This window comes from Canis lupus, chromosome 12 (genome assembly GCF_048164855.1).
Source record: "Canis lupus baileyi chromosome 12, mCanLup2.hap1, whole genome shotgun sequence".
Lineage (NCBI taxonomy): Eukaryota > Metazoa > Chordata > Mammalia > Carnivora > Canidae > Canis > Canis lupus.
The window spans coordinates 16,741,840-16,801,257 of NC_132849.1; the positions used below are offsets into that span (position 1 = coordinate 16,741,840).

Below are 59,418 nucleotides of genomic sequence, written 5' to 3' on the forward strand. Positions count from 1 at the left end.
TTGTCTTCACACGGCTGGCACATTCTTTCACTGAAGACAGACCTCCGAGGAAGGCAAATTATCAGAATGTTGCTTAGTGAGTGAGCATGGAATCCAAAAATGGGAGCAATTTAGTTGATTCACATTGATATTGGCATTAAGCTGGGAAAGTCGGACACTGCCATTTTTTGCTATAGGAATGGCCATACCAATGGCACCAGAATATTCACAGCCATTAGCTGAGGGGCCATCTCTAGAGGGCATTTCCTAAAAGGGCTCTGCTGATGTTCAGAACACTGGCATGATACTCCTTTTTGTATGTTTTCATGGCCAACCAGCCATGCTTTGGTGGCCCTTTTAATCTTTCTCTCTGCTTAAACTTTCAGACTTATTCTGTCTCCTTAAGAGGATTTTGTATCTGTTCTGATCTGTTTCATATAGTTGTAGAACTTAATTCTCAGAGCGTGACTTTATTTCCTTAGTTTACACACACTTGAGGGAGGCTTCACCAAGTTCCTCGATAGCCACATAGGTATCTTCTATTCTTCTAGTCTTACCTTACTTCATTCAAAATATATATTTGAGGGCACTTATCAGGGACTTTTAATCCCATCTCTGTACTATGCCAAATTACTTTCTCCATTTAATTTTCATCTTAATTGCCACTTATTGATCTATTAATTGGCTCATTGTTTATTTTTTCCTAGGCACAAGATTACATAATAATAGTGTAAATGGCAGTAAAGGCAATCCTGAGGCAGAGTGCTTTTCTTTCCATAATGGTAAATCCCTACTAAAGTCACCTTTATGTTATACAGAAAATACACAAACAAATGGTTATGGTTTATTTCCAAAAAGCTTTACAAAAAAAAAAAAAAAAAAAAAAAAAAGGTGGCAGGCTGGACATGGCCCACATTCTACAGTTTGCTGGGCTTTCAATTTTATTATCAGCTGGGCCCAGGAAGGCACATGGGTTCACAATCTTTAGTTTAGTGGAGACAAACCTTATAGATGCAGGTGGCATAGTTATGTACAGGTGCTATTTGTGTAGATTTTCAACTGTGCAGGGGTGTTGGTGCTTCTAACCCCCACATTGTTCAAGGGTCAACTGTACGAGAAAGCCTTGGTGGATATTTTCAAATAACAATTCTCTCTCCAGGTGGTGACATTCTTCCTTAGGCGATGGCAATTCCAGATGAGCCAGTTAATGATTCATTCATTCATGAAATATCTTTCAAGCACCTACTAAATGTCAAGTACTGTACCGAAGACTCAATGAACAAAAGTAGACAGAGGCACTCCCCTAATGAGCTTACAGTCTAGGGAGTGTGGGGGAAAAGAAGAGTCAAACACTGATCGAATGATCACACAGGTAAATGAAGGATTGAAAACTGTGAACAATACTATGAAGGACAGGTGTTCAGTGGTATGGATAACTTAACCTCTTCTGCGGGAGGGTGAGTTGGTGGGGGAAGGCTTTTGCAATTTGAAGGAAGGTGAGAAAAGTTTTCCTGGCAGAACTGCTATAGATCTGGGAACAAAATCTGTGGCTTGAGTACACAGAGGAAGTGATGTGGTATGAAATGGGACTCAGAGGTTAAAAGGAGTCCAATTACGGAGTGTTTTATAGACTGCATTGGGTTATCATTTCAATCAAAGTTGGAGGGGGAAGATTGGGAACCACTGTTTGAACAATTTCTTTAAACACTAAGTTAAGAGTAAAGTTTTCCTTTGTACCTTTTTAAGACTTGAAAAACTTTTCCTTTTATTTCTCCCTTCTTTTTTCTCCCATATGTTTTTACTTTACTTTCCGAGGAGTTGGCTTTTGAGTACTTAAGCAATTCTTGCATCCCAAGGTTTCTTTGGCCAAGTTCACAATACTTTTTTCTTTCTCCTTATTTGTCCTTTTAAACAGTCTGATGGTTATTTATTTATTTATTTTTACCTTACCATGCCCTCTGTTTTCCCTATAGTTTAACATTTGATCCTACAAATATGTGTGGGTGTGTGCATATATGGATGCATACATAGACACACATAAATATATAAAAATATGTATATATTACATATGTATATTGCATATGTTAAAGCAACCAGATTAGGCCTAAGATGGAGTTGCTTATGATAAGCCCCATGTCAGCAAACCAAAACTTAACTAGTTTCTGTGCTCAGTTGTTCTAGAAAAGGAGGGCTTCGATCAACCAGTCAATGCTTGCCTGGTCAGTATAAGTTACCTAACCAGGCTCTAAGAGCTTTCTTTGCTCTGTATAGGGAAACTACCCTGGCTTTAACCAATCAGCAAATGTTCAGTATAATTTCTTAATTCCTGCTTACTTTGGTCTATAGAAATCTCTTGCCTTGTATAGCTTTTCAGAGCAGCTCTCCATCTGCTAGGTTGGTTGCTACCCAATTCATGAATTGCTGAATAAAGTCAATGAGATCTTTAGTATTTACTTAGTTGAATCCTGCTCTTTAACACACTGTTAAAAACAAGACAACAGGCTCCAAATGGAGTCACCTAATGCTAAGCCCTGTATCATCAAACCAAGACACTTTTGGCTCTCCCAGAAATGGAATATTAGTTGATCAGGAATCGCCTGATCAACATTAGTAAGCAATGGCCTGTGGCCTGTTAGATCCAGCCATTTCCTAAAAGAAAGTAACTGTGCAATAACCAATCAGCTTTTGTGCCTAGTTCCTTCCTTATTCCTGCTCCCTTCCACCTGTAAATTTCCATTTTGCATAGCTCCTCTGAGCTCTCTTCTATCTGCTAGGTTGGATGTTGCCCAATTCATGAAGTGTTATATAAAGCCAATGAGATCTTTGAAATTTATTCAGCTGAATTTTAACAACATACAACACACATGCAATTATTTAAAAAAGATGATTTAGAAATGAAGTGCATTTCCACCAAACACATATTTAATGGATAGAACTCTTATTCCAGGAGGGGAGATGGTACTTGTCTTTAATCATTAGTTTATTACATAAAATGTTATTACACAATGCATCCTTTTTGCATTAATTTTCTTTTTGTAGCCTTTAAAGATAATTTTAGCCTTTCATTCTATATGGATTGATATGCAAACCTGTGTGTGTGTGTGTGGGGAGGGGTTGATACGTATCTTCCTGTTTCCTCTGCCTTTTGACCAAATTCAGACAGTCAAACATGATTACCCCCCCTTTTTTTAAGATTTTATTTATTCATGAGAGACAGAGAGAGAGAGAGAGAGAGAGAGAGAGAGAGAGAGAGAGAGAGAGGCACAGAGACACAGGCAGAGGGAGAAGCAGGCTCCACGCAGGGAGCCCGATGTGGGACTCAGTCCCAGGAGTCCAGAATCACACCCTGCGCGGAAGGCAGGTGCTAAACCGCTGAGCCACCCAGGGATCCCCTGATTACCCCTTTTAACACGACTTCGTGCCTTTTCAATGCTCATAGTCAAGAACTCTGGTGTGGTCTAAATAAACCTCTTCCTATTAGTCATAGTAAAAACAGGGAAAGGAGGATGGAGCTGGGTCAAGTGGTAAAATACACAACTGATGAGGGAAAAAAAAATAGGAGCTGGGAAGAGAAAAGAGAGGGGAAGAGGAGCAAGTGTAAGATGGGTAGGGAAGATGTGGATAACAGAGAAAACTGGGAAGAAAGAGAGGCTGAAGAGCCAATTTGACTCAACCTCTCAGGAAGTCTGAACAAATTCCTGTTCCTAGTGTTCATTTATTGTGCTAATTCAGAAATTAGGCAGCCATTAGTACTTAACTATTTCGATATTGTTAGAATATTGCTCCATGAAGTGTTCCATTGTAAGGGGACACAAGAATCTGGCTGTGCTGTTATCAGTTTTGTGTGGAGCTTTCCCTGTGCAGGAGTGTCCACAAATGTAATCTGATGGTGGACTCAGGAAGGAGGCCCTAAAGGAGGTTGTAGTGAAGTTTTCAGTGACACAGCCCCCTTTCTGAAAGTTTTAGTTTTGGCCAAGCCTCTTGTTCTGCTCTAGGGGAGCCTCGGCTAACGAATTCATGTAGAGTTTACTACCTCATTGATGAATGGAAATAGTACATATTATCTAATTCAACCTCTTCTTGGCTTTACTACATTCTGTTGTGGGTAAGTTAACCACTTTGTGTCTGAACTTCGATTTACGTAAAAGTTAAAATATTACCTACTTCGAAAAGGGTATTACGAGAATTGTTACTCAATACATACATAAACGTAAAGCACTTTGAACCATGCACATAGTAGATGCTAAAAAATGCGAGCTGTTAGAACTGACTTAGATGAAAAGTGTTGTTGCAAATATGAACTGTTCCTCTGGGCTGGCAGATTTCAAACTTTGGTGTGGGGACTAACTCGGGGTGGTGTGTTTTGGAGACCCTTTTCAGGTGTCTGTGCAGTCAAGACTATTTTCTTCACAATACTCGGAGGTTATTTGGCCTTTTCATTCTCATTTTCTCAAGAAGATGCAGGAGTTTCCAGATCTATGTGACAAGCGGTAACGTTACCGTTACCGACATACAGAAGCAGCTAGAGAATCCCAACTGTCTTCTATCAAACCCAAATATTAAAGGAGAATGTCCTCATCAAACTTTTTTTTTTTGAAAACTTGTAAAAATGTCATTTACGGGGATCCCTGGGTAGCGCAGCGGTTTAGCGCCTGCCTTTGGCCGGGGGCGCGATCCTGGAGACCCGGGATCGAATCCCACGTCGGGCTCCCGGTGCATGGAGCCTGCTTCTCCCTCTGCCTGTGTCTCTGCCTCTCTCTCTCTCTCTATTATAAAAAAAAAAAAAAAAAAAATTTAAAAATGTCATTTACGTTAACGTGTATTAGTTACCATAAATAAAATTCTGAAATTTCTAATTTCAAATACAACGAATGTCGATATAACCTACAGAAACAAAAGCCCTGTGGGGTCCTCAGTAATCTCTAAGAGCGTAAAGGGAGCCTGCGAACGAGAAGATTGAGAGACCACGCTCTGGTGCAACTGAACACGCGTGCACGGCTCGCGATCGCCACTACTGCATCCCTTCCAGCCTCTTTTCTTGTCGGGGCTGAAATTCTTCCATTTCTGCCTGCCAAAGTCCTACCTCCTTCTAGGGCACCTTGTTCTCTTGGACACTGGCCCCGATGTCGCGCCCTGCTCGGTGCCCTCTTTCCCGCACGAGCGACCCCCGGACAGGCACCTGCCCTTCCCAGTCTCGGCCATCACTCAGTTTTATTCCCCGACTGAGACTCTCTTGCAGGTCGGGTCTTCTCCAGACCGAGGAGCTCCTTCCGGCACCAGCTCGGCTCAACCGTATTGAGCCACTACGGGACGGACCGGGCCTGGCCCTGACTAGGCCCGACGGGGCGCCGGGACCCGGAAGCGCGCCGAGACAGAGCGGCCACGCCCAGCGCCGCTCCCCGCCCACCGGAGTCCCGGGAGCTGCCAGCCGCGTAAGGGGCGGAGCCACGCGCCCACAGGGGGCGTGGCCTCCAGCGCGCGCGGGAAAGGGGCCGGCGTCGCATGCGCGCGCACAGTTGGCGGCCGCGCGCAGCACGCTCGGGGCCGGGATGGCGGCGGCGGCTGGAAGCGGGACGCCCCGGGAGGAGGAGGGGCCCAGTGGGGAGGCGGCGGCCCCGCAGCCGCAAGCCCCGACGAGTGCGCCCGGGGCTCGTCTCTCGAGGCTGCCTTTAGCGCGAGTGAAGGCTCTGGTGAAGGCGGACCCTGACGTGACCCTCGCGGGACAGGAAGCCATCTTCATTCTGGCACGAGCCGCGGTGCGGCGAGAGCGTCAGGGCCCCCCGGCGTGGCGGGGCGGGGAGGTGGCGAGGGGCGGGGTCTCGGGGAGCTTCCGGGGGGCGGGGCCTAGCGACGTCAGGGGGAGGCGGGGGAGGAGGAGGTGTGGACCGGGTGTTCGCAGAGCGGAGGGAGGTGAGGGAGGTGCGGGGCCGACTTCTCCGACGGAGGTGTAGGCGAGAGGACCGGGGTGAAGAGGCAGGCACCTACCTACAGTAGTTGTATTGATTGGCTAACACCTGCCTCTTCGTGAGGGATTTGGACGACTTTAAGTTGCGTTTCGAGTGTCTGGCACAACTTGTAGGAGTCTCAATGAGTGGGGTGGATTTTTTATAAGTGAGGGAGGAGGTACGTGGCCTGGCCTACCGAGGTAGGGGGAAAGGGAATCCTCCTGAAGTCTAGGACTGAGAACCTCTCTGTGCACCAGAGCACCCCTTACTCCCTTCCCACCACTCAAATCGAAGCGCTCACAAGAATGGTGCTAGAACCTATTGATTCAGTTCTCCTCGTTCGCTTCACAGGAACTATTTGTGGAGACCATTGCAAAAGATGCCTACTGCTGTGCCCAACAAGGAAAGAGGAAAACCCTCCAGCGGAGAGATTTGGGTAGACTGTCAAACTCTGGTATTTTGGTGTCTGGGAGCAAAGAAGGGAGGGCTGGGGGAGGCTTCCCTCTCATTGGTGGATAAGCCATCACTGTAAGATGAGAGGTGCCACAGGGTCTCCCTATGATGTTTCCTTTTGGACTGCCACAGTGATAGAAAGTCCTACCTTTAGAGTCCCTAAGCTGTGGCTGGAGAGGTGGTGGGGTAGGTAATGAAAGGAGTCTTTTTTTTTTTTTTTTTTTTTTTTTTTTTTTTTATGAAAGGAGTCTAAGTGTTGCTAAAGCTGACTAGACCCCTTCATACCTTTTGCCATGTTGTACCAGGCTTGACACTTCTGTTCCCCTGAGAAACTGGGGGTTTGATTTCTGCCTCTTCGTAGTTGGTCACCCTTGTACATGTGAAAGATTTTGTATCCCTTAATCCCACTACTGTTTTGCCAGACTCTTTTTTTTTTTTTATGACTTTCAGAGCAAAGAGGTGCCCCTGCTGAACAGGGTTTACCTAGAGTTTTCTTACTTTTGTAGAGAAACAGCTGATACGTAAGATTTGGTGGTAAGAGTAGAAATGGATCTCATGACAGCAAGGACAAATTTTATAAATGCCCTCATTTGCATAAAGTGTCATGCCCTTCGTTATGTAGTTGTGGTTTTTTTAAAAGAGTTTGATGTCCAAATGACCAGAGTTAGTCAAAGGTCCCTTTACCATGTGTTTCAGATAATGCAATAGAAGCTGTGGATGAATTTGCTTTTCTTGAAGGTGAGTTCTCTGTCGATGAGTAATCATTTCCACCTGTCTTTCCCATTCTAATGATCTGAGTTCAAAACCTTATAAAACTGCTACCTGCTTTAGGGGTAATTCTTTTCCCCTCCTTCCTATTAAATTGAGAAAAACTAATATCTTAAATCTAGTGAGATTTACCAATGCTCATTCTCTTGGGTAATTAGAACTTCTTCCTGAAAATTGCTAATTATAAAAAAATGAGAGGGAATATAAAGACCCTAGAGAGTTAGGTGGATTGAGAAGTTTGATATCTACTTTGATCTCTATTCCTGTGTATAATCTTCCCCTTATCATGATGCTAGAGATCAGAAAGAGGTGCCAACATTGCAAAAGCAAAGTGTTGCTTCTTGTTCTTTTTCCTTCAACAATCTGTATAACGTACTGACTTTTCCACTAGGAGATTATGTACTTGTCTCTGTTTGTTTTTAAGAATTTTGGATTAACTCATGTACTAAGTCTTGTCATTGCAGTAGAAAATATTTGAAATACCTTATTTTCTCTAATAATTCCTAAATCTGATCAGCTTATTCTTCCCTGCACATATTCTGATTGAGTATGTGAGAGCCACACACTTTCAGTTCATTCTCACCTTTACAATACCAGGGTGTTCTCATTATCTCCTTTGAGCCTCATTACCTTCAGAAATCTTTTCTGGATGTATTTATTTCACTATTTTTCTCTTTTGTTCTGCATCTGTATATTAGTCTAGGCTGCTCCCCTTTTGATACATTTTTTTTATTTTTTTTATTTTTATTTTTTTATTTATTTATTTATTTTTTAAATTTTTATTTATTTATGATAGTCACAGAGAGAGAGAGACAGAGAGAGGCAGAGACACAGGCAGAGGGAGAAGCAGGCTCCATGCACTGGGAGCCCGACATGGGATTCGATCCAGGTCTCCAGGATCGCGCCCTGGGCCAAAGGCAGGCGCCAAACCGCTGCGCCACCCAGGGATCCCTACATTTTTTTTTTTTTTAATGTATTTTAAGATACATGGCTAGCTTCCCTGGCTGGCTTCAAGTCTAGATTTGAGTATTCTTTCAATGAAATTTTTTTAAGCATTTAAAATTATTTGAGAGAGAGTGTGCTCCTGAGTGAGCATGAGGGGGGAGGGGCAGAGGGGCAGCGGGATAAGCAGCCCAGGACCCTGGGATCATGACCTGAGCCCAGGGCAGATGGCTTAACTGACTGAGCCACCCGAGTGCTCCAAGTATTCTTTCAAGGCAACTTCTTGTGACTGACTTCCATCAGTTCACCAAACATGTTCGGAGCCTACTTTACATTCTTATTTTTAATTACCAGCTTTTCAGAGAGTATATAATCAGATTTCTATTTTAAAGACATAACACTACAGACCTGTGGATAATGAATTGGAGGGTGCCAGTAATAGAAGTGGAGAGATCTTACGTAGTTTTCCACTCTAGTCTCTACCATGGCATAGTACTTAGCTTGGATTTTTAATATATGGTCATTTACTGAGTGGTGGATGTATTCCTTTTCATATTTTTTTTTTTTTTAAAGATTTTTATTTATTTATTCATAGAGACACAGCTAGAGAGAGAGAGGCAGAGAGACACAGGCAGAGGGAGGAGCAGGCTCCATGCAGGGAGCCTGATGTGGGACTCGATCCCGGGTCTCCAGGATCACGCCCTGAGCTGCAGGCGGCGCTAAACCGCTGCGCCACCACGGCTGCCCCCTTTTCATCTTTTGATCCAATGTCAGTAATTGCGTTCCTCTGCTCTGCCTACATTTGTAGATCTGAATTTTGGCCATTTTCGCTCTTGCGGATTCAGTCAGTATTATGTTATTTTGTACCAGGTATGATAAATGTTCTTGTGTCCTTAGATGTATATACTCTTAAGTAGAAAATTATTTTTTTCATTTTTAATCAAGGCAATATACTAATGACTTATAATGAAATGCAGCTGCTGCTCCACACTCTTGTTTCTGTTTTTAGCTTTTCAGGTGGTTACTTACATTTCTAAGTAATATGCTTCATCCTTGATTTTTCAACTGCAGATAGTATCTCTTAATTTCCTATTGTGATACATGAAGATTTAGGTAAACTATGCAGCTCCATAAATCCCTACTTTCTGATTTTTTAAAGTGATATCATTTTTAGTTTCTTATTACTTTTATAGTTTATATAACATACTAAAATACCTATTTTTTTGGTTAACTCCCCACTTTGGAAAGGATGACTACTAGTGGACCTATCTTTTCCTTTCCCATTTTTTAGCCCACTCCTAACTCTCATTTGGTGTCCATCTATAATTGTATTTTGACATTATCAAGGTTGATAACATATTTTATTATCATAGTTAAATCTCCTATGATTTATATATATTGGTTGAGTGCAGTAGTTGAAAAACAGTACTGTGAACAGTTGTCTTCTACCTTTTCTGTCCTTTAATCTCTCATAGAGGTGCCTTCCCTGCAGGCAACTGTTAATTAGTCTCTTGTGTAATTTTCTGAATATTTTATGCAGATGAGTTTATATACATATGTTCTTTTCTAAACCTTTCCTTACGAACACAGATAACATATGTAAAGTCAATAAATAATAAAACGAACGCCATTGCAACTACCAGCTAGGTCAAGGGTTAGAATAGTGTCAGCCTCCAGAAACTCCTTATGTATTCCTTCTTCATGGTAGGTCTTTCTACCACCTTTCCTGAGGTAACAGTATCCTGACCTTTTGATAGTTATTTATTTGATATTCTTTATGGTTTTACCATATAAGCATGCATCCTTAAACAGTAGGATTTAGTATTGTATTTTTTGAACTTGTTTTCTTTAGGTTAACACATTTATGAGATCTGTCTTTGTGGTTGCACATATCTTTCTGTGTTGTATGGCATACCATTGTGTGACAGTAATACAATGGAACCATTTTAATGTGGATATTTGAATAACTTTTTTTTTCTGTTATAAGCAATGTACTGTGAACATTCTTACACATATTTCTCTAGGGGTGTATATGTGGATAAAATTGCTGGAACATAGGATTTGTATATCTCCACCTTTTGTAGATTGTAGATATTACTGAACTCCTGAATACCTGATTCACATTTTTACCAGGAGTGTGTGATAATTTGCATTGCTCCTCATTCTCACCAATACTTGGTATTTGATTTTTGCCAATCTGGTAGAAATATTAATGATAATTGTGTAGTACTTTTAATTTGCATTGCCCTGATTACTGGTGACATCTTTTCATATGCTTGTCCATTTTCTGAGGTGGGGTGAAGTTTTATTTTTATCCTGGATATTTTGTCTTTTTCTGATTTATAACTATATCTGTAATTACATATCTGTATATATGTATATGCTTTTATTCTTTGTTTTTTTCTGAATGTGAATCAACATATGAGAAGCAGATATCTTTTCCTGGTTTATGACTTTTCACTCTTTATGGTGCCTTTTGATAAATTCTTTTTTTTTTTTAATAAGTTTTTTTTTTTTAATTTATTTATTCAGAGAGAGAGAGAGAGACTGAGAGGCAGAGACACAGGCAGAGGGAGAAGTGGGCTCCATGCAGGGAGCCTGACGCGGGACTCCATCCTGGGTCTCCAGGATCAGACCCCGGGCTGAAGGTGGCGCTAAACCGCTGCGCCACCGGGGGTGCTCTGGTAAACAAACTCTTAATTAAAGATAGTCAAATTATTTTTTCTTTATAGGTAATGCTGTATGTTTCCTGTTTAATTAGTTTTCTTCCCTACCCCAAGGGTAGGGAAGAAGTCATTCTCCTATATGTTAAAATTTTTATAGTCATTCTCCTATATGTTAAAGAAGTCATTCTCCTATATGTTAAAATTTTTATAGTTTTCGTGTCTTCCGTAAAACTAATTTGATTTTTTTGTGTATCAGACTGAGGTAAAAGTCTAATTTTTTTCTTATTATTCAGATAGCTGCTTTTCCATGTCATTTTCTCTGCTATGCTGCTTTTATTCTAGATCAAGGCTATTTCTGGGTTTTCTGTTATCCTCTTGATCTGTTGTGTCTATTCCCATGTTTGTACCACAGTGTATCAATTATGGTAACTTTATCTGAAAGAACAGATCTTCCTACCTTGTTCTTTAAGTGTCTATGCTGTTTTCTATTTTTTGCATTTTTATGTACATTTTAGAATCTGCTTGTCAAATTCCACAGAAAAAGGATATATATATATTTTAAGATTTTTATTTATTTATTCATGAGAGACCCACAGAGAGAGAGGCAGAGACATAGGCAGAGGGAGAAGCAGGCTCCCCGTAAGGAGCCTGATGTGGGACTCAATCCCAGGTCCCTCGGATCATACCCTGAGCCGAAGGCAGATGTTCAACCGCCAAGCTAACCAGGCACCCCAGAAAAAGGATATTGATTGGGATTGCATTGAATCTATAGATTACTTAGGGGGAGAAACAATATTTTTATAATAGTCTTCCAGTCCATGAACATAGTATATTTATCCATTTATTTAGATATTTAATTTTTTTAATAAAGTATTTTCTAGGATGAAATCTTGACATATTTTGTTAGGTGCTTTCCTCTTAATAATTTTAAAAAAATATTTTATTTATTAAAGCGAGAATGAGTGGGGGGGTGGTGGTAGAGGGAGAGGGAGAAGCAGGCTCCATGAAGGGAGCCCAATGGCGGGACTCAGTCCTGGAACCCAGGAATCATGCCCTGAGCTGAAGGCAGACACTCAACCACTGAGCCACCCATGTGTCCCAGATTGGAATTATTTCTCATTTGAATGGTAGAATTTACCAGTGAAGTCATCTGGGCTAGAATTTTCCTTGCAGGAAGATTTCTGATTGAATCCATTTTTCTTGGATGATATTGAGACCATTCTGGTTTTATTTTATTTTTTGAGGCAGTCCTGGCCTGCTTTCCCCATAAGTTACAGTTTTTCTAGGAATTTTACATTTATCTAAATTATCAATTTTGTTGGCATAAAGTTTTTCATAGTATATAGCTGAACCTTTGAACAGCACAGGATTTTGTTTATTTATTTGTAATTTCTACATCAAGCGTGGGACTTGAAGTCATGAGCCCGAGATCAGGAGTCACATGCTTTTTCATCTGAGCCAGCCAGGTGCCCCAAGTGGGCATTTTCTTTTTTAAAGTAAGCTCTATGCCCAGTGTGGTGCTAAGTCGCAGGCCTGGGGCACCTGGTGTCTCAGTCGGTTAAGCCTCCGACTCTTCATTTCTACTCAAGTCTTTATCTCAGGAGGTGAGATCTACTCAGCAGGGATTCTGCTTGAGATCCCCCATATCCCCACCCCTACCTACATGCATTCACAGGAGTGCTCTCTTTCTAAACAAACAAATAAAATCTTAGGCAAAAAAGAGTCATATGTGGTACTGAGCAGGCAGGTGCCCTGAATAGCACGGGTTTGAATTGTGTGAGTATGTGAGGAATTTTTATAGTATAGCACCGTAAATGTATTTTTCTTCCTTATTAATATCATTTTCTTTTTTCTAGGTTACTTTACTAATACAGTATGTAATACACATACAAAATATGTGCTAATCGACTATGTTATTTGTAAGACTTCTGGTCAACAGTAGGTTATTAAGTTCTTGAGCTTTTTACAAGTTAACCATTTTTACTTCCGATAATGCTTTTTGCATAATAGACTATTTTGTCTAATATTTTAAAAACTTACCAGCTTTCTTTTAATATTTGGATAGTATTTTTTATCTTTTTATTTTTACCTTTCCATATCTGTAAACAATATAATATATATATATATTTTTTAAATTTAGGCTGGCAGTCTTTTTCTTTAACTGGAACACTTAATTTATGTTTACTGTAATTAGTGATATATATGGATTTAAATCTGCTATTTTATTTTATGGCTTCCTATTTGTCCTATTTTATGTTTTATTTTTTCTTTCAAATTTTTGCCCCTTTTTAAGTGTAATTTGTTATATAATATTTTTCCTCTATCAGGAAATTATATACTTTGTTATTACTCTACCAGTTACTATGTGCATCCTTATTTCATCAGAGCCTAAAGATAGTACATTTCTCCTCATTCTCAAGAAAATACAGTCTTAGAATCCATTAATTCTATACATTTTTCTGGATATATCTACATGCAGATTTCCCTCTCTGTGGTCTGCTTAGGCTTTTTTAAATCTACAGATTGATGTCTTTTACCTGTCCTGGAGAAATCTCACCTAGTATCTTTTTAGATAATGGCTTTGCTTTGTTCTTTCTCTCCTTTCTCATTAGTATTCCCATTAAATGTATGTGTTAAACCTTAATCATACTTTTGCCTCTCCATGCTGCATTCTGTGTAGTTTTTTTTTTTCTGATCTCCAGTTTATTCTTTTTCTGGTTGTCTTCTTTAAACTTCTCTGTTGATTTCTTAGTTTGTTTTTATATTTTCAGTTCTGTGAATTCCTTTTGCTTAGTTTTCACATCTATTTTGTCACTTGCTCCAGATGTTTTGAAGTTGGTCTTTTATTTCTTTAAACAAAATAAGTGCAGTTGTTTTATAATCTCTGTCTAGTCTAATATCCACAGCCTTATGAGGCTGGTTTATTTTTTTTCCTGACTTGTACCTGTTTATATTGTTTCATGGTCTTTTTTCCTCTTTATGCCTCGTTAAATTGGTGTATTAGTTATTGTACTTGAAAATATTATTTGTTGGCTAGTTTGAGGCCTGTATGATGAAACATTTCTCCAAACAATATTTTCATTTGCTGCTGCAAGACACTTAGGGGAATATATGTAAGTTCAGGATTTCCTTAATCCAAATCCAAGACTTGAAGATTCTTGGTTCATTGTGGTAATGAATATGTGTGAACCCTGACTCCAAGTCTGTAAGGGGGCTGATTTAATTCTAGCGTGGCTTTACTCTATGAGTGTAGCCTTTTGGGACTACAGCTTTAAAAAAAAAATTAGACCTTCCCACATGGGCAGAATCTTAAGATTTTTGACTCAGCTAAAATTTCTCACTTCTTTCTTTTGAGCTGGTGAATGACCTCAGGGCAAAAGCAGATTTGGAGGCTGGATTTGCTTTACTTTGTGTTCTTGCCTTCTCTAGATCTGGGATTTCACTTTTATTGATGCCTCTTCAGGGCTTGAAGGATTTTCTTTTTTAAAAAGTTTCAATCAGCTTTATCAGTTGATCTCACCAGGAATTTGCCTTTATCACAAGAAGAGGCTGTTTCTTTTTTTAACTTAGAGGTATTTTTGCTTTGTTTTCTTATGTGTTCTTTGAATTATGTTTTATTCTAGTTGTTTTTTTTTTTAATTTTAGTTTTTCCTTTTACTCTGAAGTTTGTCTGGTAATTTTCATTCTGTTTAGGAATAAGGGAGTAAGAAGGCTATTTGGAAGTTGTGTATGTATGGGAAGGTGGTGTTTGCTTGGCATGTCTACTTTAGGGTGGACAGAGGTGGGACTAGATGTTATGCTGAGGCCCCAAAAGGCTTTCTGTGAGGAGGAGTTGGCATTTTCAAAAGCTTCTCTAGTTCTCCAGATAATTCATTTACTTTATTAGAAGGGAGCCCTCTGATTTTTTTCCACTTAGCTTTAAATATTTGTCTTCTGGTAATGTTCCTGGCTGGAAGGGTTGTAGGGAGGTGGGGTCATTTCTCATGTAGACCCTTGAGCCATTAACCTTTTCTAGCCTGTGCTGCTTTCTGTCATTCCTGGTACCTTGAGTCTGCCTGGAAAGTGTCCATGGGTCTCTTGGGCACATGGGCTCCCACTTCTGCTGCCCCCTCTATTCATTCTAGGCTTATGTTTTTTTCTGCTCTATTTATAAACATACTTCAATCAGATTTCTATTATTCAGCTTTTGTTAAAATCTCTTAACTGGTGACAGGCCTCATTTTTTGTTGTAGGTTACTACCCTTTTAAAACCTTATTTTCTTTAGAATGGAATTCTGGATGGGAGGACATAGAAACTTGTGGGCTCAGTCTTCCATCTTGAACTGGAACTTTCTCAAAAGATTATAAACTTTTTGCTTAGAAAACTTACTTCATTTATTTTATATCACTGTATGGAATCCTCGAATGCTCATTAATTAACAGGGCAACTACTTTGCCCTTTCCCTACTTCTCATCTAATTTTCTGGACCAGTATGCTTAATTCCCAGCAGCCCAATTTCTATAGTGATATGTTTATCCTCTGAGATCTTTTGGGTGGATATTCCTCATAATGCGTATTTTGTTCTTAGAGAACTGCCAGTACCAATGCAGCTTCCATTTGAACTTTGTCCAGTTTATTACACTCATCCAGTTCTTGAGGCACCTTGTTTTACATGTTGCTCTTTGCTTTTTTTTGTTTTTGTTCTTTTTTAGGAACTTTGGATTGATTGCTGAGGTGGGCAGTTACGTGAGCTTTCACCTGCATCCTTTGGCCAACCCCTCTCCTGCAGGCCTCAGCTTTGAAGAACGGAGTATTTGGAATATTGTACTTATTACCTGCTTTTCCTGTTTAACCTTCACCTAAGCTGGGATAAGCAGAGATCTCACCTGTTAGTTTTTTCTCTGCAAGGTCTTCCATTACTTGTGTCTTCCATTTCAGGCTTGGATGCAGTCTCTGCTGTTTGAGACAGAGGAAAAGAAAATGATTTGTGTAGGTTGCTTAATGAATGGTAAGGACCATAATAAAGGTCTCTGATAATTTCAACCTAGTGTGTTTTATAATCTTGCCTTTGTCCTTGCCACGATGACTGGAGAGCCACCATGCCTAGTCACAGACCTTTCTGATCTTCCTTGCCAGCTGTTCTAAACCTCAGTCCTTTGATTTATTTGCTTTTTATTTTTCCAGTATGTCACCAGAACATGATTCCAGAATTTATGGGATGCCACTTGAGGTCTTCAGAAGTTTAAATATATGTGATCCTAGATTTAAAACCAGTTAAATTTTAATAGCTTTATTGAGGTATAATGCACATACTATACAAGTGTACATTTCAATGATTTTTAGTGTATTCACTATGTGCAGCTATCACCACAGTCAGTTTTAAAATATCTCCATATTAATGGGATCCTAAGATATATATATATATTTTTTTATATATATATATGGTATTTTGTATCTGGCTTCTTTCACTTAGATAATGTTTGCAGGATGTAACAGTTTATGTTATAGGATGTAGCAGTACCCATTCCCTTACTTTTATTTTTTAATTTGTGGATAGGGGAATACTAGATCCATAGGTTACCTGGTGAAGGTCCTGCAGCAAGAGAAGGACTGGGCACAGAAACGTAGAGGAAGATTCAAACCTAAGGAGAGTCTCAGTGAGACTGTCTGCAAAGCCATTGGTTGAGTCTTCTCAGTGTATTTGTTACCTCCAGGGTATCAACACTCTTGGTCTGTACAGTGCCATGATGCACAGTGCCTGGTGCATGGATTCTCTGTGTGTGTCTGTGAACTGATTGATCATTTGTAAAGTGGCCATGTCAGAGTTAGAATTGGTCTTGGAATGCTGGCACAGAGCCTACAGGTGGCTTAGGAATCCAGAGCTCCTGCCTCCCTGGGCCATAACCAGCAGAGGGAGGCTGACTTCCTGAGCCCTCGATGAAGGCACCCACCCTTAGGTCACCACTTAGTAGATGTGTTCTGTTCTGCCAGATGAGGTTAAGGCCGTGGCAATTTTAGGGATTAACTCTGAGTTTCCTGAGAAATGGCAATTACATTTTTCCTGTGGGTTCTGGCCCAGAAGCCTTCCAGACTCTCCAAGCAGTGTACCCATTGCAATACAGAATTTTTGCTGCTCTTTGAATGCAGGCTGCCCGAACCTCAGAAATGTGCTGTCCCTGTTTGCAAGATCTGGTGAAATGGAAAGGAAACAGGTGTGAGGTTCTGCTCCAAAGTGCAAGATCATAGCCCTTTGCTCATTAATGATATGCTCCAATATGCAAGCTATGGTAGCTCTCCCCAGGAATTTGGGCCTAAACCAGGAAGATTGCCCTCTGTAATTAGAATCCCTAAGTGAAAGGTTTCAGAGGCTGAATTACTCCCAGACTCAACTAGACCTGATCAAATATATGAAGAAGAATGTGCCAGTCGGTAGAGGGCACTAGTTAGTCGTGAAAGAGGAAGGAGTTCCAGAGACAATTCTTAGGGCCCATTCTCCATTGGGTAGGGTAGCTTGAACCTTAGCCAGCGCTCCCAGGACTAGGGTCCGCTTGATCAGCTGTCAGTCTGCCCCACTCAGGTGCCTTCAAACACTGCAGTCCTATTTAACTCCTATTGTCCATGGGATCCCTGGAATCTGGGCTCCTATCTTAATTCCCTTCTATATTGTACTGCCCAAGAGAACTTTCTGTGATGATGGGATGTACTACATCCAGGGTGTAGCCACACATGGCTATAGTGTGGTAGCCACCTGCAATGTGTGGCCACTGAGCAGTTGAACTGTGGTTAGTGTGACGAGCTAAATTTTACTTTTTTTTTACTTTAAAATTGTATTTATTTTGTTTCAAGTATTTAAATTCTAATTAGTTAATACATAGTGTAATAATGACTTCAGGAGTATAAATTTTTAATTTTACCTAAATAGCAAGAAGTGTCAGCCACAGCATCTTCTGTTTGGGACCCTTAACTGAAATGGCACAATAACATCTCTCAGCCTCAGTGACAATAATGGTCATTACTCGGTAAGGAGGGTCACAGAATAGTGCTAGTAAAGCCCTCAGCACTGTGTGGGGCATATAGTTCTGAGTCAACATTAGGCCTTGTTACTATCGCTTTTTGCCAGCTCCAACGTCAGTCTTCAGCAAAGCTACTGAGTAATGAGGCCCTTTTTATTCTGAACATCGCTCGCTTATGGTAACAAAGCTCTAAATAAGAAATGAGGGCTCCTCCAAACATACATGAGGGAAACACCATAAATGGAAATGTATCTGCACATCAGACATGGAGCTTCATTAATGAGAGTCTGCTTCTGAGAAAAAGGTTTATTTGACGTGCTGACAATCCCAGGTTTCTTAGCCTGAGACATATGGAGCCTATTAATGTCAATGTGAAGGACCTCTTTGGAGACGCTTTTAAACCAAGACAGACAACAAGCCCCTTTTGCTTTCCATTCCCTAATTGAGTCTAGTACCGTGAGTGGAGAAAGACATGCTTTTAAAAAGGTGTCTATGCCTGTCATTTCATGGTGTTTTCTTGAGGAGCTGCTAATTAGTACATCTCTACCTTATTAGGGATGGTAAATAGGGACTGACCGGGCCTTCTCTGGGCAGGGAGAGTTATAGAAATCATCTGTCCTTATCTCAAGGATCAAAGTTTGGCTTTTTAAGTTACACTGAAGATGAATTTATAAGACTCCCAGTACATTTTAAAGAAATGTGTCACTTCAAAGTTATTAACTGTGAAACCATATTTCAAAATGGGCAATTGTATTGCTTATTTGCCTTACCTGCGTGGGAAGAGAAACTGTGCCTTTGGTGCCTTGAAATAGTAAAATACCAGGTGAATGCTGGCTGAAAATCTTAGGGATCATTTCAGGGTTCCTCATCCCACTGTTGCCGTATGGTGAAAAAAGCAAGAAGCCAAATTGTTTTTTTCTAATTGTCATTCTTAATTGTGAGAGGCATGAATCACAGTGATTTCACGAAGCACTTTGTAAAAGTGAAAAGGTCCGTAAGTCAGAACATGTGTCAGAGAAAAATGTCCATTATAACTGAATTGGGGAGAGAAAGTTTGCAGGAGCTCATTGTCATGGGAAACCTTCCAGCTCAGAGCATGAGACATAGACTGTGACTGTGCTCTAATGGGAGACACCTGGACACAGGACAAGAGGAAACCCTAAGCTGTGGTGGTGCTGGGAGACAGGAGAGAGGAGTGAAGATGCCAGCATGTGCTGGCAGGTGAGGTATTTGTGCTAATAAGAATGAGTGATGGTGGTGGCCCTAAGGTTAATGAATGTAGCCTACAGGGCCTCAAGTGGCTAAACAGGCCTGCCCTCTGCGTCAAACTTCTGGAAAGCGCTGAGATTTTTTTATTTCATTGGTTTACATAGCTAGTGGTTTAGGAGAGATGGTATAATTAGCCCTAATGCAAGTGCCTACAAAGGCTGGCAGGGAGAGCCAGGAGTCACAAGTTGGGATAGATGAATGGATGATCTTCCTCCAGTTGATCCTAGGAAAACTCTGCCCAGTGTTCCGGAAGATAAGAGGAAACTTTGCAGGTGTGCTCCAATGACAATAAGAATTGTCGGGGATCCCTGGATGGCTCAGCGGTTGGGTGTCTGCCTTCGGCCTGGGGTGTGGTCCTGGAGTCCTGGGATCAAGTCCCACATTGGGCTCCCTGCATGGAGCCTGCTTCTCTCTCTGCCTGTGTCTCTGCCTCTCTCTCTGTGTCTCTCATGAATAAATAAAATAAAATTAAAAAAAGAATTGTCACAGCTGATATAAACTGGAGGGAAAAATCCTATTACTGATCAAAACTAATGCCAGGTCTGATCAGCTCTTTCTGCTCTGTGACTGTTGGCCCCTGGGGTATAGTCTCACCTGCTTAAGAAGACTTCACAAGGTCTCTATGATGAACCTTGCCTGTCCCTTTGTGCTTGCCTCTCCTCCCTGCCCTCCTTGTACTCCAGCCACCACATTTCCTGAGAGCGCTGTGGTCCTGTGGTGTGCAGGGTGCTCCTCCCCTTGCCTGCCGTACATTTCTGCTTATTCTCTTCTCATTTGCTGGCCCAAAGTGTAAGACTGGGAAACTTCCTGGCCGCCTTCCTCTGGTGGGTGCCCTTCCTCTGTGCTCCCACAGGACCTATCTTTTGCTATCTTAAGCCTCATCACACTGTGAAATCAGTGCTTGACGCCCTGTGTACCATTAGATGGCCTGCTTCACGATGGGGGTGGGGTGGGGGGTTGGGGATGCAGCTTCTGCCTGCAGCTTGTTCTGGCTTCAGTGTCCCAACTCCAGCTCTAGTGTGAGACAAGTAAAAGTACTTGTTGCTCAAGTAAAAGATTTGCCTGAAAAAAATTGTGTTAAAATATTTATAATTTAAAAAAGTAGTATGTAAATCTATGATTATGGTAAAAAACAAAAAACCCTTAACAGAGAAGATAGATTCAAAAGTGGAATTCCTTTTAGTTCAGTTCCACCTTTAAACTCCTCCTCCCCATAGGTGTATACTGTGGCCTGTGTACTGGCCTGCCAAGTTTGTATGCATGCTCATATTCATGCATATGTAATTTTAAGGCAAAAAAATGTATAATATATATGTGATATATAGGATATATATATGGACACACCATTTATGCGTGTGTGTGCACATGTGTGTAGTTAACATTCTAAGTTGTAAGCAACGGAAACAAACCTGGGTGATTTTAAACAGAAAAGGAATTTAATGTTGAGTGGCTCACAGAACTGGCAGGAGGCTGAAGAAGTAGGCTTGGAAAGTGGGAAGAATGGGAAGCTGGACCATGGGTCTTGCCCCCCCCCATGAGATGTGGGGACACTGTGGCTGTCCCCTGAGCCCAGACTTCTCAGCCGGGCCCCACTGCCTCTGTCAGTGCTGCTCATTGACACTGGTGCTGCCCCTGACCAACAAATGCCATGCCTCTCTGCTCTTTGATTCGTTCATTCTGTATGCACAGGCTCTGGCAGAGGACTGGCCTGCGGTAGATAGGAGCCAGCAGCCAGCTGGAAAGGCACTGGGCCCATGGGTGTGTGTCTGCAGACTTTGACTCCTAGGAGGTGGCCTCTGCCTCCCGCTAAGTCTGCTCCTCTCATGGACTTTTTTTTTCTAACATTTTTTTGTTTTCTTTCACTGCTTTGGTGTTTAATCCATCTGGCATTTATTTTGGCCCACAGAATGACGTGGGGAGCCATCATTACTTCTTTTCTAAATGGCTACTTGGTTTTCCATATGCCATATAAGAAATAATCCATCCCCATCCGTACCCTCAGTACATGATGTTTTGAAATACTACCCTTTAATAAATGTGTTAAATCTCATGCATGTTTGATATGTGTATTTATGGTTACTCTGTTCTGTTCCACTGAGCTGTCTATTCATGTACTAAGACTGAATTGTGTATTTAAAGCTTTTGTCAAAATAACCCATCTATGTTTTTCGAAACTTTACATTTTGAAATAACTTCAAACTTGAGTTGCAAGGTTAGTACAAAGAACTATATTCCCTTCACCTGGATTCACATTTGCTTTATCACTGTCTTTATTACATATGTTATTATTACATAATTTCATTCAGAGCCATTCAAGAGTAGATTGCAGGGGGGATCCCTGGGTGGCGCAACGGCTTGGCGCCTGCCTTTGGCCCAGGGCGCGATCCTGGAGATCTGGGATCAAATCCCACGTCGGGCTCCTGGTGCATGGAGCCTGCTTTTCCCTCTGCCCCTCTCTCTCTCTCTCTCTCTCTCTCTCTGTGACTATCATAAAAAAAAAAAAAAAAAAGATTGCAGACATGATACCTCCCATGAGACAATGACAAACATCAGGAAATTTAACATTGCTACAATGCTATTATGGGTTTGTTTAAATTCTGTCAGTTGTCTCAATAATGTCCTTTAAAGTAGTTTAATAGTTATTTTTTCTTATTTAGATGCATGATAGGATCATTCCTTTTGTCTACTTTTTATGTCTTTTGTGTCTTTCATCTGTATCAGATCTTCAGATTTGTTATTCATGATCTTGGCATTTTTAAATAGAACGGCTCATTAATTTTTTTTAGAATATTATTTAGTCATGTACAAAATTTTAAAAAGTCACATAATACAGCAGTCATATCAATCAGGGTCCTGGCAGAAAATAAAGCACTCAGGAAGTCCAAGAGACTTTAGTAAAGGGACAATTTTTAGAAACAGGATTAAGGGACATGGGGGACATTGGAAAGCTATCTCCATCCCTGGGCCTGAAGGGGCAAGGGGAGAGGACATTTTGAGAGAGCCAGTAAGAGCCAGAGCTTGGAGGAGAAATGGCATCCTTTGCCCAGAAGCATCCCTCAGGGCAGGGAGATTGCCAGAGCCGCCTCCCTCCTTCTACCTTTTAACTCTGCAGTGCCTCCCATTGGCTGAGTTCAAGCAGAACCAGGGCAGGGAACAGCAAGACCAGCCCCTGGGGCTCAGAGTAGGGCAGAGAAGGGTGAAGGGTGGATGGGTAGGGATAGGCTTATAATGAGAAATAGCAATGCCTACCCACACTCTTCCAGCTTTGTTGCTCAGAGACAACCACCTGCCGCTATTCTGATTTTTCTCTTTATCTATTTCTATATGTCTAAACAATTTTTAAAATTTATCAGTTGACTTCCTTTGTACCTTTTCCCTTTCTTTCTCTCTGTCATAGTTATATATTTTTTGTTGTTGTTAAGTCAATAGACAGTGCTTATATTATTATTTTTTAAGGATTTTATTTATTTATTCATGAGAGACACAGAGAGAAGGTAGAGACATAGGCAGAGGGAGAAGCAGGCTCCATGCAGGGAGCCCGATGTGGGACTCAATTCCAGAATCCCGGGATCACCACCTGAGCCAAAGGCAGACTCTCAACTGCTAAGCCACCCAGGCATCCCCAGTGCTTATATTATTTTGAGAGTGCAAAACTTGTTCACTGCCACACCAAGAGGTTTGTGATGCTTGGGCTTTTAAATTTACTCATTTTGTTTTGTAATAATAAGCATATTGCCTTTTCATTTGGCTATCTACAAGCTTCCTTACTAAGTTTATCCAGGCACTCTGACAGCTGTGTACCATGCCTTTCATTAAAATTTTTCATATGCTCAAATATATATGTTTATTTTATTTTATATTCCTCTGTCTGCCTGTTCCAATCTGGAACTATTGGGGCCTAGACCAGCTATCTGCTGTCATCTGGAACTTTCTCTTGGCTGATTTGGTAGGCAGAATTGTAAAGATGGCCCCCAAGATTCTCATCTGCTGGTTATTTAGGCAAACAGGACTCAAGGTACTATTATGGTGGGGGGGTGTCTTTGCAGGTGTTATTAAGGTCACTAATCAGCTGAACTTAACATGAGATTATCCTTGTGGACCCAATGTCACCACATGAGCCCTTAAAAGTGGAAGAGGGAGGCAGAAAAAGAGATGTGGCAGCAAAGATGGGGCACAGGCAGGTCAGAGAGATTAGAAGCAGGACAGGGATTTGACTTGCTGTTGTTATTGGCTGTCAAGATGAAAGAAGGAAGCCATGAACCAAGAAATGGTCTGGAGGGTGGTCTAGAGGCTAAGACTGAACCTAAGGAACCCGGGTCCTGTAACTAAATGGAATTGTACTCTGCCAACAGCCTCAACCAGGTTGGAAGCAGAGTCATCTCCAAGGCCTCCAGAAAGAAATGCATTCTGTGATGTTTTGATTTTGGCCTGTGAGGCTGTAAGCAAAGAGCCAGATAATCCATGCTGTGCTCAGACTTCTGAAGAAACTGCTTGATAATGAACTTGTGTTGCTTTAAGCACTAAATTTGTGGTAATTTGGTACATTAGCATGAAAAAACTAATACAGCTGTTATTACGGTCTTCCTCCCATCTTCCTTGTGTTGGGGGTCCCCATTTTCTAGAGCTCTTCATCCTGGAGCATATTCTCTAGTGTAGCCATTCTCAAACATGGTGGTTGCAGGAGCCTTTTATGCTCTTAAAACTTAGTGGGGACCCCAAAGAACATTTGTTGATCTGGTTATACCTATCAATATTTAACATGTTAGAAACTAAAGCTGAGAGATCTTTAAAATGTTCATTAGTTCATTTCAAAATAACAGTAATAAAACACATTGCATACTAACACAAGAACACTCTTTATGACAAATACAGTTTTTTTAAAAAACAAAAACCACTACTGAGAAGAGAGCCATTGTTTTATATTTTTTGCAATTTCTTTAATGTCTGGGTTAGTAGAAGACAGAGGCTTATACCTGTTGCAATGTATTGTTCTAGGTGAAGCATCTGAAGACAATCTGGTCCCAACATGGATGTAGTTGGAAAAGCAAGACCTCAGTGATCCCTCAAAGGCTCTCAGGGGCCCCTGAAGTCCCTTGGCTATACTTTGAAAACTGCTACTGTGGTGTCTTATTGATCAAAGTATGATCTAGGGACCAGCAGCACCAATGTCCCCAGGATCTGTTAGGAATGTGGACTCTCTCAGACCATCTGAATCAGAACATACAGTTTTTTTTTTTTAAAGATTTTATTTATTCATGAGAGAGAGAGAGAGAGAGGGAGAGAGAGAGAGAGAAGCAGAGACACAAGCAGAGAGGCAGAGGAAGAAGCAGGCTTCATACAGGGAGCCCGACGTGGGACTCGATCCCCGGTCTCCAGGATCACGCCCTGGGCCGAAGGCAGGCCCTCAACCGCTGAGCCACCTGGGTGTCCCAGAACAGTTTTATTTTATTTTATTTTATTTTATTTTATTTTATTTTATTTTATTTTATTTTATTTTATTTTATTTTCATTTTACTTTTTATTTATTTATTTATTTTTTTGAACATACAGTTTAATAAGATCCTCGGGTGGTTCCTATGCTCAGGGGGGTTTGACCCCTCCTCAGGTCTGATTAATTTGCCAAAGTGGCTCACAGAACTCAGAAAAACACTGACGTTTGCCAGTTTATTAAAGGATATGATAAAATATACAGATGAATAGCTAGATGAGGAGATACATAGGACATGGTCTGGGAAGGTCCTGAGTGCAGCAGCTCTGTCCTTGTGGAATTGGGGTGTATCACCTTCTTGTATGTCAATATGTTTACCCACCTGGAAGCTCTCAGAACCCTTACTATTGAGATCTTATGGAGGCTTCTTACATAGGCCTGATCAATTATTAACTCTATTCCTTGCCCAACTCCTCTCTATAGGATAGGAATGGGGCTGAAAATTCCAAGCTTCTAATCATGGCCTGGTCTTGCTGGTGACCAGCCCCCATCCAGGAGCCCACCCAGAGTCACTTTCTTAGAACTACAGATCTCAATGTCACTCAGGGATTTAGGAACTCTCTGCCAGGAACAGAGATGAAAACCAAATACATATTTCCTTCTCATAAATCACAATATCACAGGCATTTACTTCTGAAGTATAGTATGTAGCGCCTGCCTTTGGCCCAGGGCGCGATCCTGGAGACCCAGGATCAAATCCCACGTCAGGCTTCCGGTGCATGGAGCCTGCTTCTCCCTCTGCCTGTGTCTCTGCCTCTCTCTCTCTCACTGTGTGCCTATCATAAATAAATAAAAATTAAAAAAAATAAAAAAAAAAATATTAAAAAAAATAAAAAAAAAAAAATCGGGATCCCTGGGTGGCGCAGCGGTTTAGCGCCTGCCTTTGGCCCAGGGCGCGATCCTGGAGACCCAGGATCAAATCCCACGTCAGGCTTCCGGTGCATGGAGCCTGCTTCTCCCTCTGCCTGTGTCTCTGCCTCTCTCTCTCTCACTGTGTGCCTATCATAAATAAATAAAAATTAAAAAAAATAAAAAAAAAAAAATATTGAAGTATAGTATGTTCTCTGAGCCCTTGCATGTCTCAAAATATCTTTATTATAGTCTCATGTTGACTTGATAGTTTGGGTATAGGCTAGATGCTAGGCTAGATGAAAATCATTTTAGTTTTCAACTTCTGTTGAAGGAGTAAATCAGTGGCATTTGGTGGGAGAGAAAGGTATATTCTTTATCTGTATAGGCTTGGGGAAGAAATCCAGGGTCTGCTAACCTTCCTGTAAGTAGACTTTCAACCAAGTTGCATGTTTTCAGCCCCTTGCCTGATTTCTACCTTCCTCAGGAATTTTTCCTCTGTGTCCTGAGGCTTTACCAGGGTCTGTAGGGCAAACGCTTCTCATTTTTAACTCTCTCTACTTGATAAAGTAGAAAAGTTTATAAAGTTTTAGAAAAGTTTTAAAGTTTATAGTTTCCCTTGTTCCTACCATTCTCTTTGGATTTTCAGTTTACACATTTGTTTATTATTTCACTGTCCTTTGGTGGTGTTTCAATGGCTGTATTTGCTCAGGAATCTCCCAAATGATTTAATTACCAGAATACTACAAAATGTTCTGCTGTCTGTTGGGTCTGAAAGAGTGTTGGTCCATCTTTCATTGTTATTTTTTATATGAACTTTATAATCAGCTTGCCTACACCCAAAACCCACTGGCATTTTTACTGAGATCATATAAATTTATAGTTTAATTTAGGAAGAACTGACATCTTTAAATTATTGAGTCTTTTGAGAACAGAATATGCTTTTCCATTTATTCAATTGTTCTTTTATATCCCTCAGTAGAATTTAAAATGTTGCTTCTTGTAGATTTTGCTTGTCTTATATTTTCTCCCTTTGGTTGCTATTATAATTGAGATAATTTCTTCTATATTCTTTGTAACTGTTTGGTGTTTCACTTACCATTGTATCAAATGAGGTCTTTTTGATTTTGATGTATACAAATCTCCTTCATATTTTAAAATATATTAACTAGATTTTTGTTTAGTTTTAAAAGTAATGTATAAAAACATAAAAATAATTAAATATATAAAAGGGTATATGATGAAAAGTAAATGTCCCTCTTGTCCTGGTCCCCCAGTTTAATCCCAGTTGATTACTGTGGATTATTTATTGTATTATCCTTCCAGAACTTTTTATATATATACACGGGCATATGCATATTCAAAAAGATGTTGAAATGGTACTCTTTCTTCCTTTTGTGTGAGGCCCAAAAGCCTGCAACATCATTGTAGATGCCTTATACTTGTACCAATTTAACTGCCTTTGTAGGTTGTACTAAGAGATTGTAAGAGAGCATTGGTTGCATTACCAACTCTCCCTCTCGACAATAGAGAATGTAGAAGCTGAGAGATGTCTTTGGGGAGGGTTGTCATTGTGCTTGGTCAAGTGAGTGTGGTCTCTGGGCCCGTTTCCTGGCATTTGTGAGAAATATAGTACCTATTTCAGCCTGAAATGGTTGAAAGGCTGTTTTGAAACTATCTACCAGGGAGTTGAGGGAAGAAGGGTAGCTATCCTGGAGTTGAGATGCATTTCCAGTAGCTGTGGGGCAAAGGTACCTGTTTTGGGGGTACCATATGTAAGTTCTGTTGAGTTTGGGGAGCAGCCAGGGATTGTCTTGGGTCCCACCCAAGAGGCTTTCCTGGTAGGACCATGTAATCCCAACAGAATGAATCTTTGGGCCTGAAGAAAAGGTGGTCTACAGCCCGACAAGAGGTAGCTCCTAAGGGCTCCACACCCATAGATCCCCAGTGAGAGAAGCTCCAAAAAGGAGGAGAGAGAAAGAAAAATCAAAACCCATAACAGGTTTCTGTAAAACATCTGAAAGCTCTGCATCTGTGATACTCAGAGAAACCGGCTCCATAGCTTCTGTACTAGCCACAGAAACCACGTCTCTCTAGACCCCCTTCCGTTACATCCCAAGCTGGGGTGGGGGCAGGGTCAGAAGCCATAGCCAGCAGTGATTTGGAGACGTGAGCAGGGAAGAGGGAAACAACCAAATTTGCTCCCCTACCACATACCCCTTACCCCATTCCCACCCCCAATGGCACACAACTGCAACAACAGGCCCAGCTGACTGAGAAGGAGAAGTTTTATACTGGACAAGACTAGAGTTGTTACACTGAATGGATCCTTAAATTACTAAAATGAGGTTTTCCTTACAAGTGAATGTGATGGGGGGCTTTTTAATTATCAAGGAATGGCTAGAGACTTATGGGACCTGTAAGCAATGTCATCCTAGAGCAGAGTAAGAACAAATCCACGGTGTGAGCTTAAGCAGAAGTGGTGGGAAAGAATGTACTTACTTTCTTCATGTACCCTATTCCAACTGGTTCTGGCTTCATCTAAAAAACAAGCCCCCACTCCTCCCTCCAAATCCAAAAAGCCTTCACAGATAGGGCCATATCACACCCTTGTGTACCTTGCTTTCTACCTAGTAATATATCTTGAAAATGTCTCCTTCCCTTCCCAGCACACACGTACCTATTTTTAAGTCTGTTATGTAGTATTCCATTATATGTACAAACTGTATTTATTTAGCCATTCCTCTATTGATAAACAATTAGGATTTTTCCAATCCTTGCTTTTCATACAATGTTGCAATAAATATGTTTATTCAGTTTTTTGCTTGCATGAGGGAGGTTATCTATGGAATACATTTCTGGAAGTAAGATTACTAAATTAACCAGTGTGTAAATCTTAAATTTATGATCCTCCAAAGAAATTGCACCAATTTATATTTCTACCAACAGTTTCCTCATAACCATGCAGATATTGTGTATCATCAAATGTTTTAATCTTTGCCACTGTGAGAGGTTAAAAAAATAGTACCTTGGCAATTCATAAATAATAAATGAGATTGAGCATCTTTTCATATGATTATAAGTCATTTGTATTTCTTTTTCTATAAACTGCAAATATATATCTTTATAGATTAATTTTTTAAAAATTGTGTTTTTGTGTTTTTGAGGCAGCCAGTGGGTGAGTGGGTAAGGAATAAGACAGTGGGCTGAACGCTATGGGGGAATATTGGAATGTAGCCATGATCTTTAATCTGCTTTCTTTCCTTCCCTCTGTCCTTTGGGTTGGTATCTAGACATCTGGGTTTGAAATTCTGCAAAGCATTGACTACCCTACCTAGTCTTGTCTCCCCGCTCCACCCTGGCACCAAGCCCTCTGGGTACATATGAGCCAGAACCATGCAGGTGAGTGATATTCAGCTACCAATCGAAGGCACCATGCAGGATCCTTGTCTACACTTCCCTGTGTGCTAGGAAGCCAGCATGCATGCCCTGAGGGCTGCCTTGATTGGGTTCAGTCAGTGAGGGGCCCCACAGGAGATTGGGAGATTGGCCCCAGTATACTTTTCTTCTCTCCCTGTGGCATTGCCACAGGCTGCTTAGTCCCTTGACCAAAGGTCTCATCTCTTAGCAGTCTACCTTGTAACTCAGCCATCCCATCTTTGGGTTCCTTTAGCCATACCCTCCCTTACCCCTCAGGCCTAGGGGTGAGATGGAGGCTATTTTCAACTTTGGGACACTGTACTATTCCTTGTGAGTTCCCTACTCCTCACCTACACCTTTGTAAGTAGTCCTAATAAACTGCTCACAGATTGTCCAAAGTTGCCTGTGTCATCTCGTTTTAGGGACCTTGACTGGCACAAGCTCCTTGTGTTTAGCTGCATCCATTGGATCCTAAGTCAAAAAAGTGAAGGAGCAGCACCCACAGCTGGTATTAGAACCTTCAGCCCCACCCAGGAGAGGCCACAAAGAGTCATAGCGGGGGCCAGTCAGCAGCAACATGCTGTCCCATAGAGCTCCCCGGACCAAGTGGAGAGAGGCTATGGCACCCAGGCAGTGAGAGCTCTAGGGTGTGCTGGAGCCCTTGCTGACTGGTACAGCTGAGAAGGTTGTATCGAGTGGAGCTCTGGAGGGGTTCTGTGTTGGAGGAAGAGGTGACAGCCACAGAGTAGCACTGTGGCCCTTTCTGGGGCTCAGGCAAAGCTGGCTTCAGAAGGATCTCAGGAGTGAGGGTGAGGACCCAAGAGGGGCTGGGGAATGAGAGGGGAGGGGGAGGGGGGTAGGCAAGTTGACCAGAATGTTTCAGCTGCCGGAGAATTGGGCAACGTTGGATTCAAGTTCAAAGCATCCCCAAGAGACTGCTAGCTGGGCAGGTAGTGGTGCTCCAGCTGGGTAGGATCTGAGAAGGTGCTGGAGCCAGGGAAGAGGTGAGGATGGTAGCCAGAGCTGCAGCTCTCAGCCCCGGCTCCTGGCCTGTGAAGGAATCCCCTCTCTTGCGGTTCCTGCAAGGCTCCAGGGAATGCCACGTGTGCTCTACAGCCCGCTATTCCCACCTGCAGCCTCAGCCAGTGCTTTGGCCCCTGTGCTAAGTGGCTCTGCTGGTCAGTGCTTCTCATTATGGTTTTCCCAGGTGACCACTGTACTCTCTCTTACGTCACAGTCCAAGAGTGACCCACTTTTCCTCCCCAGCTTAGGATAGGCTTTCACTGGAAATATGGTGAGAAGAGGCAGTAAATACCATACAGAAAGGAACATTGAGAGGCCTCTGGGTGGTTCAGTGGTTGAGTGTCTGCCTTCGGCTCAAGTCATGATCCCAGGATCCTAGGATCGAGTGCTGCATTGGGCTCTCTGCAGGGAGCCTGCTTTTTCCTCTGCATGTGTCTCTGCCTCTCTCTGTCTCTTCTGAATAAATAAGTAAATCCTTAAAAAAAAAAAAAAAAAAAAAGGGAACATTCAAACTGCATGGTAGAGATCATGCCTGGCAGAGCTCCTCCCTGGAGGTTTCTTTCTTCCCCTACCTCTGTCTCTAGCCCCTTGGCTTTTTATAATGTTTGATCTCCTCTACTAACTTTTTGCTTCCTGTTTGCTCCGGACTGGTAAACCAGACAGGTAAGCTTGTTACCATGTGGTGTAAGATAGATTGATAAATTTTGAGTGAGAGATTAAAGATTAATCCCATAAGTAGAGTGCACTAACATTAACACCATTATTTTGGTTGTTTGGAGGCCTTTAGGGTTATGTTTTCTCAGACTCGACTTTCAACTATATTCCAAGTAAGTGAGGTGCCCAAATAACCTAGTTCTAGGCTGGGAGTTTGTGCTATATACTCTTTTTTTAAAGATTTTATTTATTTGAGAGAGAGAGCACACAAGTGAGCATGAGTGGGGGGAGGGGCAGAAGGTGAGGGAGAAGCCAACTCTCTGCTGAGCAGGGAGCCCAACATGGGACTCAATCCCAGGACCCTGGGATCATGACCTGAGCTGAAGGCAGATGCTTAACTAACTAAGCCACTCGGCACCCCTGTGCTATATACTCTTGAAGGAATATGACTGTGTTAGAATTGGGGGAGATGTGGAGAGCAAAGAAAAGCCCCCGATGTAGCTTTTGGTTTCATTGACTGTATGTTGGGTCCAGGATATGATTAATTGTTATGGATAAAGGGCAGTGTGGCCATCAGACTTAGAAGAGGCACTGTGGGCAGATGACCACCCAGACAGACAGGACCCCAGGCACAATTCTGTAGTTCTCTTTGTTTTGGTGCCTGCCTTGGTACCCAGACCACCCATCTCTGTTTTTTCCCATGCTCCATGCTTTGTCTTACACCTTGATTTCTTACCTGAATCTTCTATTTCTGAATCATTCACATCTGTATAGCTATATATTTTTATTTAGTTGTTTATTTCAATACCATCCTGCTTCATTCGGACTCCAGCCTTCATAGTAATGTCACAAACCATCACTATTTTTGGCTCTGATGTCTTGGCACTAGCTTGGATCTGGCAGGCCCAAGAGTTTCCTGAGCTGGTATAAAATCATATATAAGGAGAGTTGTATATTCCACAGGATGGTTCGGTTATGAAGATCTAGCCAGAAGATTCTAAAAAATGTAGGGTTTAATGAAAAAAAAAAATGGCTGTTGTTATGTTAGCAAACACCCATTTGTGGTCTCCAACCCAGACTCCCAGTAAGTGGGTAATGGAGCTTTGACACCCTCCTTCCTCCTTCTGAGAGAAGAAAACATGAGCTTCTGGGAGGAAAGATGCATGTTCAGAGGCAGGTGCAGGGCAGGATCTTCCTTGAGGAGCTCTTATCTCTTCTCTATCCCTATCATTATTGCCAATTGGCCCCCTAAAAACTTTAAGGAATAGGTGAGTTTGGATGGGGTGCAACAATGCAAAGATTCTAAAAGGACTTTGAATTAGAATTGCAAAAGGGAAAGATGTCCCTCCAGTGTGCACTAGGTAGGTTCCTTCTTGGCTTACTCTCTGATGAGCAAGTGCTGTCCTGGTGGGCCAGTTTGGGGTCCTCCTGGGGAGTCCTGCAAAAAGTCTAGCCCCACCAGGTGAAGACTTAGCTCACAGTCACACCACTGCCTTCAAGGCCTTGTTATCATCTATTCTAGATAATTTCAAACATGGTCTAGACTAGCATTGTCCAGAACTTTCTACAATGATGAAAAATTTCTGTCTGCCACCAAGAGTTTTCCCTAATATACCCTTATTCTAGGTTGGGGACCACAGATGGATGCTTACTGGTGTAGCATCACCCATTTCTCAGCAAAACCCATGTTTCTTAGAATCTCCTGATTAGATCTAGATAACCCCACCATCTCCTGTCCAGCTGGCTTTGAGGTCAGTGGGCTGATCTGGCTCCACATGATGACTTCCAGTGTGTTCAGGTCACCTCTGGAAGCTGAACCATTTGCTCTGGCTGCCTTACACCTCATTTCTTGTCTAGTCCTTTATGTTCCTCATTTTCCAACCATATTCCATCTTTAGTTGAGCTCACTAAGGGATCTTGAGGAAATTGTACTTTATAATGTGTAAAACAGAAACATCAAACAGAAGAGTCAATGAGGATGAATCCATTGGCTCCAAGGTGCACTAGGTGATTTGCCAGATTCTTCTGGCTCTGACCTTGATTTCCAGTAAGCAGAAATAACAGGAGAACAACAATAACGTGAATGATAACAATCATGCCTGCTAGAAAAATGCAAAGAAATGAAACATGTAAAATGACTTTGAAAAGTTAAAAATGCTCTATTAAAGTATCAAATAGCTCTCAAATTCTTGTTTTCCTCTCAGGCAGACCACCAGTAAATGCTGCTCATTTTATCTATCTCATACTTTTTGTTTCTCTTATTTCTTCTGGGCCAAATGGGGTATAGCTGATCAAAAAATGCCTACGACTGGATGAGCTTCCTTCTCCTGGTCACCATCAAAGTGCTTTCTTGTTGTCTGGGTCACATTCAGAAACAGTTTTTCAGCTGGTTTGAGGAAACAACTTTCAAATGACTTGATAGAATAAAAAAAAATAGGACTCTGATAGCCCTCAGGCTTTGTGCATCCAGCTGGCCATTTCCTTAAATGACATAAGATGGCAAGCAAGGCTGCAGTGAATACATCCACCAAAATTGGGCAAGTGTCAGAGGACCCAGGACACTGAGGATGATGTCAAAAATTACTCAGGGTCCAGTCAACACATTTTTGGGAGAGAATCATATAGAGATTTTTATACTAAATATCACCAGAAATGCACTTTAAAAAATAACCAGAACATACTGTATGGTAACTAACAAAATTTAAATTTAAAAAATAACCAGAACATTTTCTTTCTCCATATTTTACAGCACCAAGCAAGAATTATTTTAGGTGAGCAGACACAAAGTACAGAATGTAAAGAAAATTCTCCATAACTCATTCATCTTGTTGGACTTAGAAGGGTCGAGTGACAGTTACAAATGACAGCCTTCCTAGGTATTCAATTTTCTGAGGTCTTTTAAATAAGGAAATGTATTTCTGGGATTATTTATACAATAGTAACAAAGCAGTGTTCAACTTTAGGTGATAAAAAATGGAGTTAATTAAAATTTAAAAAATGTAAATCAGATTTGAAAGTTTTGTTTAAATATTTTCTGTTCATTGTTGACATTAAAGAGGATGGGAGTGGGAGTGAGAGGGAGGAAGACCACCTAGGTGCTCAGATCAGGGACCCAGAAGTGTTGGGCCATCCTGTCCAAGGCTAGGTCTTTGTTGGAAATTCAGAGACAGTCTCATAAAAACCAAATCCACAGAAGATTTATGTGTATGGATACTCCATACCCCTGCAGGAAGGAGGACACTTGGATGTCCGCTTAGATGTCACTCCTGCACAGGGCTGTGGGCAAGGATGAGAAACATGTGCTTCTGTTGCCCACTGTTACAGCCTTTGGTCTACCCCTCCTTGGTCTACCCATGGCTTCCTTTGGCTGAGAGAACTGATCTCTTCTACCTCTTAAGCTTGTGTAGCTAGCATTGCCTAGGTTTTCATCAGACTCTAACCTCTGAACCCCAAGTTAAGCATTCCAGATAACATGCTGCCTAGGGGAAGATGTTAACTGTATGGAGAGAAAGAAGCAATCCCTGTTATGTTCCAGACTGTGTAACTGATCTGGTACTCCCTACTGAGCTTGAGGTCAAGGTTATTGGCAAGTCATCTACACTTGCTCATGGGAGAGCCTCATCTTATGGGTCAAAATGCCAACAAGATGTGGGAGCTTCCTGGTCAAAGACATCTAGTAACTCCTAGATGGGCTTCATGATAATTACAGTGTTGTATTCTTCACGTTCCACTCAGTCTTCTCTTATAACCAACCAAGATCCTCAAGAAAAGGGTGGGGGTGGCGTTCTGCATTTGTAGAATTCTAGTGACTAAGACAGCTGAAAACTATAGTCCTCACTAATTCTAGTTTCTCTGACCCCACTTAGGCTTGCATGGTCAAGGCCAATGCCCACAGCATAGCATTGAGATCTCAAGGGAGGTCTCAGGTCTGACCAATCTCCATCCTGTTGATACTTCTCTTGCGAGCTGGTCTGGTAGAGGTCAGTCATCTGGTTTGGTGATGGGAATTGCTCACTACCAAGCTTGCTTCTGTCTTCCAAAGAGTCTACCTTGAGGATGCCTGAGCCATGGTGACTGGGAGAGCCATGCTGGATCTGGGAAGCCCAGGTCATGCCAGTCATGATGGCCATGATTTTTTTTATTAAGATTTTTATTTATTTATTCATGAGAGGTGCACAAAGAGAGGCAGAGACATAGGCAGAGGGAGAAGCAGGCTCTCCATGAGGAGTCCAATGCGGAACTTGATCCCAGGACCCTGGGATCATGACCTGAGCCAAAGGTAGATGCTCAACCACTGAGCCACTCAGGTGCCCCCAGTTTTTTGTTTCTTGAACTCACTCTATTATTTGTGTTATATGTTTATATAATGTACAATATTAGATATAGAACATATATTTTATACATATTTGAATGGTGAGTTCATGTGGACGAATGCAGGTAGACATTGTATATGTTACAATCTCATCTGAAATGAGGGATATGTAATCTTAAGCTTTTCATTTATTTATTAGTTCAAACAAGTATTTATTAAATGCCTAAAAGTGCATATCACTAAACTAAGAATGAAACTCAGGCGTGGGGCACAGAAGGGTAAAAAAGACCAAGTGCCCCTATCTTTAAGCAGTTTAGAATTTCTGGGGGAGACAGGCATGTAACATCACAATTTACACCTGACAAAAATTGTCAAAAATGAAGTATAAATCAGATAACATTAGCATTTTGATAAGGAAAGGATCAGTACTCTCAGTGGGGATTAGGGACCATGCCCATGAAGAAATAACTTTTGAGATAGCCTTGAAGGATAAATAGAATTTCACTTTAACAGTTATAAAAAAATAATTAGTCTTGGCAGCAAAGCTCTTAACAATAAGTATTCACGGGGGGTGGGAGTGAATGGGTGACGGGCACTGGGGGTTATTCTGTATGTTAGTAAATTGAACACCAATAAAAAATAAATTAAAAAAAAAAGAAAAAAAACAATAAGTATTCATATGGCAGTAAGTATTCGTATAAAGCAGCCTCACACACTTTATCTTAATTGGAACAATAATTTTGCGAGGTTAAGTAAGGGAATATTACTATTATTTTTTAGGGTCAAATTGAGGCTTAGAGAACTTTTATGACTTGCCTCAGATGACCTATTATTTAGTCAGGGGAGGAGAGAGTGCAGATGTGTCACCCATATCTTCTATGTGCACGTACTTTGAGAGCCTTTCCCCACTTGCCCATGCTTTTCCGGAGGTGCATTCCAGGAATTTGCCAATTCTTGGTCACTCATAGACTTATTAACCAGCCACAGCAACCATTGATGGTTCTCCCATGGTGGCTACTGTGGTCCACACCCCAGCAGCATCAGCATAGCTTTGTTAGAACTTGTTAGAACTATAAATTCCCAGACCTTGTTCCACACCTGCTGGATCAGCAGTCCTGGCGATGGGTGTTTTAACAAGCTTTCCAGGTGATTCTGCTGCAGGTTCAAATGTTGAGAACCACTGGCATAGCTGATCTAAATAACACAACTTTGAGGAAAATAGAATGAAACATGAAAACTGCCTCTTAAAAAACCCAACGAATCCTTATAGTATCAGAAATTAAGGCAAACCGTGTTTTCCTTTTCATTTGGGGATTTTTATTGAGCAGGGTGAAAAGGCATAGGGCTGGAATAAATTTAGTGGTAAAACTGCATACACTTCATTTTCGTTGAGAAAACCGAGATACATTCAAAGCCACAGGGAAATGGGGCTCAGTCCGCAAAAATCAAGGCCTCCCAGAGCTGAGATACAAGCTCATACATTACTTCAGAACACAATGGGATGGGTTTCTGTTAAGGGTTACCCACAAAAGGGAGCCCATAATGGGTGCATCTGCTCTTGAGAACATGCAGGCTCTAAAGAAATTCAGCTGAGAAATGGGAGACATCCTAATGTCATGGCATTTCATTCTTTTGAATACTTTGTGAGAAAAACCGAGAGGGATGAGGGTATTCTGTTACCATGGAAACCTGGAGAGGCCCAGGCTGGCAGATGATACCAAGCAGCTGACAATGCTTGGCACCCTGATTCTAGATAAGAAAAATGGGGCTGTGGAGGCCTCAGATTGGGTCAGAATGAATACTCTTTTATTCCTACGTAGTTCTGCCACACTGTCTGATTTTAAAAAAATAATCCATTAAATTAAACAGCTCTCACGGTGACTGTGATTGATGAACACCTAATCGCATGTTCCCTTTACCTAGAAGGCATTCCACTTTGTTTGGTTTCTACTCTCCTTCACTGCAGAGCTCCAACCCACTTTCTGAGGGTGGGCTTCCTCATCGACCTCAGACCCCAGCCATGCAAGGCGCCCCCATGCCTTTTGTCTTGCTTCCCTGTGTTTGTTTATAACACAGAAATGATCCCTTTCAGCAGGGAGAAAGTGCCTTCAGGATCTAAATAGCAAAGTGGTCTATAATCTTTTCCCTCTCTTTCTTTTAAAATAAAAATAGCTAACATTTATTGAGTGCTTATTGTATACTACCCTAGTGCTATTTAACCAAAGACCAGCAGCATCAGCATCACCTGAAACTTTGGTAAAAATGCAAATTTGAGGACCTTACCCCAGACCTGCTTAATCAGAAATTCTAGAGCAGGGAGTCCAGGGGCCTCCTCTCCACCTCAGTGATTCTTGTACACACAAAGTTTGAGAGTCACTGTACTAGATGCATCTAAGTGCTTCATATTTCTTCTCACTTAATTTTCGTAACAATCCTTAACCTAGGACCTTGTGTTGCCTCCTCACACAGATGGGGAACAGAGGCACAGAAATTATGAGTAAATTGCTCAAAGTCCCCGAGGTGTCTTATTTTCAAAGGTGTTGACCACAATCCCTTCCACTTTTTTTGATAGGACTTTGTCACTTCTAGTAAGAAGTGGAGTCTGTTTTCCTTCTTGAATTGAACTGGTGTGTGACTTGCTTTGACCAGTAGAATGCAATGAAAGCATGTGGTGCACCTTCTGATGGAGGCCTTAGGATGCTTTGCAATGTCCTTTCTCATTCTCCTAGTACCCTGACTCCTGTGTCAAGAAGTTCAGGCTATGGTGCTGGAGAGAGAAGGTCATACAATAATAGGAACCATGTGGAGAGAGAGGCAATGAGGAAGAGAACCACAGTGTGCCAGCGGACAGCCTTATCTAAGCCAGGTCCTGTGGGGAGACCATCTTGTGGGAGCCATGGTAACACCACACAGAGCAGAGTTTGTGGAGCACTGCCTGACTGCCCAGCCTGCAAAATGTGAGCAAATAAAATCGTGTTGTTTTAAGCCAGTGAGTATTTGTTATGCAGTGATAGATAATTGAAACAGTCATGTAATTTGTCAACCACAGATCCTGGATTCCAACCCAGGCAGTTTAGCTCTGTTATACATCTTAACCATTGCTCCTTGCTTAATTGAATTAAAAAAAAATACACTCGCTATTTTATTGCTACACAGGGCTTTCAACCCAAACTCCAGTGCAGAGAATCTGGTTTTGATAGGCCATGTAGTATATATAGCACCCATTTTTTTTGTCCTGAGCTAGATAATAATAATAACAGCACATATATAGTACTATGTACCAGGCAAATCCTGCTTTGAATATGTTTTAATTTGCTTATTTTTTTAACTTTTGAAATATATACTTAGTTAATTGGTTTTCAGCCTTTTAAAAACACAAGTATTTAAAGCTATTTTAAGTATGATTTTAGCTGCATCCTAAAAATTTTGATGTTATATTGTAATGATCATTTCATTCAGAATAATTTCTTTTTTTTTTTAATTTTTATTTATGTATGATAGTCACAGAGAGAGAGAGAGAGGCAGAGACATAGGCAGAGGGAGAAGCAGGCTCCATGCACCGGGAGCTCGACGTGGGATTCGATCCCGGGTCTCCAGGATCGTGCCCTGGGCCAAAGGGAGGCGCCAAACCGCTGCGCCACCCAGGGATCCCATAATTTCTAATTTCCACTGTGATTTCTCTTTTGACCTTGGGTTTTTATTTTTTAGAAATATGCTGCTTAATTTGTGATTTGTTTTCTCATTTTTAAATTCTTTTATTTTTATTTTATTTTCCTGTGGCTAGAGGATATATTCTATATGATTTCAGACATTTGAAATTGATTGGGACTTATCTTATGGCCTAGTATATTTTCAGTTTTGGCAAATGTTCCACATGTACTTGAATAAAAATGTTCTTACTATGGTTCATGGCTAACTTCCATAAACTTTTGATGTTGTTGTTGTAGATGATTATACCCTTAAGGAAATTTTCATTTACAGATGCCTTGCAAGGATCTGGAGGCCCAAGGCTGAACCATTTTCAAAAGCTTCTGTTTTATCTTAAAAGTTTTTTGCATTGTGCTATTGACTCAGTAATATATTGGGCCTATTTTGAGATGAAATTATTTTTCTAACACATGCATCAGGAAAATGCCACCTTCTAGAACAGTGTCTGACATGTAGGAGGCACACAATATGTATTTGTTGAATGACTGATGGAATGAGTTGGTTGACCCTGTCTGTGGTCTAAGCCACAGAAGCCTCTTCAAGGCTGCCATAGACCTCAGTGGTCAGATGAGATCCTTCCCTGCCATCTGCTGGGAAACTATTGTAGAGAATATGCAAATCATAATATCTCTAATGCAAATGGGCCCCCTTAGAGTTGTGCAATATCCAGTGTTCTCAGTTGTATCTGTGGCCCTGGCTGGGACCTAAGTGGACCTACTTTCAGCCTCCTGGTTCATCTTTTCCCCATATGAACCACACTGGAAGGAAAGCTGCATTCAAGCCCATACTTGATTGAGGTTTCTCCTTAACTTATCTGGACTTTAGTAGAGGACCTGGATTCCAGTGAGCAGTGTTGCAGCAGGCAGTGTGCTGCCAGGGAGCAAGGTTTAGCCAAGTGGTTCTGATAACTGTGAGTGTCCCCTACAAGGAAGAGTGAAGGTAGGACTGTGCTATATCTCCATTGATCCTGAGATTTTTACTTATTTATTTATTTTTAAGATTTTATTTATTTATTTGAGAGAGAGAGCAAGCACAAATTGAGAGGAGCAGAGGCAGAGGGACAAGCAGACTCCATGCTGAGCATGGAGCCGACATGGGGCTCAATCTCATGACCGCAAGATCACGACCCCTGAAGATCACAACCTGAGCCAAAATCAAGAGTCTGATGCTTAACTGATCGAGACATCTAGATGCCTCAGAGATTTTTATTTCTAATGAAATAAAATCACTAGTTCTATATGTCTCAATAAATTGAATTTGTAATTAAAAATATTTCTACAAAGAAAACTCCATGCCCAAATGTTGATTTCTGGCAAATATTTAAGGAAGAAATAATATCAATTGTGTATAAACTCTCTCAGAAGTTAGAAGAGGGAAGAATATTTTCCAATCCATTTGATGAGGCCAACATTACTCTGATACCCAAAACAGACATTACAAGAAAAAAACAGCAAATCAATAACTCTCTGAATATAGCCACAAAAATTCTTGACAATTAGCAAATCAAATCCAACAACATAAAAAAGGATGATATATCATGACCAAGTAGGGTTTAATTCTAAGAACACAAGTTTGACCTAACATTCAAAGAAGTCAAAGCAATAATCACATTAACAGAATAAGAGAAAAATCAAAGGACCATTTCAGTAGATGCAGAAAAGCATTCAACAAGATTCAACACTCATTCATGATTAAAAGCTCTCAGTTTTCAATACAATGGAAATACAAAGGAACTTCCTTAAACTGATAAAAGATATCTTTAAAAATTCAATTGAATGAAAGTTCTTCACTCTTTGTTTATGGATCTGGGGTGATATTATCAATACCTAACACCTATTGAATGTTTACTATGTGTCAGTCTTCAATCCAAGTTCTATATAGATGTCATCTTATTTGATCCTCTGAATAACCCTATGGTGGTTGTACTACCATATCACATTTATCACGCTCACAGAGGCATCAACTAATTTACTTAAGATTGCTAAACTAGTACAGAGAGGAGCTAGGACAGATTGGCTCCAGAGTCCATGAACTTAACCATTGCCTTGTACTCTGACCTTCCAATTTGAGGTTTGACTTCGTGGTGTAAACCAAAGGACAAGAGTCTAAAGCAGAGGTTGAACACTGGCCATGTAGTAGAAATTCTTGTAGAGTTTTCAAAAGCCACACATGTCTTCAGGATTATGCCATCTGGTTGCATCAGCTGTACACACTGTAAATGCTTGACCTGCATTTTAGATCCCCAACCTCTGAGATTCTGATTCTGTGGCACAGGGATTCTGCATGGGCATCTGCATTTTAAAAAGTTCTGCAACTGGGGGAGAACCATTAGAGTAAGTGTTTTCTGTGCTTGATTCCTGGATTGGGTACTATGACATTCAGAAACTTTAAGTGTATCTTTTGCAAATGAATTACTGTCTTAAGTGCCTTGTTAAGGTATAATTTCTCATGTATGCTCCCATGCATGCATTCTGTGCTTATTGTGTACCCAGTATTCATTCACTACTTCTTTCTAAGAATACACAGACTTTGCTTAACAGGACAATGTGACCAGTGAACAAACGTTCCCCCCAGTTGTCCTTGCAGCTAAGGGGGGGCACATGACATGATCTGGCCAGTAGGATGTAAGTAGAGGTCTGCTGGGGATATATTTGGAAAGTTTTGCTCTTGTGGCTGATGCTCCAACCTCTAGACTTCTTAAGTATGTGAGAAAAGAATAATTCCCATAAATATTTGTTTGTGTCTCTATTACATGTGGCCAAATAACTTTTAACTAATTTCCTTTCAGTAAACATTTACTAAGTACCTGCCTTTATGTTGGCTTTCATGGACAAAATAGTGAATGAGCTAGAGTCTTTTCTTCAGGAAGCTCATGGTCAGGTTCAGAAGGAAGATATATGAAAAACAACGATAATACACCCTGGTAATAGCTACCACAGAGGTAAGATTAGTGGTCAAGATAATAAAGTCTGAATGGGCCAAGAAGACCACTGACTGAGAGATGTTTGTGTCTGTTCCAAAATGATGAACTGGAATTTGCTATGTGGATTTAGAGTGGAATGGGAGAAAGTGTATTCCATATAGGTGGAAGAGCATGTGTGAATGTATGAAGTTTTGAAACAATATGGGATGCTCAGACAGCTCAGTATGGTTGACCTGTGGGCTGAAGGTAATGGAAAGTGTGAATGAGAGCTGGTTAGCTCAGGCAGGGATATATGTGCTATTTCCTACCAGGTGTGCCTGGTGTTGGGAGTCAGCAAATCGTTTTTAGCAGGGAAGTGATTTGATAAGATCTGTGCTTTTAAAATTCACTTTGGCAGCAGTGTGGGCAGTGGACTGGAAAGTGATGAGACAGAAAGATGAGTTATAAAGCTATTTCATCGTTAAGGCAAGAGATGTCAAGAGCCCATGCCAAGGCAGTGGCACAGGGCTAGGCAGGAAAGGATGAAGAGGAGATAAACGCTTTTGGTTGGTATTTAAATTTCATAAAATAACATTTTGGGCCCTCTATAAGTTTGTTCATTGGGACTTTGTACTTCTTCATATTAGCAGTTTTTAAATTTTTATCTGAATGTCCCCTTTCCACTTATTTTATTGCCTTTTGGACTTGTGTTGTTTTTTAATAAAAATTATTTATTTATTTATTCATTTGAGAGACAGGGAGAGAGAGAGCATGAGCATGAGCAGGAGGAGGGTCAAAGAAGAGGGAGAAGCAGACCCGTCACTGAGCAGGGAGCCTGATGCAGGACTTGATCTCAGAATCATGTTCAAAAGGAACATGACCTGTGCTTAAGGCAGATGCTTAACTGACTGAGTCACCCAAAGGAACATGACCTGTGCTTAAGGCAGATGCTTAACTGACTGAGTCACCCAGGCATCCCTAGACTTGTGTTCTTTTTTTTTTTTTTTTCCTAGACTTGTGTTCTAATAATAGTTTCTGTCCCCAAATGATGCCTTTTCTCCACTGGATTTTTCCCCCTAAATTCTACAAGACCATCTCAGCATCTGTCTCTTGATCTTCATTCAGTTCATAAGGGAGGCCTCAGGATTAATTCACAGGAGAGCTTCAGGTCAGAATCCTCCTCTGGAGATGGATTATGTCCAGCACCAGCATTAGTTCTGGAGAATTACTGGAAAAAATACTGTTAGCTGTTGTTACATTTCTCTGAGAGGAAAATATGACCTTAACTCATGTTCTCTATTCTGTGTACTGGAGGATGAGCACTTGAAAAGTTCAGCTCAGAGGAAAAAATATAACTGTCCCTTCAGATTGTATTTCAGAGAATACTTGTAAATCCCACATTTCTCTTTACATCTCTTTAGAGGGAGGAGGGGGAAGGATTTATGCAAATATTACATCAATTCTTTTTATGTCACCCACCCTTAGGTTAAAGCTGTTCAAAATGATTGACATGAAACCCTTCTTCCAAGTTCTTGGGTGATATGTGTTCTCTGGTTTCCTCTGCAGGTAATTACAGGTAGACACATATGTGAAGAGTTTGAACTGGGACTGATTAGGTGTGATAGTTTCCCACTGCTGCTCTAACAATTACCACAAAGTTAGTGGCTTAAAACACCACCACTTATCATCTTACAGTTCTGGAATTCAGAAGTCTGAAGTGGAATCTTATTGGGTTAAAGTCAAGGTGTCAGCAGAACTGTATTCCTTCTGGAGGCCCTAGGCAAGAACCTGCTCTTGGCCCTTTCCAGCTTCTGGAAGTTGCCCATATTCTTGGCTTGTAGCCACATCACTCTGCTTCTATCATTGCACCTCTTTCTCTGTCTTCCTCTTATAAGAACTTTTGTAATTACATTGGGCCTGTCTGGTTAATCCAGGATATGCTTTCCATTTTAAGATCCTTAACTTCATCACATCTGCAAAGTCCCTTTTGTAAATGAGATAGCATTTCACAAGTTCTAGGGACTAGGACATGGATATCTGTGGGGATATGATTCTGTCTACCACATTGAACTCAAACCAGGGGACGTTGTCTGAAATAGGTGGTTTGGGAAACCACCCTGCTGCCATGCAATGAAAGATGGAAATAATGAATGATGGAGGTTACCTTATCTTCTTAATGAGGTTTTTTGGTCTCATAATACCCAACTTTCCAATACCCATTTATTACTATTAATGCAATGTGAGATAATGTATTTAAGGGTTGTTTCCTACCTATTGCCTTCATTAAACTTTAAGTACCATGAGAGCAGAGACTATATCTGTTGTGTTCATTACCAGTGTGTACAATCCCCCACTGGCTGCTCTACTTCTTCCTTAGTGATGGAATTTCAATTTTATTCTCAGGGTACTGTGCACATCCTAAGAAACAAATGACTGTCTAAACCAATGTGATAATCCTATTCTCCTTTGCCTGTGATTAGTCTACAGATGACCATGTGACCTGGTTCTGGAAAGATCCCATGTTTCTGCTCCTCAATCTTTAACCTCTGGTTTCTCCATCTTACCAAATTACCAAATGGGTAACTTCTACTTCTTCTCTATCCCTTCAGACTGAATGACCCAGTTATTTACCTCAGCTACTTTTAGGAGGACAACATTTCAAATTTGTACATTTTTTGCATTCTCTAATTATTAACAAAAGTCACCACTTGGTTGGATTTGGTTTGAGTTAATCCATTTTTTTTTTTATGTCTTTCCCCTAAGGCAGGAGATCAGGCAAAAGCGAATTTTTGGTCTTGCAAAGTTGAAGACTTGTTCCTGGATTCTGGGGACCCCCAGAAAGTGTGTCATTGGGTGGAAAGGCCTTGTCTACTTGCCCTCTCTGATTTCTCTCTTCCTCTGGACTTTAGCTCAACAAAAATGAGCCTTTTTAATGAGTAACCAGAGCAGTCATAAAATTGAATGCTCAAAGCTGTTCTGTTTACATGATCAGCAAGAGAGGTTGCATCTGAAGATGATAAGAATTCAAGATTGGTGCAGAAAAGGTGACTCATAATAGAGACAAGAAGATGGGATATCTCTGGAGAGTAGATATTTTAGAGAAAATCCTACTGATAATGAAGCTATACACACAGTCTTTTCCTTCAGGTCAAGTGGCCTGGTCTAAATTCTTAAAATGACTAAGCATTTAAAACTGGAGAATAAAAAGTGTCTCTACTCCCACTTAGGCACTATTGGTTGCAGTAGAGGCTGTGGAAATGCTCTGGGAGGCAACTTGGCAAAATATATCAAGAGCTCTAAAAATATTTATGTTGTTTGACACAGAAATTCCACTTCCAGAAATAAGTCAGAAGGAAATGATCTCAAATAAGGAAAAGAATTAATAGGCACAGAAGTGTTTATTGCACTCCCTTATTATAATAAGGAAACACTGGAACTGATCTAACCCTTTAATGATAGGAGGAGGGTTAATTAAGTATCATACTACAGTCCCTTGATGAAATATTATGCAGTCATGAAAATTTTAATTATGGAGACAATACCAACATAGAAACATAATGATGTAAAATTTTATGCATATTCTGATTGCAGAATTGTACTAAAAATACACAATACTGTAATCAAAGAGTGGAAGGAGATACATAAAATGAGACATAGCTGTGTTAGGGTGGTGGAATTATTAGTGACTTTTTTCCTTTTTATATTCCTATCCAATGTAATGTTCCTATATGTTCTTTATAATATATAAAATAAATACATAAAATGCAAATGCTCTATGAATGGTTAAGAAATGGGGCAAGAACTAGCATTCATTGAGGGGCTATTATGTTTCAGCTACTGGGCTAATATTATTTTACACATATTATCTGATATTACTTTCTTTTGTCTCCTAAGAGATATCTGTCTTTACATTTTTACATAAGAGGAAATGGAAGCTGCCAGAGGCTGGTTGAGGATGAATAGAAGAAAGTGGGGGGAAGGCAGATAAATAGACGGCGTGATCATAATTTTCTCAGTAGCAGGACAGTCAAGGGGCATCAGGAATCAGTCCATTCCATTCACTGGCTACATGAGATGATGAGGGCTAATTCTCTCCTGGGCTTATTTTCTTGTGCTGCTGTCCTGGCAGAGAACTGAAGGATGAAATCTTGATAGTACCCAACTGGGCTCTTGGATTGCTGTGCCTCTCTGAGCGTCCAAGGGGGCCTCCTTCCAGAATGGGTGACATCTTATTGGCCATTACTTCACCACCTGGAGAGACAGGATGTGGCTCTGAAGTTCATCTGCTACTCACAGGGCTTCTGTGACTGTAGTTAGTGGAGGAATTCCTTCCCTCATTCCCAATCTCTTTCTTTTCTGTCTTCTCTCTCTCTTTTCCTTTCCATGGGGAAGAAGAATGGATAAGAAAAGGCAAAACTAATAAACAGTAAAATACTTCACAGTTGTTTTGAGGGTATCTCTCATAGTCTACATTTCTTAGAAGGCAGAGCCAGAGGCAGAAGCTTATGGCCTAATACTTTGTCTGGGAGTGTAAATCAGCGGTGTGCTGGGGCTAGCTTGTACCATCCCACAGGAACTGATTGTTTAATTTGCAGGGATTGTGGTTAAACCCTGACATGACTAAAAATTAAGTTACATAAATTTCCAACTAAAGAAATTATATAAAAAACAAAAGCAATAAATACCCAAACCTACCACGTCCTAATCATTTGAGTGAATTTTCCCATTATCTAGATTCTTGAGGTTATTTATGCTTCTTATATCTCTATGGTAAAAATGCCAAGTAATGGTGTGTTACTGAGCATCTCTTTCTGGTTCCAGAAGCATTGTATTAGCTTGAAATCAGCCATGGTGGGAGTATTTACGCCACATGAAATAGGCAAATGATACAAATCTGGGCTTGACCTGTCTAGTTGACTGTCTAGAGTTAATACATTAAAGAAGAGGTTAGTAAGGCAAATTAAACTTAAAAGCCTCTCATGTCTGCAGCCACCTCATTGTGAATCCTGCATAAAATTGCAATAGTCTTTTGGTATTCGAGATCTACTACCCACTATAACAAAGAAGTTTCTCATGCCATTGATAAATGAATGAAGTTCAGACATCTTTCTTTGGAACTTCACTTTCATCTTACTCATTAAGTGAAAATATCCAGTTAACATCTACCAAATATCTAAGTGTCATATCAGATGACACTCAGAGAGCCAGTTGTTGAAAACTCACCAGCACAGTATTGGGCAAACCCAGAGAATCAGGAGTGAGGAAAAAGAAGGAATGAGGCAGGGAAGGGGCCAGCTTAAATAATTTTAAATAATTTCAAGGTGTGGGTATACACCTTGAAAATACCACCTCAAAAAAAATAAAAAAAATAATAAAAAAAAGAAAATACCACCTCAAAGAAATATTTGTACATCTATGTTGACTGTAGTATGATTCACAATATCCAAGAGGTGGAAACAACCTAATGTCTATCCATATATGAACAAATAAAAATTGTGGTATATACACACAATACAATATTATTCAGCCTTAAAAAAGAAGATAATCCTGTCTCATGCTAAAAACATGGATGAACCATGAGGACATCATTCTAGGTGAAATAAGCTCATCACAAAAGATCAAATACTTTGTTATTCCACTTATATGAGGGATCTAAAGTAGTCTTTCTGGGAAATAGAAACTAGACTCATGGTGGCCAGGGGCTAGGGAGGAGGGAATAGGAGAGTTGTTGTTCAAGGGGTAGAGACGTTCAGTTTTGCAAATGAAAACATTCTAGTATTCTCTTGCACAACAATGTGCATATAATTAATACTACTGTACTTTATACTTAAAATTAGCTAAAATGGTAAATGTTTTTTTTTAAATTGCAATTTGAAAGAGAAGAAAATACAAGGAGGTGTGTTACTTAGCTGATCAGAGTCTTAAGCACAGCTAATTGCTTGGTTTCATAGGACATTTTCAGAGTCTACAAATAGTCCATCTGGGGGTAGAAGGGAAAAGGTAAAGGGAAAAGAAACAATCTCCCAGCTCCACCTTCCTCTCTGTCTCCCACACCCACGAGGTGTCATTCCACCATACTTCTAGTGACACAATGTCACTGGCCTCTCTAAGCAGGTAGATGGTTTGTAGGGGACTGTGTGTGGACCTTCCCAATGTGTGGCAGTGGCGGTGGTGGCAGCAGTGACCAGACTCCACAGTCAAGAGCTGTTGCTCTGGCCAGGAACCAGGCACCTGGGCAGACCTCAGAGGCACAGAAATCGAGACCAGTACAATATTCCTGTGGTCTCTTAATTTAAGCTGAAACCAGGAAAGGAATTATATGAGAGCATAGTTGTTTGTCGTCAGGAATGAGGAGGAAAACATAAAATTGCAAATTGCTGTGTTAGGCCATTTATTGAGGAAGCCATTCATCAAAAGAGCAGAGAGGTGCTGACGACCCAGATAAAATACTTGACATACTTGACGCAGAGGAAAGGCATTTTGATGGTATCTATTCAGAGTTCCATGGGGCAAAATAAAGTCCAATGCTACTGGTGACTATTCAACAGTGGCTGTAGTAAGTAGTTTATAAAAGTCAACTAATGAATGGATGAGAACTATATTTACTAAAAGGACACGATGTTGATGGGAACACATTTTGATTTTCAAAATATCACTTTTAATGGTAAATTCATCAGTGTAACAGAGCTGGCTGGAGCCTAGATTTTACTCTTTTCCATTCTTGGGAAATTGGCAATGAAAGGTAGGGTCAAATCACTTTTATTTATGTCACATTTGCATTGTGCTTTGGAGAGGAAAGTGCCACATTAATTAAGCTAAACAAAGTCTTGCGAGAACTACTTGCTTTTATTAGCAAGGGTTTATTAATCAAAAAGTTTTCCCTACATTTAATCAGTTATTAGACCTATTCCCCAGGTATAGCAGTTTTTATTTCCATCCCTATTTAGAGGGGCAGAAATTGACTGAAGGTCATCTAAATTGATCTAGAAATAGAAGAGATGATGGTTTCCCTTAGCTATGGTTTAGGATCTTGTAACACCAGCAGTCCCTGGAAGCATGAAGCAGTTATTAAGACAATGCAGTTGTCATGAAGGTGCAATTGGTCTCCTCTGCCTTTTATGCTTCCCTGACTTTTCCACCCCCTGTATCCCTTTAGCAACAACTCCAGAGATCTCTGATGTCTCCTAACTTTGAAGAGAGACTTTGTTCATCTCTAGCACCCTTGCAGCTTTGCCACTCCTGGACAGCATCCATGGGATCAATTTTGCTCTTTCTCAGTTGCATTATAGAGGATGCTTCTCTGCTGATGAGACTATAGTGGGTCATGCTCTCATCTAGACTAGGAACAATCCCTTTTTAAAGTTTTATATCTCCTGGAAAGCAAATTAGCTCATCAGTGACTGCTGCACTGTTGTCAAGCCTGGTGAGACATTTATTGCAAACCAAGGGGAAGGAAATACAATGCTCCTTTGGTAGCTGCCAGGACACTCCCATCCCATCATCTCCCCTCACCCTTATTACTTAACTCCCTTGGGTCTGACTTCTGACTGCCAACATGGGTATTGCCTTACCTATGGGCTTTCCTATACAAGCTGCAAGTGACCCCTACCCTCAACAGCCCTTAACCAGCTGATAGGAGTTGATGTATATAGAAATACCCCAGCTGCAACACCCTGGAGTGGGACAGCTCTGAGGTATGTGCTGTACACTGGCCCCCAGAGTTCCACAGCAGAATCAAGCGCCAGTGGCCCATAGAGCTTGCTTGATAGTGCTCCTCCTGTTGGCTTCTTCCCTTCCTTGGCTCACTACCCCAATCCCCTCCAGCAACTTTTCCTGGGATTGCTTTAAAAATAAACAACTTGGGAATTCTGGCCTCAGGACTGGCTTCTTGAGGAACCCAAATAAAGAACCAGCAGCCTTTAAAATCACAAGACAAATCTGAGCCGAATAAAAGGTCAACCTTTATTTCCAAAAGAGCCCTTGCTAAAAAAAAAAAAAAAAAAAAAAAAAAAAAAAAGAGCCCTTGCTGATGCATATTCATGTCAGCTGAGTACTTCTCTGTCTTCTCTGTCTGTCACATGACTTCAATTTGCCCAGAGCCGAAGGGAATGGAGGAATTTGGGTTCGCCATACCTCAGAATTTTTCAGTTGTTTCCAAAAGCCAGTCATTTTCTATTCTTTTCTCTATTAGCTTTTTTTTTCCTCATGTAAAGTTTAATGCATTGCATTCTGTGAGAGAAGCAATGAGCCTGAAATTTAATGAGTTAATCCTATCCCCCTTTCTTTCTCTAGCAATGGAAGCATTTTGGCATTTAGCTAAGTCTTCCACGCTTTGATATATAGTTGAAAATATGGAAACAGATGAACTAAGGACTTAACTCCCCAAATTAGAAAAAATGGTGACAAAGTACATTCAAGGAAAGCAAGAGGAAAACACAGTAAAGATAAAAGCAGAAATTTATAAATTAAAATCCACAGAAATCATAGAATTGATAAATCAAAGAGCAGACTCTTTTAAAAGAACAATCAATTACATAAACCTCTGACTTCAAGTCTTCAAGAAAAAAAGAAAACATAAACCAACAGAGTTAACTATTACAATACATCACATTAATAGAGTAAAAGATGCCTTTTTTATCATAGCCATTTTTCAACGTTGTTTAGAAGTTGTTATCCAGAATTACTCTGACTTCAATCCACGACACAGGTTTTATGGGGAGAGGGGACTATAGAATTTCTAGGTAGGAAAAGCTAAGAAAACATACGCTTGCAGGATGGAGATATTTGAGACTTTGACTGCCGTTGTCCTGAGGTAGGTAAATGGATGTTTCCTGGGGTATTAGGTACACTAGTTATGCAGGATTAAATGAATTTAACTAAGTTTCTTTACCATATAACTTAAGTGTAAATTTTGAACCTGCAGTGAGGCAAGAACTGAAAAGGAAGATAGAAAAGCGGTAGGTTTATTTACAAAGATAAATGATTATTTTTAGCTGATGTGATTGTTTCTCCATAAAACTTAAGAAAATCAACTGAAAACATATATGACCAATTATGACATTAATAGTTTTACAGTATTTACAGCAAAACCAGTTAAGAAAAAGTGGGAAAAATATCACATTGAAATACTATTAAACATTTAAAATGCTTAGCACTAAAATTAATAAGAAATGTATTAGGCTGATATGAAGAAAACTAAAGAGTATTTCTGAAGAACAGAAAAGAACGAATGAGGAGCTTTTTCAAGGTTTTGAAGATGTTAAGTTCTCAAATTAAGCTATGGGCATAATATAAACATAATTAGAATATTTACTGGGATTTACAAGGAATCTAATGCAAAAATTATAAGTTACCTAAAGATTTTCTGTTTTCACATTTGAAATAAAAATCCATATTTATTATTTTTATAATGAGAAAAAATACAGCTATAAAAAGTAAATGAGTAAATAAGGCTATGAAATACTTGGAAAATAAGTTAAATGGGAAGGAATTACCTTACTAGATGTGAACATAATATATAAAAAGACTATAAAAATAAAATAATTAAAATGTTATGGTACTGATTTAAGACATGAATAGACATCCATACTCTAAGACACAAAATAGCTTAAAATGTAGTCAATAGAGCATCACAATAAGAAGTAAATGAATTACTTAATAGCTGATGTTAGGAAACTGGTTATTCTTAAAAGTAATAAATTTAGAACCTGACTTTTAAAAAAAATATATATATATTAAACTTAAACCATGCTGTATGTCAATCATCTCAATAAAATTTGAAAAAAAGCACATGTAAACCCTTATGAAACTTGAAGAAAACAGGTGAATATGTATTTAATCTCTGGGTAGATAGGAGGTTTCCAAGTAGAGGATAGAATGAATAACAAAGGGAATACAGATTTGGTTACATAAAATTTAAAAATCTTCCGCCTTTTAAAAACTATATAAAAACAAAAAGAAAGGGATCCCTGGGTGGCGTAGCGGTTTAGCACCTGCCTTTGGCCCAGGGTGCGATCCTGGAGACCCAGGATCAAATCCCACGTCAGGCTTCCTGCATGGAGCCTGCTTCTCCCTCTGCCTATGTCTCTGCCTCTCTCTCTCTCTCTCTGTGTGTGACTATCATGAATAAATAATAAAATCTTAAAAAAAAAAAGAAAAACAACAAATGGGGATTATAATTTTTAGTATCATTTAAGTCCTCAATTGGGGGACCCAATTAAAAATTCCAAGACCCTCAGTTGAACAATGAACAAAAACATGAAGATACAAAATTCAGAGAGGGGAAATTATAAGTGGCTAAGAAACAAATAAATACATATCAACTTCAACATTAAATAAATGCATGATAAAACATGCATTGCTAACTCTTGCTGGAAATTGAAAACTGTATCCTGGGATCCCTGGGTGGCTCAGCGGTTTAGCGCCTGCCTTCCGCGCAGGGTGTGATCCTGGACTCCCCGGATCGAGTACCGCATCGGGCTCCCTGCATGGGGCCTGTTTCTCCCTCTGTGTCTCTGGCTCTCAATCTCTCTCTCTCTCTCTGTGTCTGTGTTTTTCATGAATAAATAAATAAATAAAATCTTTAAAACAAAACAAAACAAAACAAAACGGTATCCTGTCTGAGGCAGAAATAGCCTGCTGTCAGCTCTGTCATTCCAAATCTGTGCCCTTCCTCCTTCATAGGACAGAACGGACCGGGACTACATGTCCTAGGAGCCCATGCAGTTGTGTGCAGCCATATTGCTGGGTTCTAGCCAATGGGGTGGAAGTGATATAAGCCTTTTCTGGGCCTGACCCATGAAAACCTCCCATAAAGAAATACACCATACACTTTGTTTCTCCTAGCTGGCGGGACTGGAGGCAACCCCCAGAATGACCTTGGAAGCCAAGTGCTGAAGAAAGCAAAGCGTTATCAATTCTGGATCCCTGAAAGACCTGCCAATCTATTCACATGCTCACTATTATGTGATCAAGAAATAAATTTTTATGGTGTCTGAGCTGCCATACCTTTTAGGGTTAACTTGTTCCAGGAGTTAGCCTACAATAATCAGTCCAACCCCCAGGAGACTTTGGTCTTTCTCTGTCCTCAGGGACTGTATGTTGCCGACACCTGGGGCTTTGTGGGACACATCTTGCTTGTTGTAATTACTCAACTCTACCCCTGTAGAGTGAAAGCAGCCACAGACAGGAGAAAATAAATGGCCATGGCTGTGTTCCAATAAAACTTTATTTGCAAAAATAGGTGGCTGGCAGGATATAGCCTTGGGGGCTACTGAAGCACAGCTCTATGCCTTTGGCCTAACTTATTTTCCTTCACAGCACTTACTACATGATATATCACATATGAAAGCTTCCTAAGAAGAGAAATGTTTTCTGTCTTGTTCACTGGGGTATTTCCAGCATATAGAGTAATGACTAGCTCATAAGAGACTCTTGATAAGTATTTGCTGAATAATGATTATAGGTTTTGATGAAATTGGCCCATTCATCTGCTGCTGCTGTAATTGTTAATTTTAGTATCATATTTCTGCAAAACATTATGGTGGAACTGTTTGCTCTCTTCTCCGCACCCCCACCCTCTGTGTCTCTTCATCTTACCATATCAATGCATCACATGCTGTACACTTGCAACTACACAATAGCCACCCTTCTTCCTTAGCATGCTGTCTGTAAAAAAAAAAATACATTCATCAAAATTGCAAACACTTGGGGGCATCTTCACAGAAACGAACACCTCTGTTTGTATAGTAATTTGACCCTGGATGGTGACCTGGATATTTACTCTACAGAACTTTAGTATCAGGGTAAAGGGTCTCAGGCAACTATGACAAAGTAACGCCATTTGAAGAAGAGAAAAAAATCGGTTTTTGCAGAGCAACCATTTTATTGTCTGTATCCTAGGCAGGATGCCCCTGACACATCAACAATGTGCTCACATGGTATGTGTTTATTGTAGGGACAGTGGAGGTCACTCCTCTAGTTCTCCTCACATTGTATAGAGGCATCTTTCTTCCTCTCAAACGTTTGATGTTTGGGGCTCCTGAAGACCAGACTACAGTTACAGAATTCCAGTAGTTTTTAGGTGTTCATCTTACCTAAGGGGAAAAAAAGCACCCCTGGAATCTGGAAAGTGGCCTGACCCAATTAGCCTTGGTGTTGCTGGGAGGTGGCCAGGCACCCATGACTGGAACATGTCCATCTGTTGGACAGAAACGATCCACAGAACACTGACATCAGACAGGGCCCTTCTAGGAATCGGATGACATGAAACAAACCAAAGCCACTTCATAATTTTAAGTGAGCTTAGACAAAACCAAGGCCATTGGGCCACCTAAATAATACCAAACACTCCCTTATCCTAGCTAATGAATTACAGCTGCTTCTTTCTCCGCTATAGCTTTGTCCCCGCTCCAGTCTGTGCTCCATTGAAAAGATGCATTGAGATACCCAGTCACAAAATTGTCTACACTTTCTAACAGTTTTCTGATGTCAAGTGATTCTCTGCTTCTTTAAACCCTAAATCACCAAACCAAAGCACTGACTATAAGTTATTTCTAATACCCTTTTACTGAGACGCCCCATGGTTGTCTGTGGCGTGTTTTCTCTTTTTCTGTGATATAAACCTAACATGTTCAACTACAGGTGTGTTCTTGGTGCTCTTTGGCTGGAGGGTGTTGATACACCCATGGGAGATGTGATGTTTTCTTATGAGGCAAATTGCCAAGCTGCATTAGGCTCTGCAACCTTCTGGAAAATCCCTAAAGTACATCTTGAACCTAATCTACCAATGTCAATGCTTGGGATTCTAATAGCAAGCCACATAATAGCATGAAGATAGAATCACAGGTCATGTAATAGGAAGTGAGGGTAGTTTTCGTCCTTAACACATTTGAAACCTTAAAATTATGCCAACCATGATGGGTTGTCTCCAGACTGTGCCATAGGACCACGAAAACCTCACTGTGAAAGGATTTCAAACAGTTGGAGGAGAAACTTCACAGACAATAGTGATGTAGCAGCACCCAGCCCAACATCTCTGCGTCCAGCCACTCCACTAACAAAGCTTCTGTCTGTTAACAGGTGATACTTGAAATAACTAGTCCAGCAACTGGCAGTTCCTGCCACTGCTCACCCTAGTTACGGGTAAAGAGCTCAGGCTAATTCTTCTCAACAAACTCAGGACCTAGTGGGTTACGTGTATTAGTCTGGGTTCTCCAGAGAAACAGAGCCGCTAGGATGTGTGTGTGTGTGTGTGTGTGTGTGTGTGTGTGTGTATACATATATAGGGATGTATTTCAAGGAATTAACTATGTTTTGTGGGGGCTGACAAGTCTGAACTGGGGCCCTGGCCACCAGACTGGAAACTTGGGCAGGAACTCATGCTGTTACCTTCAGGCAGGAGACATTTTCAGGGAAATCTTACTTTTGCTCATAAGGCCTTTCAACTAATCGTATAGGACCCACCCACATAATCAAGAATAATGTAAGTCAACTGATTATAGATCTAGCCATAACTTCAAAATACCTTCATAGCTACACCTCTCAATTCTTAGTGATTGATTGAATAACTGGGTACTATGGCCTTATCAAGTTGACACATACAACTGTCCATCATGGGACAGCTCTTCTCCTGGGTATTCAAGTGTTGCCTTCCTGAGTAGGTAAGGAAGAGGGGTGGGGCAAGGTGTGAGGGTGTGGGGACTCAGCATACTCAAAACACATGATGGTAGCTTCTAGGCAAGAGTCGAGGGATAGATTGGAAGAAGGATCTGTCATTTCCCTTCAAACGTACATAGGGTAGCCAGAGCTACTTGTTTCCGCTACTAGGACAGCCTGGGCCAACTCAGCTGCTAGGTTATGCTGGTGACTTGGGACATTAGAGGTCAAGGTTCATAGATATGATGTGGACACTACAGTGACAGTCTATATAAAGCCCTTAGTTTTTAAAACATTGGCTACTCAATTATTAATGCTTAATATATCTTTTCTTTCTTTTTCTGCTTTTGAGATCACGCTCATCCTTTGGACTCAGCTCACATGGCAGCCTCGGGTTTCTTCTCACTTCCCTGGTGATGTCAGAGTGTCGTATGGCTTTAAACACCACCTATTTCACTGATGCTTTTCAAGTTGGTAACTTTGCTCTGACTCCTCCCTTGAACCCCATATCCATATAGCTAACTGCCTATGTGATGTTTCCACTTGGATGACTATCAGGCATCTCAAATATGACATGCCTCAAACAGAACTTTTGATTCTCTGCCCCGAATATGCCCCTTCTGCCACCTTCTCCATCTCAGAGGACATCAGTTCTACTCTCCAGTGACTCAGGTCAAGAAGTTCAGTTATTACTACTGTCTCCTCTCTTTCGCTCACGCTGACCTCCGATTCACCAGCAAACTCACTTGGCTGTACCTTCCAAATGTAACTAGAAGCAGACCACTTCTTCCCATCATGGCTGCCCCAACCTGGGTCCAAGCCCCTTCATGCTTGGTGGTTGTAGAACCCTCCCCACTGGTCACCTCACATTCACCATTGTGCTCCCTACTAGCTGCTTTTACCATTGTGGCCAGAATGATCCTTTGGAAACCTATGTCAGTTGTGTCCCATCTCTGCTCAAAAAAAAAAAAAAAATATCCTGGCTTTGAAATGAAAGCTCAAGTTCTTCAGGTGGCCTCTGAGGCCCCACATGTTCTACCAGTAACACCTCCTGCCTTCCCAAAGTCACATTGATGAATTTCACGAAAATAATGGCTGAAAGAAGCCAAACACAAGAGCATCCAGACTGTATGCTTTTATTTATATAAAGTTGGAAACAGGAGGTACATGTGGTGCCCAAATTCAGGGTTGTGGTTCCTTTGGGAGGGGATGCTGAAGTGACTGAGTGGGGTGTAGGAGAGCTCTTAGGTGCTGATAATGCTCTATTTCTTTCTTGACTTGCATAGTTGTTGCACAGGTACGTTACCTTAGTGACAAGTCATCTAGCTGTAACCTAACGATCTGTGCAACTTTTCTTTATGTTTGTTATACTTCAAGAAAAAAGCTTAAAATCCTCTATTGGGTTTCAGATCCACTTTTTTCCTTTTAAAAGTTTTTTTTAAAAGAAATCTTTACCTCAGTGTTCATTGAACGATGAACGGATAAAGAAGATGTGGTCTATGTATACAATGGAATATTACTCAGCCATTAGAAACAACGAATACCCACCATTTGCTTCAACGTGGATGGAACAGGGTATTATGCTTAGTGAAATTAAGTCAATCGGAGAAGGACAAACATCTGGTCTCATCCATTTGGGGAATATAAAAAATAGTGAAAAGGAATAAAGGGGAAAGGAGAGAAAATGAGTGGGAAATATCAGTGAGGGAGATAGAACATGAGAGACACCTAACTCTGGGAAACGAACAAGGGGAAATGGAAAGGGAGGTGGGCAGGGGGATGGGGTGACTGGATGACAGGCAGTGAGGGGGGCACTTGATGGGATGAGCACTGGGTGTTATGCTATATGTTGGCAAATCGAACTCCAATAAAAACATATACATACAAAAAAAGTAATCTCTATACCCAATGTAGGGCTCGAACTCACAACCCCAACATCAAGAGTTGCATGCTCTACTGACTGAGCCAGCCAGTTGCCCCAAGAGACTCCACTTATAAAAATTAATTGCCCAGGGATTTTTAAACCCTTTTTTGGTGACTTCTGGGCATCAGGCTACAGGTCAAAATCAGCAAAGCTGTGTCACATGCTGACTCCAAGCAGCTAGTGGTGGCTGCCTGGAGCAGTATTTCGAGAGGGGTTTGGGGTCCATTTCTGGGCTTAGCAGCAGCAGAATGCTATGGCCCAGAAGAGACTTATGTCATAATTGAGGGAGAGAGAATATACTGTATGTGTGCCTATTGGTTAGCCAGTCCCATTGATGGTACAGTCAGGTGCTACCAATTTCTGTCCCACAAAACAGTCTGACTTGTGCCAACACAGAACTGATCTGAGATTTCAGAAGCTGTGTCATGAACCACAGACATTCCATCGATATTTCTGTCTCTGATTTCTGTGATGATCCATCACTCTCTAAACTCTTCCCCCACCCCCCTCTAACAGCATCCTCTACACTTAAAGTGCTAGGTTTTGGCAGCAACCCCTTACTAAGCAGGCATTCACTATTTCATCCTCCTTGCATCCTGCCAATCTCCAGTTGCCACAGCAGCAGCCCACAGCAAGACCATGAGTCTTACCTCTAGCTGCTACCTCAGTCTGGGTAGTTAGGAGGCCCCGAAAAATGCCATCAGAGAGTGGTGGGTGTCCTCCCCCTGCCTGGTGAACCCAGAGGGTGACAATGGGTGGATCTCTACTGGTAGTCAAAGCCCAGATGGTTTGGTCTACTGTAGTAATCCTTAAGCCTCTTTTCACTTTAGATCAGGGAGAGATGAGTGCCAAGATACTCTTCTTTCTGTTCTTGCGTTCAAGAAGCTCGTTTGCATCTCAGGATTTTTGCATTTGCTATTACCTTTGTTTGGAACACTACACAAAGTCATTTCCCTCATTTAGGTTTCAGCCTTAAAGGTGCTTCCTCAGAAAAGTCTTCTCTTTCCTCTCTGAGTCATTCATTGCCTCCCTCATTCATTCAATGGTTATTATTGAGACCCACTCATTGCCAGATGCTGTTCTCAGCATGGTGATACAGCAGTGAGCCAATGGACGAAACCTCTACTCTCCAGGGAGCATTGATCTAGCAAGGGAGAGTGTAATAATTAGTAAGTAAGAAAAGACATGTAAAATGTAGCAGGCGGTGACAAATACTGGGAAGAAAATTAAAACAGGGCAAGGAGAGAGGAAATGAGAACAGGGATAGGAGGAAGCACCATCTTGGATCAGGTAAGTAGGGGACACCTCCTCGCAAAGGTGATACTTGAAGCTGGATGAAATGAGAGAATGAACACAGGAAACATCTGGGAAACAACATTCCAGGCAAAGGGACTAGCAAGGGTGAAGCCCTGAACAGGAATGCTGCCTCTCCTCCAACATGCCTTTTATCACCTGGTCCTGTTGATTTTCTCTATAGCGCCTGCTACCCTTTGACATTATTAATTTACCTATTAACTTACCGATTATGGTAAGGGGGCTATGTGAGAGCAAGAATCTTACTGATTGTTCACTGCTTTAATTCCTGTGTTTAGAATTGAGCTTTGAAAAAAAAAATACATGGGCACGACTTGTTAACTTTCTGGTCAGTTAGGCTCTAGGAAGGCAAGTTACAGAAACTTACAAGGAGAAGGAAGGCAAAAGCAAAACCAAAAGGGAATTTATTGGAAGAAGGTGTGAGAGTTCACAGAATTACAGGCAAAGCTGGAGAACAGGAAAACAAAACCTTGGCAAGTGAAGGGCAGAAACCAGGGCAGTCCATGTGGTCTGCTTGCAGGAATGAATGGGTGTCCCCACGGAGGTCTGCCGAGGACGTGACTCAGTTTCCCATTCTCTCTCCCTGTGACTTTCCTCTCAAGAATCCAATGTGATGAAGAGGCTGGCATCAGGGGCATGTAACCATGCTTTGAAGAGCCCTTGCTTGACTTAATGTCCTGTGCTTGTCATCTTGAAATTCTTAATAATCATTGAATAAGGCACCCTGCATTTTCATTTCAGTAAGATTATAATTTATTTAGAGAAGTTTTATGTTCTTAGCAAAATTGAAGAGAAGGTACCGAGATTTCTCATATACCCCTGACCCCACACATGCATACCCACCCCCATTATCAGCATTCCCCACAGGCATGGTACATTTGTTACAATTGATGAGCCTACACTGACACATCATAATCACCCACACTCCATTGGGTGCATTAGGGTTCACTCTTGGTGTTGTACATTCTGTATAACATGTATAAATGTATAACAACATGTTTCCATCATTACACTCATATGGAGGATTTACACTTCCCTAAACATCTGTGCTCTACCTATTCATCTCTCCCTGCCTCCCCGCATTCAATTCCTGGCAACCACTCATCATTTTACTGTCTATATAGTTTTACCTTTTCTAGACTGTCATACAATG

The 59,418-nt window shown here is 40.9% G+C and overlaps 1 protein-coding gene across 3 annotated transcripts; it reads left to right on the forward strand.

Moving 5' to 3' along the window:
• The first annotated feature begins 5,444 nt into the window (after positions 1 to 5,444).
• POLE4 (DNA polymerase epsilon 4, accessory subunit) lies at positions 5,445 to 37,744 on the forward strand. Of its 3 annotated transcripts, XM_072769970.1 has the most exons (5): positions 5,445 to 5,735; positions 6,276 to 6,360; positions 7,074 to 7,115; positions 10,620 to 10,771; positions 15,446 to 15,776. In XM_072769970.1, the coding sequence occupies exons 1-5, from the start codon at positions 5,529 to 5,531 to the stop codon at positions 15,464 to 15,466; spliced, it is 507 nt and encodes a 168-aa protein (XP_072626071.1). In that variant the 5' UTR covers positions 5,445 to 5,528; the 3' UTR covers positions 15,467 to 15,776. The 3 variants fall into 3 exon arrangements, with proteins under 3 accessions (XP_072626071.1, XP_072626073.1, XP_072626072.1); XM_072769972.1 differs by lacking the exons at positions 10,620 to 10,771; positions 15,446 to 15,776 and adding an exon at positions 37,491 to 37,744; XM_072769971.1 differs by lacking the exon at positions 10,620 to 10,771.
• The last annotated feature ends 21,674 nt before the right edge of the window (positions 37,745 to 59,418 follow it).

Excerpts from the sequence above, each read along its gene's own strand:
- POLE4 (XM_072769970.1), top strand. The coding sequence starts at position 5,529 with ATGGCGGCGGCGGCTGGAAGCGGGACGCCCCGGGAGGAGGAGGGGCCC. Across the intron at positions 7,116-10,619 it reads TGAATTTGCTTTTCTTGAAG|AGAGAGAGAGAGAGACTGAG; the intron begins GTGAGTTCTCTG and ends TTATTTATTCAG. Across the intron at positions 10,772-15,445 it reads GCGCCACCGGGGGTGCTCTG|GAACTTTGGATTGATTGCTG; the intron begins GTAAACAAACTC and ends GTTCTTTTTTAG.